Source organism: Glycine soja, chromosome 2, assembly GCF_004193775.1.
Source record: "Glycine soja cultivar W05 chromosome 2, ASM419377v2, whole genome shotgun sequence".
Lineage (NCBI taxonomy): Eukaryota > Viridiplantae > Streptophyta > Magnoliopsida > Fabales > Fabaceae > Glycine > Glycine soja.
The window spans coordinates 10,643,064-10,704,011 of NC_041003.1; the positions used below are offsets into that span (position 1 = coordinate 10,643,064).

Here is a 60,948-nt window from a genome sequence, read left to right on the forward strand (position 1 = left end):
TTAGTATTTAACAACACAAATCTACCCTAAACGCTATATGTTCCACTGAAATAACCCTATCCTTCTCTTCCCCGACACTCTTCATTTAAAAAAAAAAAATACCTTACACTAGGAGTCCCTCTAGCACTAGCTAGTTGAAGTATTCTTCAAGTTGATTAAGTTCAAGAGCAAGTTAAGCTTAGTATATGTGATACGCTTTATCCCATATGCAATTATTCTTATTAAAAGGGACAAGAAAATATATTTGAAATATATTTTTTTATCAAAAAACTTTATTAACATAACACACTGGTTGGAGAAAAGGCATCGCATTCTTTTGTTTTCCAAATATAGCATAAAAAATAGAAATTAAATAAACATCTTGACACTCCAAATGTCATTCAAATCTATAACTAAAATATTACGAGTTTGAAATTAAATATAAGTCCGAAGAACAACTATAAAGTCCAACCCCTATGTTGCAATCTATTAGAGAACTACTTCATACAATATTACATAACACAAACAACTATAAATGAGGCCTAAGCCTCTCCTCTTGAATCATCAACAACATCCAAAGGGAACCTCCGCTGCAAGTGACAATTAATCCAAACAGAAGCAACACAATGAGAAAGGGAGTGAGATATATCCAAACTCATGTATACGATACAAAAATGAAGCACAATTAATTAGAGACATGCATTCACAAATAAAGCATTTGTTCATGGCATAAATGACACAATCACATCCATCCACGTAAACACACATGCATTATCATGCTTAACCAAATTACGACTCTATATGCATATGGTACTATTTAAAACACTTGTGAAAGAAGCTTGAAAGGACATGCACTCAACGAAATTTTATATCGTAAATAATTCAACACCACACTCTCAACCTAGATGAGACTGCCGACAAGGATTACCCAACATTAATTGTTAGAATATATATTGTAACTCATGGAATCAACATAAGTCACACGAAAATTTTAAACTGAATAATACCCCCAAAATCATAGTCATGTTTCAAATCAATCATGTTCTTCTCGATTAAGCTCAACAACATCCTTTGAAATAGCTTTATCATGAAATAATTCATGAGACATATAAGGTATATATACATGGCTTTTCATACATTTCCTCACATGGTGGACCTTGCCCACATAGACTAGGGTCACATACTTTTATTTTCATAGCATTGCTACGATATCACTTCATTTGCAAATCATATTCATAAATATCATGTATCCTACCAACATTCATTAAGATTTCCATAGCATATAGTCACATTTTCTTTTATGCTACAACAACCTTATAGAGTGTAAACACTACAAGAATTTTGATTTTTAGTGACTAAAAAATTGTGACGAAAATTCAAATTGTCACTAATAATATATCATTTGTGACTAAATTTTATTTTGTCACTAATATTATTAACAATAGTGACAAAAAAGAAGTTGTCACTATAGTTTTATTATTAGTGAAAAAAAAATATTTATCATTAATATCTACATATTTTATTTTCATGTTTAAAATTGTTATTAATGCACATTCTAGTAGTCAACATTATTAAGGTATTTATGACAAAAAGAAAAAGAAATGAGTTTTTCATAAATATTATATTTTATTAGTCTACTTGTTTTCAATTACAATTGAAAAATTATTCATCATTAAAAATTTAAAGTAATTATGAGATAATAAGTAATTGACAAATTATTCATCATTCAAAATTTAAAGCAGAAAGAAGAGTTGGACCTATAACCTCTTACTATGAGAAGTAAACCAAACCACTAAACTACCTCTCTTTCTTGTAAATTAAGTGACAATTAATTAATTTATTTACATTCTATTTATGTTATAAATTTGCATATTGTATTATTAATATTGCATTATTAGTATTTTATTATTTATATTTTTTAGTTATAAAATCTTATTTATTTTTTATTATTTATAAATAACAAAACATAAATAAGATAATAAAAATATAAATGAAATATATAAATAATAACATATAAATAAAAAAATATAATGCAAATATAAATAAGAAAACATAAATAACATCATATAAATAATAAAAAATATAATGATCCAAATATAAATAATAAAATGTAATCAATGAAATATTAGTTATCTTGTAAATGTAAATTTTAAAATTATTTACTAGTCATAAATACAAATATCAATCAACATGGTAGAATGGTCAGTGTGTTAAGATTTGAGATAAGTAATTAAAAATGTTTATTATATGCAAAAAAATATAAAATATTAAAATCTTTCAATTATATATTGGTTATCACATAATTTATTCAAACTTCATCAATTTCAATTTATTTTCTATTAATTAATTATCACTAACCTTTGAATTTTTAAGTTTTTGCTGTAAAATAGCTTTAAATTATTTATTATCTTCTAAATTATTTATTGGAGTTTTAAAACACATATATTAATTTTTTGTGATCTTAAAATATTATTAGAATAAAATATTATATTTTGATTGTACGGGTATTTTTTTTAATAGAATGTCACGAGACCACTAACAACAAATTTTGGGCCGTTAACTTCCATGTGCGAAAAAATAAACCACTAAAATATTGTTAGAGTAAAATCTTAATCACATGGTTTTCTACTATTTTTTCTTTACCAACCACCTTGTAGTGGTGGATTTTAGGGTAGTTAAAATACTAACTATCTTTTAATATTAGCCTATTAAATCATTTTTTTCATCTATTATTTCTATCAAACTAAAAATATAAATTAAAATTTTAAATTCAATTGTATTCATATAATTTGTTATTTAAAGTAAATGTCAAGAAACGACTTCTAAAGGTACCACCAGTTTTCCATCAACTATGGGTCGGGCTAAATCATTCCTATCCAAAGACAATCCTTGATCACTATCTAGGGCATTAGATGTAAAAGGGATTGAGCCAATATCATCATTTTCTTGACAAGCCTTAGGTGTAGCTTTCTCGGGCACATCATACAAATCTCGAGGCTTTGTTTTCACAACAACTAACCAATTAGGATCTTTGGTATCTTTAACATAATATACTTACTGAGCTTGACTAGTCAAGACATATGGCTCATTAGTCCTCATTTTACAATTACTATTAATAAGAAAGAATTCATATTTGTCAATCCAGTGTCCTCTCTTGGAGGACACATCCTACCAATCACATTTAAACAAAACAATATTGTTTCCACCAAAGTAATTCAATTCAATAATATCTATTAAGACACCAAAATAATCTAAATTACCTGTATTTTCATCACCTTTAAAAATGGGTAATAATAAAAGGTGTAATAGATATAAAAATGTATACATCAAAAGGTGGTTACATAAAATGGTACCCCTTTATATATTGTTATAGATTATAGATAATGAACATATATAAAATCATACTTACATGATTTTTAAACCCCTGCAAAAATTCCTTCTCATGCCTTTGTTCCACATTTTGAGAATTTGCTTTCTCTAATTTTTCTTTGTGTAGTCTAGTCATTTGAACACATATATAATAAATATGATGAATTACATGTAATTATAATAAATGTAAATATACAATTTAATAAAATTACTTAATAAATGGTGATACTTTATCACAATTTGAAGAACATAAATCCTTGCTTACACGCATTCTACTAAACTTAACTCAACATACTTTTTTCTGAGCAATGGTTTGCCAACTTGTGAAAAAATTTTCAACTTTGAATTTTTCAAATGATTTAAATCACCTTCATAATTTCTTCCAGGTCTATTCAATCTTGTCTCAACTCCATGTAAGTACCTAGAATAGAAATGCAAATATTCTTGTGCCAATATATGCTTTAGCAATAGATCCTTTTGGACAAGCCTTGTTTTTGACATATGATTTAAGCTCTACATAGGTATCTTTCAATAGGATACATCCAATGGTATTGCATTGACCTAGCAATTCTTGCCTCATCTACTAAGTGAATGGGCAAATGGACCATTATGTCAAAAAAAAGAAGGAGGAAATATTTTCTCTAACTTGCATAAAGTTAGAACTATTGTTCTCTGTAGCAAATCCAAGTTCTCCAAACTCAATGTCTTAGAGCATAACTCTCTAAAAAAGAAACTAAATTCAATTAATGCCTCACAAACTTCCTTCCGTAGAACACCACGTATTGCAAGTGGGAGATAATGATGTAAAAACACGTGGGAATCATGACATTTCATCCCGAATATTTTTTCATCTTGGACATCTATGCATCGAGAAATATTGGATAAATAACCATCAGGAACCTTTAAATCCACTAAAAATTGGCAAAAGGTGCATTTTTCCTAATATGACATAGTGTAACATGCATGTTGGAATGTAGATTTACCTTCTTCAACCATGGTTGCATGAAGCTCAGGCCGAATACCCGTACACTCTATATCAAAACGAGACTTTCTTTTGGCTTCCCTTCAAGATTCATCAGTGTTCCTATTATGTTGTCATAAACATTTTTTTCAATATGCATGATATCTAAATTATGTCGTAACTTCAAACATTTCCAAGAAGGCAATTCAAAGAAAATACTTTTCTTCTTCCCCTAGGCAATTGAATCTTTCCTTCCCTTTTTTTTCATATTTACCAAACTTCACCTAACATTTAAAAAAATATTAGAATTTTATACAAAATTATATATATATTTTACCAAACTTCACGTAACCTATATATTCAATGATACTCGATCTTTAAATATTTTAAATTATAATTTAACTAAACTTATGTATAACTATGATCCTTTTTCACCTAATAAAATACTAACTAAATTAATTATTAAAATTTTTATTTTTTTAAATGATTAATATTACATAATTTTGCATTATCTTTTATCGATAACAATGTAAAAAGGGATAACATTATGTGCAATCACTCTTTGGTGTCCACATTTCTATACTTATTCTACCATTTATAACTATCCACTGTTAATTCTTTTTTTTTTTATATCTTTTTAATTTTTTAACTTCTTATTTTTTTTATTATTATTTAAAAAATTAGAGAGGCACGAATTCTCGACTAGTATCTTTTAATTTGATTTATGTATTATTCATCTGTCAATATTTTAAAAATTGAATTTTGAATGAATTTGAATTAATATAACTTAATTTGACTAGGTAGTTTCAATTTTATTAGGCTATCAATATATCATGGTTAAAGAGTTAGTATGATAAGTAAATTTAAAATTTTATTGCTCTAACAAGATTTAAATTTATTTATTATATAATTAATTATAATTCTAATTATTATAAATTTTTTGAAAAGTTAAAATTTTGGTTAGAGTTATCTTTTATCATATAATTAATTATAATTCCAACTATTATAAAATTTTAAAAAAAATTCAAATTCTGGTTAGAGAGTCTTATCTTCTATCACGCGCTAGCAACATATGGAAGAGAATTAGTACAATAGCAATAGATTATGGTTAAAGAGTTAGTATAATAAGTAAGTTTAAAATTTTATTATGCTAACAAGATTTAAATTTATTTATTATATAATTAATTATGATTCTAATTAATATAAATTTTTTGAAAAGTTAAATTTTTGTTTAGAGTTATCTTTTATCATATAATTAATTATAATTTCAACTATTATAAAAAAATTTAAAAATTCAAATTTTGGTTAGAGAGTCTTACTTTTTATTATATAATTAATTATAACTATAAAAATTATAAAAAAATTTAAAAAAATTGGTTTTCAACTGAGCCAAATAATATTGTGTGATCTATATAGGTAATCTCGTTCAATGGAATAAAATTTTGTTTTTAGTGTTATTATATGTTGTATTATAAAATTTAAGAATTGAATTTGATATGCAATTCACAAGTTAAAATATAGTTATGTTAATTTTATAATTTTATTAGATAAATATAATAGATAACTTAACCTATAAATTAATATAACTAATTTGTTGCCGTTAATTTAAAAGTGAATATAAATTTTATTTAAAATAACGCTAAAATAATTTTATTTGAATGAGTGTCAACTAATAAGCTAATATACACTGTAAATGGCGGTCAATTGAAATTTAGGGTAAACAATTAAAAATACTAACCTGGTCAAAATGTTGATATTGTTCAATTATATCATCCTTGGACAATGGTTTAGGGGCGGATTGTTTTTCTTTATTGTCATCAAATGTTTTTGCATTATTTCTTCAAGAATGATCATGTGGCAAAAATCGATGACTTCCTATATAAGAAAATTTTTCTCCATTTAGTAACCATGAAGATCATGTATCTATGTTACAACAAGGACAAGCATATCGCCCTTTAGTGCTCCATCAATCATGATAGATTTCCATATGCCGGAAAATCATTAACAGTCCATAAAATTGATGCATATAACCTAAACGTTTCTTTGGTTGATGCATCATATATCACTACACCTTTCTCCCATAATTCCTTCAGCTCTTCAATTAAAGGTTGTAAATACACATTGATATAATTTCAAGGGGTCGTAGGACCTGGAATAAGTACTGACATCATGAAAAAAGGATCTTTCATGCACATCCAAGGTGGCAAGTTATAAGGAACTAAAACTATTGGCCAAATACTGTTTGAAGAGCTCATAATTACAAATGGATTAAAACCATCACTAGCTAATCCGAGCCTTACATTACGTGGATCTGCCGCAAAAGATGGATATTTTGAGTCAAGAGTTATCCAAGTAATTGAATCAGCTGGATGTCTTAATTTCGCATCTTCAATTTTTCTATCTTTGTGCCACGTCATCTCTTTAGCAATTTGTGAAGTCATATATAACCTTTGTAACCTTGGTGCTAGAGGAAAATATCGCAAAATCTTGTGGGAAATTTTTTTATTTGGATCTTTATAACGAGAAGTAGTACAAGTTGGACAAGCTTTGTACTTGGTTGTTTGCATATTCCAATTTTAAAGCAATCAGTTTTATCTTTTAACTTCTTATCTTTATAACGAGAACCAGTTTTATATATATATATTCTTGTGAGTCTATGCTTGGAGGGGGAACCTCAAAAGAATTTGATCCATGGAAGATATTTTAAAGAGGTGGACTAAGCATCTTGAAAGCACACGATCACGGGTTAGACATCTCTACTCCATGTAAAATTCTTGGTGGGGACAAGAGTTGCACCTTTACAATCAACATAAGAAAAAAGACTTTTTAATCTGGAGAATGTGTTTATGCAATTCATGGAAACATCCCAAGCTAGCTTCAAAGCCAATCAAAACTCAATGCATAATCAGGAAATTTAGGTTGGCAAGAGTTATTCCATGGAAAATTGTCGGTGGATGCAAGAGTTACAATCCTACAGTCAATATGAAGAAGAAAGAATTTTTAATCTTGATAATTTGTTGATGGAATTCAAGGAAACATATGAATCTACTCAACACACAATTAAAAATCTGGAAATTGAATTTGGTAAGCTAGCAAAAGAAGTGACTAAATTTGTGGTCACAAGGGAAGAAAACTTTGTAGAAGTTGAAGCTCATGAAGAAAGTATTGTAGAAGAGCATCCTAAATTTATTTTTTTTATCACCATCTTTATCTTTTATTTTTCTTATCTTTTACATTAAAATTTCTTGATCTATTTTATCTTTAACTCTTTTTATCTTTATCATTTTTTAATTTAAATCTTTATCTTGTCTTTTATCTTTTATTTTAAATTTCTTATCTATTACTTATAAATTGAGTTTACATCAATTTAAGTACAAACTAATTTCCTTTGTCATTAAAAAATGGGAAGGATGCCATGCTGTGAGAAGGTAGGGTTGAAGAAAGGACCATGGACACCCGAAGAAGACAAAAAGCTCATGGCTTATGTTGAAAAGCATGGCCATGGAAACTGGCGTTCAGGGCCTGCGAAAGCATGTAATAATACAGACTTTTGTACCCTTTTTCTCAATGAGTCTAAATGTTCTTGATCCATGGAGTAATCAAATTTTAATTACTAATTTGCATACTTTACTAGTTCTACTAAAACACTAAAATGTGTGTTTTTGTAACATTTGTCATAAAAGAAAAAAGTTTAAATTTCATGATGTGTCTCTTTATGTGTCTCACGTTATGTGTTGTTTATTGATGTTTTGGCTTCAGGCTGTGTTGGACTATATGATAGGTGCTGCAGGTTGGTTCCAGAATCAGGATACACTATACTGAACTTATATTGTAGTTTTGTCATGTTTATAGGTGCTAGTCTTGAGCATTTGTTGCGTTAAAGATCTGGTTTAATTTATTTTGAATAAATTATTTGGCTAATTATCATCTGTTGTTCCTATATGTAGTCCTTAGCTACTTTCATGGAAAGCCATGTGATATGAAAGAGATGTATCCATTGTTAATATTCAATCTATCACCTTTGTAGTCCATATATGCAGGTACTGATCTCGTTGTTTCCTGTACCCCTCTCATAACTATTTAAAAGGTATATACACTTTGTATACAAGAGACTTGTGTATATTTTTATAGACAATTTTGGCTTGCATGGAACTAGTTGTTACCATATGTTAAAACTCTGCAAAAAAAATCCCTCACAATTGATTTGGTTGTACTAATAACACAAATAACACACCCTGAAAGCACAAGTCCACTATCTATACTTCTAATTTGGTGTCTAGATACGGTTAATTTCTCATGAAGGTAATTATACATGACCCAATTGAAAAAGAAAAAAAAAAGCTTTAGGGGTCTAATTGAAAATTTGATAAAAGTACGAGAACTTACAAAATAATTAAACCTAAAATAATATAACCACAAAAGAATTACAGTAGAAGAAAATTGTGTTCAGGTAATTGTATACCAAATAGTTATTCATTTACTTCCTCGGCTGGTTTGATCTTCAGTGCCACATATATATTAGGATTTCACAATTTCTTTCTCCATATTTTCCAACCTTTCCACAACTTTTTTTGCCTACTTTTTTTTCCACCTGAATCATCTCTACTGTATAAACCAAGAAATTAAGTTGCCTTTGTGTTTTAACTTTTGGATTGTCTCAATATTTTAACCGTTGAATTTTCATGAGCCAATTACTTGCAATCTGAGTTAGCTCGCTAGTCAATTTGTTAAAGAAAACTTAACAAATGAATGGAGGTGCCAGTCTATAATCTGCTCAAAGTTAGGTCATTTTTTTTCCTGATTTTCTAACCATTGCATTGGGTACAAATATTTATACTTATGACGGTATCAATGACCTACCACCGTACCATTCCTATGCATGACCTTTCATAAACTTATGTAAATAATACAAATTGAAAAATATTTAGGTGAATAGCGTAACTGTGAAAGTACACAATTTTATTTTACCTTAGAAGAAAAGTCAACTTTATCCTTGTTTCCTTAGATAATACAATTGTCAACTTCTTTATATATATATATATATTAGCTACACGTGACTTGTTATTTTAATATACTTTTGTATATTAATTAGAAGAGAAGTATTATAGCAATATACTCTAAATCACACTTTTAATTATTGATTAAAAATTTTAAGAAACTAAAAAATTATGAGCGAAACTCATTATATAAAAAGTGAGTTGTATCACGAGGAGTTTTTATGGTACCAAAAGTCCAAAGAGAAGTGTGTGAAATTTGGGAACAAAAGTACCAAGAGTTTTTACGCCCAAACTATCATCAGAAGGCATATGAATAAGATCACTAGTCTGAAGATCAATGATGTGTTTGGTATTCTGATGAAGTTGTTCTTAAAAATGAAGTCCAAAATTTCTTTAGAAGTCTCTTTCAGTCTCACACTGATTGCCAGCCTGATAGCTTGATCATCAGTGACCTTCCTCAAATTGACCAGGTTGGTTATATGTCCCTCCTTGCTCCTGTTTCCATTGAAGAAGTTAGAAAGGTTGTTTTCTCTACAGGCCCCTATGAAGCTCCCGAACCGGATGGGTTCAAAGCATCTTCTATCATACTTTTTGGGATATTGTTGGTCAGGATGTTTGGGAATTAGTAGCTCAACCATTGACTACTGGCCACATTAATGAAGGTTTAGCTGCTACTGTCATAGTTCCCATTCCCAAGAATGATCAGCCTCAAACCTTGAAAGAGTTTCGCCCCATCAGTTTGTATAATGTTATTCTAAAGATTGTTTCAAAGGTTTTGGTCAATAGGGTTAGGACCTTGTTTGAATCTCTGGTTTGTCCTCTTCAGAGTAGTTTTATTCCCGACAGGGGGACTCGATCGGGATAATGTGATTATTGCCCAACATATTGTGCATCCTCTTCACAAGAAAAAAGGTAAGTCAGGTCATCTAGATTGATTTTGAAAAGACTTATGATTGAGTCAATTGGAGATTTTTAGAGATCACTTTGCAAGACTTTGGGTTTCCCCCTCAAATCATCAAAGCCATTATGTCTCTAACCACTTCTACCTCTTTGGCTCTAAGATGGAATAATGAGGTGCTTGATTCTTTCCAGCCTAATAGAGGTCTCCCTCAAGGAGATTCCTTATCTCCCTACCTCTTTTGTCCTGTGTATAGAGAAATTGGCAATGATGATTCAGGACAAGGTCCACCATAATTCCTGGCAGCCTATAAAAATTTGTAAAGATGGTCCGACAATTTCTTAATTATATTTTGCCAATGATTGCCTCCTTTTTACATCTTGCCAAACCTTCCCAAATGTGTCTAGTGCAAAGTGTGCTAAATGATTTTTGCATAGCATCAGGCCATAAATTTAATATACATAAATCAAAATTCCTTGCTTCTAAGAACATATCTCAAGCCAAGAAGGACAAGTTCCAAGGGATTATTGGTTTTGGCCACACCATGAATTTGGGGCACTATCTGGGGGTTTCTCGCTTCTATGTGGAATAATTAAAAAGACTGACTTCGCTTATGTGTTGGATCATATGAATCTGTTAGGTTGTGCGGGGAGGATAACCTTAGCAAAATCTGTTTTAAACTCCATCCCAATCTATCCTATGCAAAACTTGTGGTGCCATAGGGAGTTTGCGATGAGATCGACATAATCACGAGGAATTTTATTTGGGGTGATCATAACCATTGGGTAAAGTTGAGCACAATAACCCGCCCCAGGTGTAGAGGGTGGCCCGGGTATTAGAACTGCCAGGGAGATTAATGTGGCCCTGATTTTACATAACTATTGTGATATAATATACATTTATCTTGTGTAATTAATGTGCAAGCTAAAATATTAGTTTAATTTTAAATTATAAGAATTTAAACTTTTTATTGGAAATTTTCTAATTTATTTAAAAAATATGTATCATAAATTTTATAATTTTGAAATCAGACTAGTATTTATATGTATTATATAGAATAAATATTTATTTTACATAACCAGTGTGATCAAAACTAACATGTTAGTATGACAAGAATTAATTAAAACTATTATTCTTGAATAAAATTTCAAGATCAAGTCTTGTACATGAAAAAATCGTATTCTTAAAAAGAGATTTAAGATAATAATTAAATTTTTTGACAAAAATTAATCATTGATAAAGCTGTTCGATCCTCCAAAAGAAACAAAAATATTGTAGTGACCCAAAAAAACATAATGTGATGAATTAATTAAGAGAAAAAAAATAAAGTTTGAAAATGAGAAAAAAAAGTGAGTATACAAATAAATATATATATATACTCTCTTTATAGGTTAACTTTTGAACTGGCACTGCTAAACAACAAGCTCAAGGTTTTTTTTCGGGTTTCCTTATATCAGTTTGTCACTAAAAATGGGAAGGATTCCATGCTGTGAAAAGGTAGGGTTGAAGAAAGGACCATGGACATCGGAAGAAGACAAGAAGCTTGTGGCTTATGTTGAAAAGCATGGCCATAGAAACTGGCGTTCAGTGCCTGCCAAAGCAGGTAATATTACAACATCTGTATAGCTTCTTTTTTTTATCAATCTGAGTCTTAATATTCTTGATCCATCAATGACTTCAAGTTTAATTTGATGGATCAAATTTTAATTCCTAATTTTGTATGTTCCGTACATGCACGCGTTCAGTGCCAGCCAAAGCGGGTAATACAACTTTTTTATACTTTTTTCTCAATCTATGAATCAATGTTTTAAATTGCAGTAGCAGACACGATAAGGTTGCAATTGCAGTTGCGATATTCAGATACTCCAAAAACTTTTAAAACCTAGCTAGCAATGAGTGTAAATGTTCTTAATCCGTTGAAAAATCAAAGTTCAAATCCTAATTTTATTTGTTACATCCATTTATATCTAGGTCTTGAAAGATGTGGAAAGAGTTGCAGACTTAGGTGGATTAACTACCTCAAGCCTGATATAAAACGAGGAAACTTTACCATGGAGGAAGACCACACCATTATTCAACTTCATGCCCTTCTAGGAAACAAGTGACCTTTAATTTCGTTTGGTTTTCATATTTTTCTGTTGTTATATCCAATGGTTAATCAAGTTGCCATTTTATTTATATGTTTCCCCATTTTTCATTGTTAGATGGTCAATCATAGCAGCTCACTTGCCAAAGAGAACAGATAATGAGATAAAGAACTATTGGAACACCAACGTTAAGAAAAGACTCATCAGAATGGGGTTAGATCCCATTACCCACAAACCAATAAAAACCAATACTTTTGAAGCATACGGTGGTGGCCATGGCCAGTCCGAGGATAATATAAATATGAACCACATGGCCCAATGGGAGAGTGCTCGAATTGAAGCTGAAGCAAGAGGATCTGTGTTTCAAGCTGGATCTCACTCCTCACATCAACCCCAACTAATCTTAAGCAAAATCCCAACTCAACCTTGTTTTTCATCATCAGATTCACTATCAACCAAACGCAACACTGTGTATAACATGTATGCCCTCGTGCTTGCAACAAATCATGACCCTGTATTGCCGGTATCTACATTGAGCATCCCCTATTGGCAGACTCCTTCGCCAGTCTCTACCAATATTGGAAGATTTACCGACACGGGAAGCTCACTCTCTTATGAGGAAAATGTTAACATCACAGAAACTAGTTGTCAAACTCAAAAGATAATAGAAGATTACATGTTAAACTCGCAAGATGATGATATTATGGTGGCCGTGGAAGCATTTAGAACAACAAGATGTGAGAGTATTCAAGAATTGTTTAGGGGGTCCAATGACGTGGAAGGTCCAAACAATGATTCTTTTGAAAGAAATGTGTAGAAGAGTGTGGAAATATTGGAAAGTTCAATTTTCATGCTTTGCTTGTTGTTTCAGTGTGTGATTTTGTTACTTCTGTTTCGTGGGGTTTTCTTTTTCATGTTGGGTTGGGTGTCTCATAATGTGTTGTTTATGAGGTTGATTTTTTTGGCTTCATGGTGTGTTGGACTATGATAGGTGCTGAAGTTTAATTTGGTTCTGTAATCAGGATAAAGAACTTTTATGGTAGTATTCTCATGTTTCGGTTCTAGTCTAATTGAACATTCTTTGTTCTTAATTAATATCTAGCTAGTTTCATTTGTTTGTAATATTGAAAAGAAATTTCTGCGATGGCCTAGGTTTTGAGGTGTTACCTATCAGCTCTTTCCCTACGTATAGTCCTTATTCGTGCGTTGTCCCTAGTGATTAATTGTAATGGAAATTCATGTGATGAAAGAGATGTATTCATTGTTTTCAATCTATCACCTATGTAGTCCTACATAAATGTTCCAAGTATTCAGGGTACAGATTTAGATGCATTTTGAAAGAAAAATTACGTACCCCACCAATTCTGTTAACTTACCTGTTTTCTTCAATTCGGATGAATTAATAGGGGCTTCAGAAACATGCATATATAATTTTATAGGTGTAAATGTGTTTACATTTTTTCAGGTAAATCATGATATTTAATATTACGATGATTAGATATTCAAAATTTGTTTTCATTCTTTTTAATTGAACTGTTTAAATTAATTTCCTTTTTACTTGTGTATGTAGTTTAAAAATTTGTAATTATGTATACCTGTATACATTCCTTGAAAAAAATGTGTAATATGTTTTGCCTAGCTTATGAAAAAAATATATATTGACCATAATTTGCTAGTTGTGAGAATTTGACGATCGAGGCTAGATTGATGAAGTCCATTTTTTTTCTATTTATGTTCCTTTTTTTTTTCAATCAATATAAAGTTTGATAGTTTTGCATTGTGTTTTTCTTCTTTTTCAATCTTCATTCTCTCTCTTTTTTTTTTCCTTTCTTTTATATAACATATCGAGGGTTTCTCGATCTTCATAAATATTATTCTATATTAAAATTGATAGCTTAAGTTTTTGAATACAATCTAAATGTAACATTATGTTACTGACACTATGGCTTTTTAACCTGTTTGCTATAACTTATTTGTTATTGTGTAAATGTTTTGAAGTTTAACCCACTCTATTTGAGTTTGATTTGGACAAGACTAATGAAGATAATAAAGTTCTCATTACCAAATTTAATTACAACACAATTGCAATTTAATGATTCAAATTCAAATGAAGATTAATTTCATAATCAATATATTTAAAGGATATAAATTTGTAAGGATACATCGAAGTCTTACTAAGAAGTAAAAAATCCTAATTACAGTTGTCACTAAAAAATACTAGTTAACCTAAAATAAGGATGGACAAAATGTAGAAGACAAGTCATGGCCAAATGAAATGTTCAATTTCATAACCCTGATTTTTTTTATTGAGGCAAAAATTTCATACCCCTGATTGGTTGCAGTAAAACACGACTTATATATTAATCATTAAATTTTTAATGTTACTAATTATGTGAAGTCATATATAGTATACTCATAAAATGTTATTAAAAATTTTCTTCATATTACGTAAATGTAATTCACCTTAGAAATATTTTTTCGTACATAATATGGGAAACAATAAATTTGAATAAAGTAAATTATTTTTTATTTTGTATTTTTCATTATAATTCTGTTTATTGTTTATTTTATTTGCTTACCTTGTTTTGTTTTATTGTCTTAACAAACACAAGGAAAATCTTCATTTGATTATAGACATCAACTTGGATGCCTCATCATCACTGGGATTCCTAGATGCACTCTATTTATCATTTTATTATATACATCGACATGGGATGCCTCATCATCACTGGTAGTGAGAAATTGTGGCATAAAAGGATTTTTAATTTCTGTCTCCTATCAGCTTGGTAAGCGAACCAATTCGTGATGCAACATTCAATTTTTATGGGTGATTTGGATTATGTTTTTTTAGATCCAGTGTGATGCAATTAATTGTAATTCAGCTATAGCATTTGTATCTTATTTTATGCAGCTATATATCTGCTCGTATAGGATAAGATTCGTTTTCTGTTTGGTAGGTTCAGTTTTACACTATATCCATTCATGAGATCGGTTCTTCATTTTTGGTGATCTGCATTCTGCACTCTCGGGTGGTGCAGTGCAGGGATATTTTGTTGGTGTGAATTTGTTTTTACAGCACTTCTTGTGCTTAGTAATGAAATTATGATTGCCGACAAAAAAAAAAATGGGAGAAGTAGCTAGACATGTAATGAATTATACTATCTCCGTTCATATATATATATATATATATAACAATAAATTTTTTTCTTAAATATAAAAAATATTTGATCATTTTTAAGTGCATTAATTATTAATTTTCTTCTATACTCTTATTTATTGTAAAAACTATATTAATGAGATAAATCATACTCAATGGTAAAAAAAATAATCTCTTAAAAAATTAGTAGTGTCATTGAGTGTAATTACTACTTAAATTAATTAATTTAATGGATATTTTTGAAATAAAATTTAAAGTTATCAATAATTAAGAATAACTAACTTAGCTATTTTTATTATTCTTGAAAAATTAGTTATTTATTTTTTATAAATAGAATTGTACATAGTTCTTAGTTTAGGGATTGTAATGAGGGAAATCGCACTTTTCTTTTTATATTATATACGAGATGTTATATTTTAGGGTTAATTGTGTTTTTTGGTTTCTATATTTTACTTTTTGTAATCTCAATTTCTCAAATCAAATCCTCATATTTGTAAAATTAAATCAAATCCAACAATTAATATAACATCAAATTTTTAATGGGGTTAGGTGACGTGGATTTCATTTAAACATGGATTCTACGTGCTGACGTAGCATGTTAGAGGTGATGCGGTACAAAAACACACATGGTGCTCCAATGGATTTGAAAATTGAAAAAAGTGATCAAGGTGGAGTTTAAACCCACTGTCCTTTTTTGGTGAATTTAAACCCATTATCCTTTAACATCATACATTATACATACGAATAACAACAACACTTAGTTTGGTATATGTATGTAAGTGTTAAAAAAACTTTTTTTTTTCCTAACATTCACTTTATAAAAAATTATAAAATTAAGAGAAAATTATTAAAATGAGAAATAAGATTCACAAAAATGTGTGGTTTTCAATAAATATTAATAATAACAAAGAGTGTATTTAAAAGAATATATCAAAGAATATATCACTAGCATTTTTTAAAAGTATATTCTTCAATGTGAAATCTTGTCCAAGAAATGATTAGACACTAAATATGATCGAATATCTCTTTCATTAAAGATTTAAATCTTAAATAGTCGAATTGTGAAAGACTAACTTGTTCCACTAAACTCAAACCTTGTTAACCAATTTGAAATGTAAAATAAAAAAAAAAATATTTATACTAGTGAGTTGATTTATGTGTAATTCATATGTATTGAGTTGAGCTATTGATAAAGAAAAAATCAACCTTAATATTTTCATATGTCTAACTTTTACCCTTGATTTATATTATCATTTATCTTTTCTTCTATATAATACTATCACATATCACATTTTTTTTCTCATTCTCTTTGTAGTTCTACCTCTAATTGGTATATACACCTTTTGATGGTATTAAACAATCTAATTTATCAAAAAAATAATTAGCCCAACTATAATAAATATAAGATAGTAATATTATAGTGAATTTTCATTTCATACCATAACAAAATCAGTTGAGTGAAATACCATAAAATACTGTCTTTATGTTAACTAATATAATGCAAAATACAATATATTTTAATGGAAAAATATCATTTTATTAAAACACAACAACTTTTGTGACAAATAATATTAACAACTTTAGTGGCAAGCACTAACTCCCTATTATAGCGATTAGACATTTGATATAATTAAGTTTCCTCCTCGCCTTTTGTAATCCTCTGCTTGCATGCGATAATTATTATCCTTTTATAATGTTTTTCATGTTATTGTTTGACCGTGCACCGTTTATACGTACATTTACTTCTCAAAGAACAAACAACGTGCATGAAACTTTATTCCATCAGTTATTTGCAAGTTCTTGCTTTTCTTGCATTTGTAATGTTGCTTCATAAGATCACATCTATGCAATTAATGTACCGCATTATTTGATCTGTAATTGTAACAGATCTACTTAAAATTGACATTTTAATTAACCGTGTTTTGTAAAAAAAAAAAAAATAATAATAATGATCCATATTTGAAATATTTCTACTCAACTGTGTTTTGTCAAACTAATTGGCATCATTATTAAACATTGTATATACACTCATTTTGTGGATCACCATGTTTAATAATGATGCCAACAACCAACTTCAAGCAAAGTTTGTTTTTCTTCCGAAGAAAAGGACAGTTTGTTGACATGGTGTAAATTATCATGGGATATTGGGATTGAATAGTTAATAAATACGTCTATTCCCAAATAGTTTCGAATGCAACCTTTACAACACCATGATACAATTTCTTATGCGAGAATATCAACTATATCTCTTAAATGAAAATTAGTTGATCCAGTCCATTTTTTATGGAGATTATATATACGTATATATATAGGTGAACTGGAAACGCGATGTAGATAATAATCTAAATAATTTCATGCGAAATTTTAAATTTTGTAGCTAATTATATTATTGTCAACAAAATCAGAATGGTTATGTCTTATATATATAGATTTAATTTTATTGTAGGCAATCTAAAATGCTTGCAAGATTATCAGTCATCTCTTCATGTCTACATAGTCGATATTATTCTATCCATTTTATGAAAAAAAAAAAAAGATCCCAAACACCCAATTTGACAATTTAAATATTGGGTTTGTGACATGTGGAAACTAGATCAAAATCGTATTCTATATTTGTTGAACTTATTTGCTTGAGGGATTATGTTAATAAAGTCAGAGTCTTTGAGTAAAGCTAGGGTGTATAGGAAGGAGGAATCAAACCCATTAATTCACTTAGTTTTTTCAAAGTGATTTCTTCTTAGGTTTGGATACAATGCTTCTGAGATAACGGAGAATGTTATAATTAAATCTTGACATTGGATTTTTTTTTATCGACAAATGTTAGATTGGATTAAAAATATCGGTTGGGCAGATTCGAACTCACGACTTCTCCTTCCTTCCTTCACCCTTCCTAATTATTAAACCAATCCTATATCTCCTAATCTTGCCATTGGAATACTGCTACTTGTTGCTAGAAACTTCAAATTAAATATCCTTTGGCCTATTGGTTTTCCAATCCTTTATAGGTCATTACAGCTAAAATCTTTGAATATCATTTGGCCAGTTGATTTTTCAATCCTGCACGTTATCTGGATATCCATAATAGTAGTACTTACAAGAATTTATATCAGCATCTGAAGGCTTTCTATATCAGTACTTACAAGTTAGTCTCCACTCTTCATGTAGCACTAGGTTTGATTATATATATATATATCAGCATGTGAAGGGTTTCTATTGCACATTAATTTGATGCATAGTAATCTCCAAATATTTGGATATTTTATCTCTTTCAACAGCACAGTTTCTAATAGGGGAACTTTTTACCAATTACACCACATCAAGCAATGGCATAATATCTAATCAATTTCCCTTGTTTAAGTTCAATTGTAATTGTGTAGCAGTGTTTGTGCTAGGTGCTCTCATGCAATTTTTAGCTTACCAATGGTATTATTCACATGTAATTTTTGGTGTTAATTATCTGTGTGGGGTTTTCTATTTTCTTTCCATTTGAATGTGGCTTATGTTAATTAAGTGAGCAATTTCTTATGCATGATCTCACCTTAGTTTAAATCAAATCTTTGGCTTGTTAAAAAAAAGGTTTGCAACATTTTGTGTATATATGCTTGGTGTGGAGTTGGGAATTCCTATAATTAAAATGTAAATATAAAACAGATGTCTAATGATTCCAGTGTAAATGTTATTTTGATATATTCTGAATTTAATGAGAAGTTTCCCATTTCTCTTCTTGTGTGGACGTACCTTTTGCAGGTTTAACAAGGTTACATAGGTTTTCACGTACAAATTAAATAAAAGGATTATACATAGTCTAATACATTGATCTATTCAAAAGATTATTGTACACAAAAATGTGAGCATTATATATATATATAGTGGTTGGATACATGTATTCCGGACCACAACCATAAAAATATACAACCTAAACTATGAAGAGCATAAATGAAAATTGTTTTTCCAAAACCATAAAAACTGTTGTGCACTGTCGGTAAAATGAAATGGAGCCACAATATATGACCACATCAATAAAATAATGTACCACCATCGTAGTGCTATACTAATAAGCCCTGTGAAGCAACTTGCAATGAGAAGAGAATAACGTTGGATTATTTTTCACAGTAGTTGTTTCGGGACAGGAAAACAGGCCACTACTATCACTACCACACCTGATATAATTGGTACAAATGATGTAAATTAATTATAAGTTATGTTTAAGATCACTAATAAATAATTGAATTTTATTTTAAGTTCTTAATAAAAAAATTATTTTTTGAATCATTGATATATTAAAAAAATTTATTTTAAATCTTTGATATCAGTTATGTTATGTGATGACGTACATCATCATAATCTTGATCATGTTTGAAAAATTAGTTTGTAAGATATTATCACTTGATTAATATTAAAAATTTAAAATAAAAGTTTTAATATATCAAAAATTTAAAAAAATGAAAATTTTTATTAAAATCCTAAAATAAAATTGGATCATTTATCAAGAATCTTTAACATATTTAAGTCTTAATTATATATTTATATTATAAAAATCTCCATCATTGTCATATTGTAGTGATTATTTTATTTGTAGTCTTGTTAAAACGTGTGCTGAGTCCAATAAATTATTCATCAAGGATTAAAATGACTCATTATTGGTTTATTTTTCATCATCGTTTTGTTTCTATAAGCATTAAGTTTGCCACCCTAGTGTCAACTGTGGCAAGAATGCTCAGAGTAAACTCATTTTTTAAAATGCCTAATGTTTCATTGTTTTCTCTTATAGTTCTGTAGCATAATATATATAAATATGTTAACTCATTCCTTAAAATATTTTTTCTCCAGCTTTGGTCCACCATGAAACCGCCAAGAAATTTTTCCTGATACCAGAGTTTCTAGCCACTCTACACTTTTAAGAAGCCTAGCTAGGATCCTAATCTTTTACAGTTCAAGCACCAGGTGCACTTCTTAATATCACACCTTTCAATCATTTACTATATATTAGACTACACTATAAATATTTTTGGCTAAATAACAAAGCATTTTAATTTTTTAGAGGTTCTCTATAGTTTTTTCAAAATTGTAGACAATCCCAATCACATTGCCTCAGTGTGCATCCATAGACCAAATTAAATACCACACTCCAACATTGGCTCTACTCCCCATGATGAAAGCATGTCCACTAATACAGAAAACAATAATGAATTGCAAAGAAGAGTAGGTAGTTAATTACTGTTAAAATATTGCTAGCTAGAGGACAATTTCTTTTTTTTTTTTTACCTTTCCTCTTATAGAACGGTAGGACAACATTCTTGTCATCAATTAATAATAACAGACTTTGAGCAACTAATGAATTAATATAAATAACTAGAAGAAATAACTCTACCTGTTTCTCAGCCAGGAAATAATTCACACCACGTAGGGTAATAAAGTATTGAAACAAACAATTGTACTCTAGGTTGAGTAATTTTTCATTGACCATGCCACTACCTTGCTCATGAATAAATCTTCGTGTAGTTCCCACTAGCACAGTGGAGAAAACTTCAACAACAATTACCTATCTTGATAACTACGAGGCTACTCATACCAAACTGATTATTACTGTCTGAAACACTTAGTACAGACACTTGTCAAAAAGATCAGAACTAAAATTGATCATCTTTCTTTTTTTTTTTACTTTATACAGCACGTAGCATTTAACGTACTATGCACTAAAAGTACATTTGATTACAGCCTCTTAGAATTCAAGTTTGGGTATATAACGTCTTCTAGTAATATTATTGATAATCCTAAAAGATACCCTCTTAAAGAACAAGAGTGCGAAAATATAAAGTTATAAAATTTACTTTGTGGTTAAAAGAAAAATGGGAGAGAAAGATAGGTAATGGATTTCGAATCTTTTTCGTAAGCAAACTAACAATCAATGTTTACCTATTAAAAAATGTAAAAATGTCGGTGAATATATTATGATTTTATTAAATTATTGCTGTAACTTGAAAATATATTAGACCGTACTCTTCTAATTTGCTTTTTGGTGAGAACTAATCTAGTTAACTCTTTCTTTTGAGGGTTTGTGGAAAATTCACATAACTCTTACCTGAGGGCTAGCTAATTTGTAATATGGGTTGAGAATTGGTATAAAATGGATTTGTCTCTACTCTTATTTTTTTAAAAAGGTAGGGACAATTAATGTGCTTAATTAAAATTTAAGAACTCCTATAAATGATTCAAATCTTTACCACTAAATTTTAACTTTAATAGATTAAAAGGATTGGTCTCTATTGAGACACTTATGAGTCTCAGTTTGGTTTAGCTTGTATCCTAAAATTTATTTATTTTCAATTTGGGCCTTCAGGAATGTAACTACTTGTGCAACATGTACCTTATTCGACCTTTGTTATTCACCCCCATTATTTTCTAAGTTGACCCCAACTTTAAAAAAAAGGCTTAATTATCAATTTGGTCCCTAAATTATTCTAAATTGTTTAATTTGATCTCCATGTTAATTTGATTACTATTAAACATTGACTATCATTTAAGTTACATTTTTTCATAGTAATCAAATTAATTAAAATACTTCTGTCCAAAAAAAAAAATACAAATTACCTTAATGATGACACTAGTTACCCCTTTTAAAATAATCAACTTAATATTGTGATATGAATTTTATTTTTTAATTGAAATTGAATTAAAGAAGACACAAGTTACCCTTTTAAATAGTAGTCAAATTATTTATAATACAAAATTATTATCATAATTAGTTTGGTTACTATTGACAAAAGATAATTTTTATAATAATTAATTCAATTATTATTAATTATCATAAATGGTAACCTATATCATAATTCATTCAATTTTAATATATATAAAAAATAGTTTCAATCATACTTAATTCTACTACTAATATATAGAGTAAATTGTATTGTAATTAATTTAATTTCAGCAATAAAAAAGATAATTTATTTCATTAATATATAATTTGATTATTTAAAAAAACTTATGTCCATAACCATTTTTACAAGTTTTTGTTGTATATTTCAACTAAAGTATATGCCAGAAACCTATTTTCGTTGTGTTAATTTTTTGGTTTATTTACTATTTTGATTCTCTTATTTTAAAATGTTCAATTTGATCCCTTAATTTATTTATTAAGTTTAATTTGGTCTTTTTATTTTTAAAATGTTCAATTAGTTTCCTTTTTTTTAAAATAGATTCAATTTAGTTACATTTTTCTTCAATAAGCTTTGAACATTTTCAAAAAAGTAGAATCGAATTTGGTTTTCAATGGGACAAATTGAACTCATTATAAAAAAATCAAGGATCCAATTAAAACTTTTAAAAACAAAGGGACCAAATTGAACATAATAAATCAAGGAATCAAATAAACCTAAATAATAAATTAAGGGACTAAATTGAAAATTTTAAAAATAAAAAAATGAAATTAAACTTAAAAATTAATTAAAGGAAAAAATAATAATTTAAGCAGATTTTTTCAAAAAAATCTAACACAACGAATATATATTTCTATAGTGTTAATTTTTTATGAAAAAAATAACACAATAGAAACTTATTTTCATTTTCTATTGTAAACCAATTAATACAAAACATAATTTTGTTTTGTATTTCCTTGGCACACCAATAAAATGAAAACATATTTCCATTGTGTATTATGAATAATGAAAACATGTTTTGTTGAGGGTATTTTTAGGGGGAATTTCCTACACATAAGCATGGAGGTAAACTTAGCAAAAAAATGTGGTGAGAATAGCAAAGCCCACCTGGATTAAATGGGAACATTTTTTGAGTTTTTCTTTAGCTTATTTTTTATTATCTATATTTGGCTTGCAAAATAAAAATAGTATAACACAAATATAAAATACACTCATTTTGTTCCTATTTATAAGACCTAATAATTATCTAATTCACCAAAATTAAAAAAATGGTTAATTTAGTTTAAAACAAAAAATATCTTAAACTTTTTTTCAAAACTATATCATTGTCATTATACTTACCTTTCTCCCTTCTAATTGTTTGCCCTTACACCCTTTATTTTAATTAGAGATATTTTATTTTAAGAATAATTAATGCATAGTACATTATGAGTTAGGTCTTATAAAAAGGACCAAGCACCACTCTAATTTTGGTCTTAGAGTATCGAAGAAAGTAATAATTTTAAAAGTTATAAACATGATGTAATTACAATCTAATATATATATATATATATATATATATATATATATATATATATATATATATATTAATATAATTTTATTTTCTTTTTGTTACTTAAATAGACAACATGATTGAATGATTATGTGCTATAAATGCCACATGTATCGCCATTTAGGCATGCGCATCGAGCTTCCCGGGTAGAAAGCTTGTTGTCCTTGCCAGCAATGTAGGGCAACTCACAGACACCAAAAGCTCGGTATCATATAGAGGTGATGTCACACAATTTCATAGAAACAAGTGGTCAACAAAGATAATGAAAAGCTATGCATCAAACCTGCAAGATGATCGATCGCATTATGATGGTTGTAGAAGCATTTATAGAACAACAATATGTGAGAGTATTCAAAAATGGCTTAACGGATCCACTGCCATGGAAGGTGTATATAATTAGTGATTTTTTTGAAAGAGATGCACATAGGAGTATATGTGGAAATGAACAGTGCATGCTACATACTTTCCTTGCTTTGGGTGGACCCTTCTTAAATACTCTCACATCTTGTTGTTCCAAATGCTTCCACACAGTCATCATTATATGATCATCTTGCATGTTTGACACATAGTCTTTTATTATTATCTTGAGTTTGACTACTAGTTTATATGACATTTTCACCACCCTTATGAGATGAGTTTTTAGTATCAATGAATTGCCCTATATTGGTAAGAACAAGAGGAAGCTTTCAACTTGGGTAGCTCAATGTGAATGCCAGGGTGCAAATTTATTAAATGTATTGTGAGAAAAGCTTATGCAGCTGGCAATTTTTTGTTCACTTGCCTGTGTTTATTCAGATGAATAATAGAGGGGCAAAAGAAGCATGTGTATATACGTATGTAAATTCATGTGGCAGAACATAACATGTTTTCATATTTTTCAGGTAAACTGATATTTAACATGATATTTTTCTCTTTTTATGTATGATGATTAGAGATTCAATCCTTGTTTTTTTATTGCAAAAAAAAGACTTGTTTCATTTTATTATGAATAATAGTTGCAATATAATTAGGACTAAAATCAAAACATTGATAACTAGCATAAAGACATGACATCCTAGTTAGATTATGAGCAACATAATTTTCTTGTGTCCCAATGAAACTAACAAAGTAGTTATTTATATGAGATAGAGTATGTCTACATTTAACCATAGTTTGGATGCGAAAAAATGAAAGGAAATTGAAGGAAATTTTTTAAAAAATTAATCTAGGACGTTCCACACGTTCACATGCTACTTTAATTCAATTATTTCTTTTCAATTCTCATTTATTCTTTTTCATTATATACACAACCAGCTCACCCTTAAAGATAATGGAACCAAACTCAGTTTGTGGTAAAATAGAAGAATTGATTCCATCTACTACGTGTTTACAGTCCGGCTCTAGGTTGAAATTTTGCATGCCCATCTGTTTAATTTATCCAACTAGCTAGCAGCCTCCAATTATAAGCCTATGGTTTCAACTTCGATCATGGGATAAAGGGGTGCACGTGTAAGTGGCTGTTTTTGCCATGACAAACTCTTCCAAGTGGTCTCTTATACAAATGCCAACACCATATGTACATTGTTCCTTGGAAAAAGCGACATCTGCATTGCATTTTAGGAATCCAACTTGCAGCTTTTCCCACCTAGAATTTGTTGTTGCAGGATGCCTAAAAAATGGTTGTGCTGTTTCATCTACCGGTATCTATGTTGACCTTCTCGGGTAGAAAGTTTGTTGTCCTTGCCATTGTAGGGCAATTCACAGACACCAAAAGCTCGCTATCAATCATATTGAGGCCGATGATTGTAATGCCACAAAAATTAGTAGTCAAATTCAAAAGATAATGAAAAATTATGTGTCAAACTTGCAACATGATCACATTATCATGGTCGTCGAAGCATTCACTACCAAAAATAACATAGCTTAGTGACCGCAAATTCGGTCACTAAATCTTTCGATTCGGTCGCTAAAAATATTAGCAACCGAAATAGAGACTGACATCTGTACGTCGCAAAAGCCAAGTCCCTACTCATCGAATTCCAATTCGGTCGCTGTTTAATGACCGAAGTAATCAGTCGTAAGACCAAAAATTCGGTCACTGCATATTTGGTTGCTTTTTTTGCTTGGGATTAATTCGGCAACTGAAAATCTCAGTTGCTAATCCTGTCTCTAATAATTAACAAAATTTTGAACATGAAATAAATTAAAATAAGATTCAGTCGCCACTTCGGTCGCTATTGAATAATTAATTATAAGAAAATAAATTGAAATCATATTCGGTCGCTATTTCGATCGCTATTGAATAATAAATTTTAAATGCAAAACAAATTGAAATAATATTTCGCTGCTATTGATAATTAGTTTTAAAAAGTTATTTTAAAAAATTACTGTTATTCACTAATTCGGTAGCTGTTTATAGTAAAATACATTCGAAAGATATAATTCGGTTGCTACTTGTTTCAGATTAAAAATGCAGTTTAGTTGCTAATTCGGTCGCTATTAATTTCGGTCCAAATTTGCTTCCTAAACGAAAAAATGCTTTACATTTTGTTTTTCCATTTTTTACCTGCTTAATCATTATCGACTCTAAATATAATTTTGGTAGCTAATTTTGGTCGCTAAACTACATTTTTCTAATAGTGATTTATAGAACAATAATATGTGAGAGTATCCAAGAATTGCTTAACGTGTCCACTCCCATGGAAGGTCTATGTCTAGTTAATGATCCTTTTGAAAGAGATGCGCATAAGATTATGCAAATGAATAGTACCTGCTGCATAAATTCCTAATTGCTTTGGGTGGACCCTTCTTAAATACTTTCACATCTTGTTGTCCCAAATGCTTCCACTATCACACCATTATATATATCATGATCTTGTAAGTTTGACACATAGTTTGTTACAAAAGAGAAGAAGAGATTACAAAGATTAGAGAAGATTATCTTCATTTGGAACATCTGACTACATGATTTGGTGCTCAATTTATAGTAGAGCAATCCATAAACATTACATAACTCTTCATTAAGGCACTAAATGAGCATAATATCATAACCCTTCAAATACATAGTGGTTCCAAAAATAATGCTCATTAATTCTTATTAACTCACACCCTTTCATTATCTAAGTCAGAACCCTTAATTTTCTAATTATTATTATTATTATTATTATTATTATTATTTCTAACATTGTCATCCTTATATGAGAGAGTGAGCTTTTAGTATCGGTGTATCGCAGTATATTGGTAAGGACAGGAGGAAGCTTTCGATCTTAGAAGCTCAGCGTGGAAGCCATATGGTGTAAATTTAGATGCGCGATTTGTGAGAAAAAGTTGCGTAGCTGACAATTGTTGTTAACTTGCCTGTTTTCTTCGGATGAATAATAATAGAGGGGCAGAAGAAGCATGTGCATATGTAATTTCATGTGGCATAACGTAATGTGTTTTCATATAATTTCAGGTAAATCGATGTTTTTGATATTTCCTCTTTATATACAATGATTAGAGATTCAATATTTTTATTTTATTCTTGAATTGATTAAATTAATTTCTATATTATTTGTGTATGTATTTTAAAATTCCTCTTTATATTTAATATTCTGTTACATAGCTTCTTAACCTGTTTATTATAACAATATAACGGGCTGTTTTATCGTTTCGGGGTAAATTTTTCACTAATTATTAAGATGGGTACCTTTTGAAAATTTATCCTTAATAGGATAAGCAGTGGATTGGAAAGTTGTAAATTAATGTAAACACAAATTGTATGTTTATATACATGAAAAAAAAATTACAAAGTTGTAACTATATATACGGTATCTTTTCATTTTTATACTCTCTTTTTTTTTTTTTTTACTAAAGTCATAAACAACATATGACTATGTTTTTTAGTTGAAGTCGTAATATCACTTACATTTTAATTTGAAAACTAGATTTTAGATAGATAATTGGTTAGGACAGAAATGTTTGACTATTTTTTTTATAGAAAAATATTAATTACTTCTTTAAAATTTTTATTTGTGAAAAAATTTGATATCACAACTTATTCTCATTAATTAGCTAACTTACATCCTAGACTGATTTTTATTTCAGAAGAAAATGAGGAAGTGGTAGAGAAAATGGGAATTTGGGATGAAGATATATGAATGTGGGATATAATGTGGAAAAGAATGTGCTTTGAGTGGGAAAGGAGATCGGTAACAATCTTGTTGTCAAGTATATATTTTAACTACAAATTCAGCACATACAGATTTGAACAAAGTTTGCAGGGGCAAAGGGAAGAACACTTGACATATTTTTACAAACAAGAGAGAAGTCATCGATCATTAGTGTGCTTGTTCTTGTGCTTGTGTTTGTGTCTTTTTTTTTTTTTTAAAGCGATGCAAAAGCAACTCCACCGCTGCTTTGTAATTTTGATATTGGAAAGTGTATTTTTTATATTCAACGTGATTCTAACGCATTTCCAAACACATTACATATATAGTAAAGATTTGTCATGTCATGTCCTTTCTGTCAGCACGGCGGTGATGTCGGTCTTCTTGATGTCAGAGTTGCGGTTTTGGCAAAGGGAGTGTATGAGGTTTTCTTCTCCACGCATCATAGACGATTGCAAGCATGCATGCATGATGGCAAGTTGTGGATCTGATTTTGTGGTTTCTTTTTTATCTGTTAAGCATTTTTCGATTTGAGATTTTGTGGATCTGTGATTTTGTTGTTGGTTTTAGTTGTAGATCTGATTTGTAAAGTCATTTCTAAATCTCGTGTTGTTCTTCGTTGTTCCTCATTCCGGCGCGATGATGACCTCCCCAACGCTAGCCTGCGTCCTGTGTGGAAATATAAAAATTCATACATTTTAAATGGTGGAACCTTTGATACATAGGAAAGTTGTGATGAAAAATATTTGTCTGTGACTTGGGCTTGGGTAAAGAGTAAGACACCATCCTTAATGTGCAGCTTTTTGGAGTTTGGACGCATGACTGGTTTTGGTTAATTATGTGCAACAAAGTCACATTTTGGCTAGACAGAATACTATCTGTTTTTTTTTTTTTGTTTCTTTTTTATATACCCTACATCTTCTTTCTTAGTCAGTTTTTCTTTGCCAATAAAAAAAAGTTTAATCATGATACACGATTTAAGATAATTTTAGATTATGATTCAATCACATATAATTTTTTTTTCATAAAATATTTACATTTTAATATTTTTTCATAGAGGTCTTGATTTGAGATACAACTTTGGAGTTTTTATCATTAGGGGGTAATTTTTTTAATTTATCAAATTAAATGGGAATAGTTTTTCAATCATTTACCAATTGGGAGTAAATCATATGAATGGGTTAAGATACAGAGGTAGTATGACTTTTTATACTTCTATTTTTGTTTTTTTTAATCAAGTGGTAAATTATTTTACGACTTTTATTTTTTTTATTAATTTTGTTTCTTTTTAAAATTAAATGAACTATAGTAGTATAGGATTACACGACTTTAAACTGGTTAATTATCTTGTGACTTTAAATCCGTGAATTGTTCTCTGACTTTAAAGTATTATTAATTAATTTTGACAATTAATCCTACAAAAACAATAAAAAATACTTGTTAAAATAATTTAAATAAGGAAATAATATACTAATAAAAATTTCTTAAAATAAAAAAACATAATACATTAAAATAAACGAACAATACAAATTATCCATAAATATAAAATTAGAAAGTACACATAATATTATGGATCAATTTGCTTATATGAATAATTATTATGATTATGTTATTTAATTCTACACAATAAATATTTTTTGGACTTATTTGAAATTGGTTTATTCATCTCATTATGTATATTAAAAGAACTTATGTGCATTATATTTTTTTAAAAAATATAAGTATTTTGTTTACATCTTTTTTAATTCCCTTGCAAATAATAATTAATAATGTTATAAACATAAATATAGAAAATAAATAACTTACAAATAATAATTTATAATATTAGAAAGAAAAAAATAAGTTATGAAAGATAAACAAATGTACAACTTTGAAGTCATAAGACATATCACAACTTCCAAGTAGTAACCTTTTTTCTTTAAAAAGGAAGAAGTTAAAGTTGTCACAATAGATACAATTTCAATTCGTCAAAAAAAATAGAAGTTTAAAAAATCATATGATTTTTGCATTTAAAGTCGTAACCATCCATACGACTTCCATTTGATAAATAATTCAAAATATGCGTCATTTGGTAAATTAGAAGAAAAAAAATTCCGCTAATCGTCAAGACCCCTACAACTTTGTTGTTTTATAATTTCTTTATAGAAGTCATGAATAGAGATACGATTTTTATATTTTTATATTTTTACTAAATTCGTAACAAGATTGACAAAACCTTAATCTTTTATTATCTTATTCAATTAATTAATAAATATTCAGGTTTTAAAATATGTTATTAAACATTATTTTACAATTTTAAATTTTATATATTTTAGTAGTGATGAATTTTTATTTTTCTACTATTACAATTTTTTTATTATTTTATTTTATTTTAAAGAAATATGATGTAAAATAGTCAAAATTTAGCATACAATTAAAATCATAATAAACCTAAAATAACTTACAATTCATCGATCAGGTGAAATTTATAAAATTAATGGTAGGATACCATTGGAAAGGTCTTCGATCTCATGTGCAGTAGTCGTTGAATCCTTGGAGGATGTTGCACTTCATGCGGTTGCCCTCCTCTTATTCTAGGACCAATTTGAGCTTGTTGCTCTTCATCATGAGGTTAGCCTCCTCTTATCTTAGGACTAATACGTACATCTAACAACATCTCTTGTTGTGGTGAGGGCATGCATGTTCTTGATAAATTTCGTGACTCTTACAATCATTATCATCATCATTATTATCATGATTACTATTAACATCATCGTCATCAATATTATCCTTATTACTCGTGTCATGAATTTGAATGAGCTTTACGAGACGATTATATTCCAATGACGGTAGGTTGTATGTGGATGGTGGTGTAGAGAATTGATTAGTGGTAGCATGAACATTGTGGAGCTACTTCGTAAACATTTGTACTCGAAAGAACTTGATGGAATTAATAAAAATATTGTGGAATACATTGAGAATCATGGTGGTTCAAAACTTGATTGTGCATGTGAATTATCATGTTGGGGCATATATCATGAAAAGCCCATTGGTTTGGTAATTGGGGTTGTGCATGCACATGTGACTGATCATGTTAGTGCATATATCCTCAAAATCCCATTGGTTGAAAGTTGGGTTTCGCATGTGACTAGTCATGTTGAGCCATATATGGCTTGAAAAGCTTGCTAATAAAAACTTGGATATATATATATATATATATATATATATATATATATATATATATATATATATATATATATATATATATATATATATATATATATATATATATATATGATTAATAATGTGATCAAGCACTCAATTAATTAATAGATCCAATTAACTTGGTTCAACATTAATTAGTAATGTGGTTGATCTATGATTAATGATGTTTTATCATCAACTTACACATATGACTAATGTGATTAAAGGAAAAGATAAAATAATTATTTAAGTAAATTTACTTTAAAAAAAACGAAAAATGGGAGTATAAATTTAAATGGTGTTAATAGAAAAATCCTTTCTAATAATTACACGTTTGTATTTGATTTCCTTTTTATGTAAAATTTTATTGGGTCAATGACAGTCACACTACAAATAAGAATAGTCTTTAATCTAGTATGTTAGAAGTAGAAGACACCCTTAATCTCTGACCATAACTAAAAAAATTAACCAATTAACATGCACATAATTACTCACAAGAGAGAGAAAATAAATATTGTTGTTCAATAAAATAACATCAATTAACCTTTTGTAACTTTAAGATAACAAAAGTTTCATACTATTTAGCAATTTCCTAATATGAGATTGGGGTAGCCGGTTGGATGAAATTTAAAAGGACACAAACCCCACATTCAAACAGTTGGGGCTACTATTTCCACTATCACACTTTTATTATTTTAACTACCAAAATTGTTGAAAAGACATCCTTGTCCTCTCCCTTGTCAATTTATCCCCACACCCCCTCTACTTCCCCTCTCTTCATTTAGAGACTCTCCCCACCCCAACTTTCCATTTTATTTTTTCACCTAAACAATTCCATCGTCGTGCCACTTTCCCTATTGTCCAAGAAATTTGATGTTGCACCACCTTGCATTGTTGAGATCAACTCACCACCATGCTACCTATGTTGTTGAGGTCTACGCACCCCACCATGTGTTGTCGAAATCAAGAAGTTTCCTTTCTCTATTGATTCTCTCCTCTAGCTGCTTCACCCCACTTAAAGATGTGGGATGAGGTCATTTAACTTACGCTTGAGAACGACAACCTCGTACTCCCTCTCTTCAACCAATGTGTCAAAGTGAAGGTTCATCTCGTTAAGTGCAACCACGGGATGGGTTTATGGGTGTGATGTTTTGAATTTGTGTTGTTGGATTTGTGATTGTTAATGGATTTGGGATGGTGGATTTAGAATGGTGATCAGGATATGTGGTGTCGAGGTAGTTGTTGTTCTGTTGATTAGGAAGTTGAAGCAACAAGGAAATACAATTTTATTTTTATAAAGTGTACAATGATATTATATTTTTGTTACATATATGGGGGTTTAAAAAAATAAAACAATAAAAATACGATTTCATTGTACATTGTACAATGAAATCGTATTTTTGTAGTTTTATTTTTCTCATCCCGCAGTCAACAATGAAAACATAATTTCATTGTACACTATACAATGAAATCATATATTTTTATTTTTTTTTATTTTTCACCCAAATATGTTTAACAAAAACACAATTTTGTTGTACATATCTAAAACGAAATCGTGTTTACATGAAAAGGGTAATTTTGAAATAACATGAAAATCTGTCCATATAGGTAGTTTAAATTGCACTTCTAGTAGTGCCAATAGAAGCTCCACAAATGGATTTGTGGAGTTCAAAGGCCAATATCAACATGAATTCGAAGATGTGCAATGGGTTGGAGTGTGGGAATTGCTATTCCCGCTTTATTTTTTTCTCTTCCCATGCGTTACTTTTTCAAAAAGTAGACAAAAGGTGTTTGTGTCCTGGTTCTATTTCTCCACACCTAACGAAATATACTCTTTTTTTTTTTTGCTTATTTTTATGTTCAATGGAGATGAGGTTTTGTTCATACACAATGTGTGTTTAGATACACAATAAAAATATGGTTTCTTTATGCATCTAAACCTAGATACACAACCTAATCACATTTTCATTATATATAAATATACATACTATTGCTTTTGATTTTTTTACATCATTATTGCTTTTGATTATTTAACTACAATATAAATTTCCTTTTTAATAATAATCAAATTAATCATTTTAGAATAATAATAATTAACATAAATGATAACGATTTATATTTTTTAATCGAATAATCCAGAGTTTAAATGAGGATTAACCTTGTGTGCCCTCAAATTATTTATATCGACCTCAGTTTGCTATTTGCCTTGCAGTGAAATTAATCTCTTTTATTATATACATATTAGTATATGTGTGAAAACTTTAGTCTATAGAAATAGAATAATAATTTTCATATTCTTAATTTTAATACTCTTAATTTTCATATTATTAGTATATGTATTAATTACATAATAAAACATGCTATAATACGTATCTACTGATTAAATTAATTTAGACTTCTGGTAAATTCCTTGAATATCCAGTTTCAAGTTTCAGTCATGATTCAAGTATAAATCTAAGCAACTGACCCAATAAAATCATGACATCATTGCGGACTCGACACTACTTTAGTTTTTATACGTTAAAAAGGGGAACAAAATGAAAACTGTTTTAATTATCCAATTATAATGAAAGGTAAATGAGGTGTGAGAATGACATTGGTGGAAATAAAAGCTGAGGACCCATAACTTTAATCAACATGAATTATTTTAGGCGAGTTGTCAGCAGGTCTTTAATTCGATATAAATTTTCGTATTTACTAATACTTTAATTTTTATCTGTGTGGATGAAATTTCCAGAAATGCTCCATTGAAGTACGACACTGCTATTTATTTATTTCTATTTATTTTCTTGTTTATTATCTTTTTTGTTACTCATGTTAAATTTTATAAACCCAATTTAAATTAAAAAATAAACTTAGACGACAGTACAATATCACATTGTAAAAAAATTCTAAAAAAATATTACTATTTTATCTATGAGTTTTCCAACTAGATAGGACTTGATTAAGTTAATCATAACGAATATATAATTATAAATATTATAAAACAAGTTTGTCCAAAAAAATATTATAAAATAAGGAAGTTAAACAGAAAGAAGCTTAAAAGTACCATTAGATAAATAATTAGTCGCAAGAACCTGCTTGGATGCATTCACTGGTGTATTTATGTTACGATATGTAAAGTTGAAAAAGAAATTAAATTTGAAGCACGACAGTAGATATGTAGCTGGAACAATATCTTCGCTTCCAGTGAAAATTTATTTCGTCAATTATGAAGGTAATTAATAATGAGCTATACTACTCAAACCAAAGTAAACACGTAAGAAAAGATGGTTGGAAAGTCTTTCACGTATTTTTTTTTGTGTGACACTACTCTTTACTACATTTGTGTACGTATGTGTGTATAAATACATTTAGAAATTTCACTTTTGCTTTTCATAAGCATTTAAGGTCAAAAGTTATGTTGTTAGACGGAATAGAAATGGAATCAGAATAATTAGAATAGGTATAATGGAGTAACTTTCAAATCAACTTATTGTTAGTTACAACTTTCAAGAAATTAATATGGAACTTACCGGTATTCATATATTGTATTAATAATTTTAATTAAAAGTAAAATATTAAACTACATACATGGAAAATATTCAAGAAAGTAATTAATTCATATTTTTTTAATAAAAATATAAAATACATTCTTTTATAAATTTAAATTTGAAAGAAAAATAATTTATTTGATAAAAAATACTTTAATGGTGATTTATACAAATATCTCGTTATATTTAATATAATGTTAATTGAATGCATTTAAACATTATGATTCAAATTAATCTATAATATAAATTATAGATAAAATTAATGTTTATCACTAAATTAAGTTACTGAAATACTTCTACTTAAAAGCAAAACATATTAACTTATCTTCGGTATAATATTTTCACTCAAGAAAAAAATTTAAAACAGCAAATGCCATTTTATTTGAAGAAAAATGTTAAGTGTAAATTGTTCTGGATGAAATAGTCAGTGATTATAAAGGTATTATGAATAATAATTATGTTTCAGATTACGTTATATTATACACGTACTATTTAATGTTTTTAAATCGATGTGGAAGATGCTTGGTTGAAAAAGGTGTTTCGTCCACTGTTATACGTAGCAATAAACTAATTAAAGATATACAAAATTATTATTTTTTCTAATACTTCTAATAATAATTTTTTTCTTTGTGATACTATAACAACTGATCGTGGATCTTAAGTTTCTATAGTATATAGTTTCAACATACACATGATTTCTTTATATGGTTTTTTGAAGGCTAAGCAACTCTATTTTGCATGCTTAGTTTTTTGGTATAAAAAAAATGATGATCAATGCAGTGGACAAGTTTTAAGTGACTTGAGGGAAACCTATTATTATTTTTGTTTAAGACTAGCTACATGTGTGTGTGATACCGCATAGGAGTATATGCTTGGGTAAACTTTTTTAATGCGGCATTAATTACCTTCCTATAGTGTTGTTCATTGTTATCAGTATGGAGGTCTGTTAAAAGGAAGAATAAAAAGGCTTAGTATATTGTTTGACATGCAGAGGTTAATTAATTTGGTCCTTATGATTGTTTAATTGTTTCGGAACTCAATTATTTTTCGTCAAGGAACTTTTCGTCTTAATGGTATGCTGGATATTTCATTAAGGTTCAATCTTGGTCCTCATTGTAGTATGTAGAATTTTATCTTTTTCTAATTGGTTCATATATAAATCTAGTCGCCTATATTTTCAAATGATTTCAGTTTAAAAACGTCTATCATATATGGATTAAAATACGTTTTGTACTCTATCAATAATATTTGTTTGCCTATAAAAAATGTTTATGCAACTATAATCTTAAGAATAATAATAAAAACTATTGATATTTGTAAATTATGACATATATCGAAACAATTTAAGCTAATATGCTTCAATTTACTTTATTTATTAAATAAATTTTCAAACTTTTATTGTATTATTTTTCATAAAAAGAGAGAAAGAAGAATTAAATACTAGTAGATACAAGTAATATTATACAAGAACCATATAAAAAGCTTATTTGGTGTACAATATTAATATAAATAAATTTTATGATGACATATATTTTGAAACGTTATTATCTGTTATTATATCTTGTTCTTATTAACCAAAATAAAGGCGATAAATAATTATCTGATATGTGCCAAAAAAAATAATTATCTGATATAATCTTTTAGTTTAATGGACGTCAATATAAAAAATAGAAATGCTTGTAAGTTGTAACCCACATTTATCTTATAAATCAGCTTGTTTTGTTCGTGTAATTGTATGCATGTGAATGTAGGAGACATCTCAACACATTTTTGTAATAAATTCCCCACTCCAACATAGGTGTGTCAAATTAAGTATATGACCTGACTTACAATGTATGGGTACTGAGTCATAATTATATCAATTTATTAACACTTAGTTTCTCCTAGTATATATAGCATCACCCTCCAACGTGCCTCCTTTGAACTCTCACAAGTTTGTTTTCTTGCCTTCTTTTTCTCTTATTCTCTACTACAACATTTTTTTTGTGTGAAATTTCTCTACAACTAAATTTCCATATAGGCTGCAAGACCCTCATCAACCTACAATTAGTTTGTTACATATATAGCTAGGTTGAACAATATGGGAAGGTCACCATGCTGTGAGAAGACAGGGCTAAAGAAAGGGCCATGGACACCGGAGGAAGACCAAAAGCTCATTGCTTTCATCGAAAAGCATGGCCATGGAAGCTGGCGTGCATTGCCTGCAAAAGCTGGTAATCAATTCAAAATCATTTTTGCATTTATTTATTACACGTTATATAAGCATCAAGGCTTTAAATTACAATTAAAATCATAATTATAATTTCATATTTTTTTTATATTATGAGAAATCATAAACAAATATGGCCGTATGCCTACGATCACAATTACGGTCACAGACACTTTACAAACCTAGATGTTAGCATGGATTGTTTTTTAAAACCCTTGATAAGCACCCTTTATAATCAAAGACGATTAATGTTAAGAAAGTATTGTTGATTAAAACATCAACTATTGAGATAATAATAAAATATAAGTTTATCTTTTAAAGTGCATTTGCTTACCTTATTGTAGTTACAAAAAATCCTTAAACATTATATTTTAAACATGAAAATAATAATGAGTTACTATCACGTACTCTTTGTTTTCCAGGGCTTAGAAGATGTGGAAAGAGTTGCAGACTTAGATGGTCGAATTATCTCCGACCTGATATAAAACGAGGGAAGTTCAGCTTGCAGGAAGAGCAAACCATTATTCAACTTCATGCCCTTCTAGGAAACAGGTCGGTCCTGATTTCTGTCATGGATCACATATAATATATAGAATAGTAATTAACTAACAAGAGTAACGATACAACATATATACATAGGGAAATAAAAACTCCCCCAACAAATATTTTACACGATTTTGGGAGATTAATTTCAAAAATAATAAAAGTTATTTTAAAGTTGATGATACGCAATTTTATATATATACATATATTATATGCATATATTATATATTTTTTTTTAAATCTTCGCACTGACGTTTTCTCTTTCATCCAATAATAAATGGTTTGTCATAAACCCTGTCACCCTGCGTAATTTATGTTCGTGATTGTACTTTTACGTGCAAGTTGCAACTAACATTTCCTAATGCATTCAATTTGCATTGGGTGTATTCGGTTAATCACGTAATTTGCCATAGTATGTATTTAACTGTCGATAATTCTTTTTATATGCATTATGTAAAAATAAGATAAATTAAAAAAATTGAGGGAGATATTAATTTGTTATTGATTTTTTTTTTAAAAAATGCTATCAGTTTATTGACAAATTAATGTATATATTATTAATCAATTAACTAACTGATAATTATCATTGTTTTGAAAAGACGTGGGACTTCGAATATAAGAATAATTGTTTTGATAGACACATGACATAGCTAGAAAGATTAAATAATTGATCATGTGACAACCTCAAAATCTTTAGTTAAATTTTTTCTTAAGAAGGTTTTAATGTTAAACATATTGGCCGGAGGCCACTATAATTAGGATAATTAGGTTCTAAACAGGATTGTATATATTAAAACAATAATCTATTATAGAATTTTAATTTAAATAGTATAAACCACACATGATGTACTTTAAATCAAGTAAATATAAATACGCTATCTGAAAAAAGGTAAATATAAATATACCTTATTTTGTGCATTTGAGTACATAACTATATTTTTTTACAACATGATCTTGTTAATAATTCTCTTAAATAATATTAATAACAATTTTTTTAAATACACGCTTTTTTATTGGAAAATTGTATTTAGTCTCGCTAAATAAACAAGTCTGATATTATAGTTAATGAAATTACAGGCAGTTCAGCATTTGTGCAATCGATATTAGCAGTACCCAATTATTTTTTTCTATATGTTGTTTTCAATTAAAAAAATAACACTCTTTTCCTCTTAATCTTTAGTTTTTCTTAATTTATTACTATTCTTTTCAATTCAAGAAAAGTAGGAAAAGACATAAGAAAAAGTGAAAAAACAACCGAATGATTTGAATCTTTATCATTAAATACTTAATAATATAATAAAAAATACTTATATTTATTATCTTAAAATATAAAATCAATAAATATTTTTTATTTATTCTCTTGTTTTAAAATAAATATCATTCTAGATTGTTATTTAACTTTTTCTATGTAATGTTATTTAAATTTTTCTGTAATATTAATATTATAAGGTTTGTTTTCTAAATTTAGAAAACAAACCTTAGTATTAATATTATATTAAAAAAGTTTAAGTAACACTTATTAAAAATATTAATAGAAAAATAATTAATATTACATTAAAAAGTTAAATATGACACTTATTTTAATTTAAGATTATTTTTTTTAATGTGACACTTATTTCAGAACAGAGAAAATAATAATTAAGAAAATATTTATAACAAATTATCATACAATTTAAATGATTGGAATATTTCAGAAACAAGTTTATTTAATATTTTATATATATATATATATAATAATTATATTCATAAGTTCACTTTCTTATCTCTCAGTTTTAATTTATTACATTTCTTTCTTTTCTATTACATCATTTTATATATGTTTCATATATTTCTCTCTTTTTTCTTTTTCTATTCTTTTTTCCTTCTACTTATGACACCCCAAAATAAGAAGAGAAATATACAATATGAACCAAGATCAATTTGCACATAAAACTTAATTAAATTTGAATAATTTTTCTCATAAATTAAAAATTAATCTTAATAGTATATATTTTACTTAAAACATTGTTGGAAATCATATATGATAATTTCTCTCAAAATTGTATGCAACTTCATAACAACTATATACATCCATATTGATTTATATCTTGAAGTTGAATTTTGCATGGACATACAGGTGGTCAGCCATAGCATCTCACTTGCCCAAGAGAACAGACAATGAGATCAAGAACTACTGGAACACCCACCTCAAGAAGAGGCTGGACAAAATGGGCATAGACCCAACAACCCACAAGCCAAAAAATGAGTCCCTAGCCTACTCCAAAGACGGCTCGAACCTTGGCCACATGGCTCAGTGGGAGAGTGCTCGGCTCGAAGCCGAAGCCAGACTCGTAAGAGAATCCAAACTACAAGAACAACAAAACAACCTCGGACCTATGTCCTCTCCTTCCTCAACACAAATTACGAGGCTCGTTCTCAACAAAATCACACCCCTACAACAAAAACAACACTCACTACCACCGTGCCTCGACGTGCTCAAAGCGTGGCAAAGTTCATGGTCAAACAACAACAACAACATTAACAAATACTCATCACTAAACGACAAGAAGAAAACCATGCATGTGCCTAGCATGTATGCCATGATGCTTTCAAATGATGACCTAGAGTCTCCAACATCCACTTTGTGCTTCCCCGAGAGCGTGCAAATGAATAATAATAACAATAACTCTAACGCTATGGTCTCAACCAACCACGTTGGGTTAATCAATGAGAACTATTTACTCCCTCCAACCACCCTGGATGAGTTCATTATTACCAAAAGTTTAGGAACAACAAGTAGTGAGGGTGCAATTGAAACCGTGAATGGTGGTGGTAGTGACTCGTGGAGGTACTTCACCAAACACAACAATGAAGAAGAACAAGTTGAAACTGATGAGAAGACAATAATGTACGACACGATTTCATGTTTGCAAGACGATGACGGTGATATTATGGTGGCTGTTGAGGCATTAAGAGGTGCTGGTTATTATGGTGATGATAATAGCAACAATAATAATGTCACATTTACGCATCTCTCTAGCAATGTCAATAATATGGTGGGTTTCGAAAACGATTTTGATTCCAATGAAGATTTAGCGGCGGTGAACTTGCATGTGAAATTCGAGGAGAATAAGGATTATTGGAATGGCATGCTTAATTAGTTAGTTATAAGTGAACAATTTTCCTAGCTAGCTACCATGTTATCATATGTAGTACGTTTGTTTGTTTCAGAGAAATAATACATTCCTTTTGTCATTCTTCACAAGGTTTTCAGTTATCTTTCTATTTATTATTTATTTGATCTTTATACTTAAAAAAATAATTAAGTATCTTATACCAAAAAATTACTAATTTTAGTCTCTCTATACATGTTTTTTAATCTGTTTTAGTAACTGTCAACTAAAATTGTTAGGATTCAGACGAAGTAAAAGAAAATGTATATGTAAGGATTTAAACTGGTTAAAGAGTATATATATGAGTATTAAACTGAGTAGTTTAAGTATATAGGAATCAATGGAGTGATTAATTAATATTGGTATTAACCTTTAAAATAAATTAAATAAAACAGAATAAATCATTAATTTGAATGTGAATTTAATTCTCTTAAATAAGATTTAAGATTTAAATCTTATGAATATAAAAATAAGTAATTGGAGAGAAATATCCTACTAAAGGGTGGTATTAATTTTCTAACAAGAAATATTTATCAACAAAATTAATGGATATTCTACATATATGCACTACTATCATATTAAAAAAATAACTGAATCAGATTTGGTGTGAAAAATTATAAGGAATATTTGATGATAATAAAAGTTAATCATAATCATAAATAATTATCAACAAAAAAAATATATTCATCATTAAATTTTCCCTAAAAATACATATCTAATAGATATTAGACTTAGCTCCTCATGTAATGGTCCTTAATACGTAGACGTACACTGCTCAATATATATTGAGCACGTTCTTTAAGATCATGTGAACTCTAATAGCAATATTTACACTTTTACGTGGTGTACTTCAAAAAATAAAATAAGAAAGGCATATGTTGACAGAAAATAAAAAGTTCTAAATAATTTTATTGTGAATGATTTTTTGTTTTGTATTTTTTAACAAATGTGCTTATATATTATAACGGTCAAAAAATTATTGATATTAATTAATAATGTAATTTAATATTTTTAAGGTGCTCAACAAGCTTCCAAGAGTTCTATTATAATAAATAATGCATCTTAATACTCTGGTTAATTAGCATTCTCGGATTAGAACCATTTTCTAGCAATATATTCTGCATAATTCAGAACCTAGTATAGAAAACATAATATAGGTAAGAAATAAATATATGCTTCAGATTGCACTAAATGAGTCTGATCCCCTGACTACAAGCTCTCCAAGATCCGTGTTTCTGGCGTCCTACTTTATTCCATCCTAGAGTATAGGTTATTAGTAAGAAATAAGAAAAACTTTACTATATTTGTATTTACATTCATTTTTTTTTCCCTTCAATTTTTCTTTTTATTGTTACCTTCATTTCTTATTACATTATCCATTATTATATCTGAGTTTTTTTCTCTTTTATTTATTTTTTCTTTATCTCTTTCTTACTTTCATCCATACACTCGAAATCTGAAGTGTACATTTAGTTTTTAGTCTTAGAAAACACACTTTGGATTGCACTTTTGTATTCATGTTGAATCATCTAAATTTATTTTGAAATACTATTTAATATGATTTTAGATAAATGTTGCATCTAAATTGATCTCTCAATTTCTTGGGGATGAACTTCAAATTATGATGAATTATTTTTGGTGGAGATTTGGAAAAAGAGATACAAGGGGAATTAAGTGGATCTCATGGGAGAAAATGTGTATATCAAAGAGTGATGGTGGTTTTGGGATTTTGAAATCTACATGCCTTTAACTTGGCCATGCTTTGCTTTCACGTATCTTCAAAGCTAAATACTACTCGAGGAATTTTATGGGTGCAACCTTAGGGCATAACCCATCCTTTGTCTGGCAAAGCTTATTTTCATCTAAGGTGGTCTTAAAAGAGAGATTTAGATGGAAACTTGGAAATGAAAAGGATATTCACATATGGAAACATGTATAACCTGTTGGATTTTTTGGACTCCCTTCCTATGTGGAGTTAAGACCCAAATGAGAAGACTCATTTTGTTTCACTTATTTAAGTGGAGAGGGGTCAAATTAGATGTATACACAGGGAGTGACTCATTTGAGAGGGAAAAACTGTTACAAATCATTGAGAGAGAAAGGAGAGGGGAAATCATTGTGATTTTCACATACCCACTAGAGAGCATTTTTCATATTGCAATTGCATATTCGTTCACCGTTGGATCGGGCTGATTTTTGGATAGCATGTTTTACGCGCGTGATACTTTAAATTGTTTGGTTGGATTAGGAAAAAGATATCTAGAGAGAGAGATAAGTGTTTCACATTATATGCTCTATATTTTGGAGTCTTATCTTCTTGTCTCTATTGTACCAATTGGGGGTTTGTTTTGATTTGACTGTTTGTAGCACGTTTTAATGCACTTGTTGGAGGTTCTCTTGTATCTTCATTGATTATAGTGGAGTTATTTCTTTGATCTGGACGAGCCGTGATTTTTACTCTTACATTGAGGGATTTTCCATGTTAAACAAATTGTGTCTCTGTTTTTTTTTTTAATTTCTATCTTACACTCTATACTTTATTGGTACTCCTCACAGGTTCTTGCAAGTTTGGAGAATTTATTTTCGCTGCCTATTACATTATTATAGAGTTTGTTATTGTGTTGACTTATTTCTCTCATCAGAGTGGTATTAAAGCTTTTTGGTTAATGAATTTTTCTATTAGAGGAGCATATGAAGGGTGATAGAGACAAGAGCAGGAGCAACTCCAGGTCTCGGTACAAGAATGTTGAGTGTCATTATTGTCATAGAATTGGGCATGTCCAGAGGAATTGTTTTCTATGGAAGAAGGAGAGTAAAGACAAAAAGGATAAGCAAATAGAGAAGGATCATGATGATGACCATGTGACTACTGCTACCAGTGATGATCTTGTTATTCTCCATGACCCTGATTCACTTAATCTTGTATCTGATGAAAGCATATGAATAATTGATAATGGTGTTACACTGCATGTTACAGCCAGGAAGGAGTTCTTCATATCTTACACTCCAGGTGATTTTGGAGTCTTAAAGATGGGTAATGATGGCGTGTCGATCCAAGGTGAATGGTGTTGGTGATGTTTGTTTGCAAACCAACATGGGAATGCAATTGCTACTTAGAGGAGTGAAACATGCTCCAGATGTCTGCTTCATTTTGATCTCTGTGCAAGTACTTGATGATGTTGGTTATGATAACCACTTTGGTTCTGGAAAGTGGAAACTCACCAAGGGTAACCTGGTTGTGGTCAAGGGGGAGAAAATTTCAAAGTTGTATTGGACAAAAGCTTTGGTTGCTAGAGACAGTGTGAATGCTATGGATATGGAGGCATCTTTGTGGCATCGAAGGCTTAGTCATATCAGTGAGAATGGGCTGAATTGTTTAGCCAAGAAGGATATACTTCCAGGATTGAAGAATGCAGATTTAGAGAAATGTTCTCATTGCATGGTTGGTAAGCAAACCAGAGTATCCTTCAAGAAGCATCTTCCCTCCAAAAAATCTAAGTTGCTTGAATTGGTGCATCTAGATGTTTATGGCCCTTTGAAGGTGAAATTCTTTAGTGGTGCACTCTATTTTTTTTTTACCTTCGTTGATGACTATTCCAGGAAACTTTGGGTCTATGTTTTGAAGACAAAAGACCAAGTTCTTGAGAAATTTAAGGAGTTTCATGTCTTAGTTGAGAGGCAGTCATGTAAGATGCTGAAACGCATTCGTATTGACAATGGTGGTGAGTATTATGGACCATTTGATGTCTACTGCAAGCAGCATGGTATTGCTTAGGAGAAAACTCCTCCTAAAACTCCTCAACTGAATGGTTTGGAGAAGAGGATGAATAGGACATTGATCGAGAGAGTGAGATGTATGCTCTCTGAAGCAAAGTTACCCAAGCACTTCTGGGGTGAGGCATTGTACACGACGATGCATGTTATCAATCTTAGTCCTATTGTTGTTTTGAATAGTGAGGTGCCGAACAAAATTTGGTTTGACAAGAATGTGAAGTATGATCACTTAAGAGTTTTTGGCTGCAACGCTTTTGTGGATGTTCCAAAGGATGAGAGATCCAAGTTGGATGCAAAGTCAAGGCAATGTATCTTCATTAGTATATCTTCATTGGTTATGGTGAGAATGAATTTGGTTACATGTTTTATGATCTTGTTGAGAAGAAGCTTGTTAGAAGTCGTGATGTGAAATTCATGGAAGACCAAACCATTTAAGACATTGATAAGGTGGAGAAGTCTACACCCAAGGAAGACAACGGTGTGGCTGATTTTCAACCAGTTCAGCCGCCTATTCAGAATCTAAATACTGATGTTCAGAATTATGTTGCCAGTAACCTGGAGATGAGGTTCTTGTTGATGATGATGATGAAGAGGAGCATGGCATGTCACAAGATGAAAATCTTGGTGATGCTACCGAACCACCTCAAGTTCAACTCAGGAGGTCCAACAGGGAGAGACAACCTTCTAAGAGGTATTTTCCTAATGAGTATGTGATCCTAACAGATGATGGAGAACCTTAGTGCTTTAGAAAGGCCATGGAAAGTGAAGAAAAGAGAAAGTGATTGGATGCAATAAAGGATGAGATGAAATCCATACATGATAATCACACTTTTGATTTAGTGAAGTTACCTAAGGATAAGAAGGCCTTGAATAAATGGTGGATCTATAGGGTAAAGCATAAGAGTTACTCTACATCTCCGAGGTACAAAGCCAGATTAGTGGTGAAGGGCTATAGTCAAAGGAAGGGTGTTGATTTTAATGAGATCTTTTCTTCTGTGGTGAAAATATCATCCATTAGAACCGTGTTAAGTTTCGCTTCTACTCTTGATTTGGAGGTAGAGGAAATGGATGTAAAAATTGCTTTCCTTCATGGTGATTTGGAGGAAGAGATCTACATGAAACAACCTGATGTTTTTCATGTTGAAGGGAAAGAAAACTGTGTGTCAGTTGAGAAAGAGCCTATATGGTTTGAAGCAGGCTTCGAGGTAGTGGTATAAGAAGTTTGAGTCTGTTATGTGTGAGCAAGGCTACAAGAAGACTACTTCTGACCATTGTGTCTTTGTTAGAAAGTTTTCTGATGATGACTTCATTATCTTGTTATTGTATGTTGATGACATGCTTATTATTGGGAAAAATGTTTCCAGGATTGACAAGTTGAAGAAGCAATTTGGTGAGTCATTTGCCATGAAGGACATGGGAGCTGCTAAACAGATTTTTGGCATAAGAATAATGCATGACAAAAAAAGAGAAGAAATTGTGGTTGTCCCAAGAACACTACATCAAAAGAGTGTTGTACAGATTCCATATGGAAAAGGCTAAGGTGGTGAGCACTCCTCTTGCTACTCATTTTAAGCTGAGTTCTAAACAGAGTCCATCAAATGAAGCTGAGAAATTAGATATGCAACAGGTTCCTTATGCATCTGTGGTGGGAAGTTTGATGTATGCAATGGTATGCACAAGACCAGATATAGCACATGTTGTTGGTACAGTCAGTAGATTCTTGTCAAACCCAGGTAGAGAGCATTGGAATGCTACGAAATGGATTTTGAGGTATCATCATGATATTGTTGATATGAGGCTTTGTTTTGGTGGTGATAAACCTACTTTGGTGGGATACTCAGACTCAAATATGGCTGGAGACATTGATTTCAGGAGGTCCACTTCGGGCTATTTGATTAAATTTGCAGGGGGAGGTGTGACTTGGCAATCCAAGCTACAAAAGTGTGTAGCTTTGTCTACTACAGAGGCAGAGTTCATTACCATTACCGAAGCAAGCAAAGAGTTTCTATGGGTGAATAAATTCTTGCAGGAGCTTGGTTTTGTTTAGGATAAATATCTACTATTTGTGGATAGTTAGAGTGCTATTCATCCTTGTAAGAACTCAACCTTTCATTCAAGGTCTAAGCATATTGATATGAGGTATCATTGGATACGAGATGCTTTGGATGCTAAGTTGTTAGAGTTGACCAAAATTCATACCGATGATAATGGTGTTGATATGATGACTAAGGCATTACTAAGAGGGAAGTTGAAGTTTGTTGTGAGATCGCCGGTTTGGCGGTCACCTCCACAAAGTTGTGAGGGGGAGATTTAATTTGTTTGGTTTTTTTGGCTTCCTTCCTATGTGAAGTAAAGACCCAAATGAGAAGACCTTTTTTTCTCACTTATTTAAGTGGAGATGGGTCAGATTAGATGTATACACAGGGAGTGACTCATTTGAGAGGGAAAAAAAATTAGAAATCATTGAGAGAGAAAGGAGAGGAAAAATCATTGTAATCTTCGCATACCCACTAAAGAGCGTTTTTCAGATTATATCTGCGGATTTGTTCACCGTTGGATCGGGTTAATTTTTGGACAACAGTTTCTACACGCATGATACTTTAAATTGTCCGGTTGGATAGGGAAAAAGATTTCTGGAGAGAGAGATAAGTGTTTTACATTATCTGCTCTATTTTTTGGGATTTTATCTTCTTGTCTCTATTGTACCAATTGGGGGTTTGTTTCAATTTGATTATTTGTAACACGTTTTAGTGCACTTGTTGGAGGTTATCTTGTATCTTCATTTATTATAGTGAAGTTATTTCTTTGGTCTGGATGACCCGTGATTTTTATCCTTGCATTGAGGGATTTTTCACGTTAAACAAATTGTGTCTATGTTTTCTTTAATTTCTATCTTGCGCACTATATTTTATTAGTGCTTCTCACAGGTTATTACAAGTTTGAAAAAATTTATTTCCGCTGCCTATTACTCTGTTATAGAGTTTAGTATTGTGTTGACTTATTTCTCCCATCACAACCATGCATCTAAAGGACGAGAATGCTTGTGTTACAACACCTATGGTGGAAGGTGGGCAGGAACTAAAAGTTTCTAATAATATTATTTCTCCCATTAATGATTACTAGGACATCAATACTATTAATCAGATCTTTTCACTACAAGATGTCCAAGCTATTGCTACACCTATCTTGCCTATGATAGATGGAGATTCACGCATCTGGACTCTCACCGATCAAAAATGGTACATGCACTGTTCGTAGTGCTTATTACATGATGATGAAGAAGTTTGTGGATTATGATGAGTTGATAGTTGAAGGAGATTGGAAATTGCTTTGGAATATTGATGTTTCCCCTAGAGTCAAATTGTTCTTATGGAGATTGTGCAGGAACATGCTTCCTTCATGGGTCAAGCTTCGTACTCGTGGAGTCTCGTGCCCAATTACATGTTCTTTGTGCAACATTGATGTTGAGACCACTAGTCACATCTTTGCTTCGTGCCATGTTAATGCAGGTTGCTAGGATTCATTGCATCTTCGTCAGAAAGTGGAGAGCTTGCTCCATCGAGTGTTGATGATTTAATTTCCCTCAACTATTCTTTAAACTTTTGCAGTCAGAAGAAGCTATTCAGTTTATGCAAGCAAGAGGTTATTCCCTTGTTACCTTCGAGATGGATTGTAAAGGAGTAGTGGATAAAATAAGGCGATCCGATCCAGATGAGTCCGAGATAGAGGTTCTGTTATTCAACATAGCAGGAACCTCCTAACTTTAAATGAATCTTATGATTTATCTTTTATAAGAACACAAGTAAATGGAGCTGCTCATAAATTATCTAGAGTCACACCATCTTATCCTATGTTACTAATTGTATTGAATCTTTGATTCAATTAAATGTTATAAGTCTGTTTTTTGTCAAAAATAAAAATAAAAATTATATGTTTGATCTCACTTTGAGAAATTAATTTTAATTTAAATTAATTTTAGATAATTTTTTCATTATATTAATTTTTTATATAAAATTCTACAACAAACTTGTTTTTAAAATAGAAACAACATAAAATATACAATTTCTTGTTGAAGTATAATTCATAGTTGTATAGATTCACATTAGATCATCTATAATTACGTTGAAATATAAATTAATGTAATTTTAAATCATATTCATATTTGGTCTCAAAATGTAATTTTGAGTTAGAACTTAAAAGTAACTTTTATGTTAAATAAAAAAATTTATACTAAATTTTATTATGAGATTGCCTTTTAGAATAAAAATATTTAAACATAAACATTTTAATTTAAAATTAATTTAGTAAGTATTCACCTAAATGTGTTTGATCTCATTCCATCCCTTCTTGTTCAATTATAATTCTCATAAATCTCGCAAGTACAGTTCTTACTATTATTTTTCTTTAATCCATTCTTTAGTACTATTAGATAAAATTTTATGTTTTATTAAAATTTGTAAAAGAAAATAGAATAAAATAAGACTATTTTTTTATTTGAGTTATTTAAAATAGAATGAAATAAAAAAAATATTATAAATTGCACTTTATTTCATCTCATTTAATATTTCTCTTCTTCTCTCCAATTTGAGGGTAAAAGAAAGGAATGATCAATTTTTTGTTTCATTATTAAAAAAATCCAAAACAAAATTATTTTATTTCTTCTAATTACATTGTGTTTCATATTAAGCATAATCTCACTACCTTTTATTAGTGATTTGGCTAGAAAAAGGAAGAGTTTAATATCTAGTATGTAATCACACACACATGCACACACATCCATAAGAGATACGTATCTAGGGGTGGGTAAACGAACCCAGGTTCATGAACTGGCCCGCAGAACCTATAGTCCGCGCGGGTAACAGATCAATTTTTTTAAATAGTTCATAGTTATGCAATATTTTTGAGTCCACCCTACTTAACCCGTGGACTATGCGGGTTTGGTCCACGGGTTGTCCATAAGTCCGTTTAATCCATGGTTTGAGAATGCCACCAACTACAGTACCTTAAGAATCTCGCTTATCCAAATCTTTCGTTGTTGGCTTGTGATATTTTGAGCATCTAAATTACAACTATGGCTTCCAAATCGACATTTAGTATTGGCTCATGTGTGCTTAACAAATATCGAACTAGGCTTCTTGGTGATAATGTGCAAGCCTTAATATGTACTAAAAATTGGTTAATATGATTTGATGAGCAAGGTAAATAATGTGTAATAATTGTTGTCTTTTAATCACTTAAATTGAGTTGATTCTAATATTTATTATCGTTTTGAGTTTTAAGAAAAGAATATGAAGATGCGGAGATGGAGAAGGCTCAAGGTACTTCAAATATGGAATCATTTGTTGTTGGAGATGTTTAAGTTTCATATTTTAGATTTATTGCTTGAATTTTCTTTTGTTAAGACATTATTTATTTTATTTATGCAATTGACTAATTGTTGATATTTTATTTACATTTATGTTAAACTTAATTTGATTGTGTTGCATTTTTATTAAAATTAAAATTCTTTTAAAACTAGACCCACGGACCGGTCCGTTTGACCCGCGGGGCGAGAACAGACCAATTTATTAGGTCCGTATAAGAATGCGGGACGGACTAGCCCGGTCCGCTGTCAATGCAGGCTTATGCGGACGGACCGGCCCGCTTACCCACACTAGACGTATCAAGTGAGAAGATCAAGTATTATATATAATCATTCATAAATGATTATAATTAAAATATATTTAATAGTCACACAACTTTGGCTCTAATAATAAAGTATGAGCTTGTGTTGCATTGTACTCTTAGTCTTATGTTGTATTTTATACCATCGTCATTGTCAAGCTAATTTCAAGAAAGAAAGAAAAAATAGAAACTGTTTTGCCATGCTAGCCTTGTTGAAGGAAGCATTTCATGATGAATCAGTTATATGTTGTTGGTGTTCTGTGTCTTGTCTCTACGGTTGCATATAATAAATAAGCAAACAAAAAATAACATATCAGAGTTCAGAGCCCACAAATAAGCTTGAAGAGACGATCTGAATGAAAAATAAAAATAAAATTAGAGAAAAAAAACTCACCTCGTTGTTTACATACGACAAAATAACTTGGTGGTGTGTAGAGATGAAGCATTTCATATATTTAAGACAGTGTTCTTTGAAGATTTATCTTTACAAAATTTAATAATTCTTTGGTTAAAAGCATAAACAACCCTTTCCTCGAGGAAGATAAAGAAATGGTATTCTTGTTCTTCAAGGAAAGAAGCATAGAACATTATGAACCAATCTTTAGTTTCATTCATTCCCTTTTTGGGACCACCTTATTGATCAGTAGAGCCCACTAGCTGAGTTGTTTTCACACCCACATACATATTCATTTCTTTTGAGAAACTTGTTCATTTTCTTGTGGCAGAGATTGTTGTACCGGACCAAAAAGTTTCAAGTTCTAGTTGTTCCACTTCAATTTTTAAATGTAATATATATTATCATTGATCATTGATTCCGAAATTTTATAAACTAATCAAAGTGATTCGTTTTATTTAGTTTTATTCTAACACCAGCGATTTGGTTTTGGCTTAATATTTCGCTACAGTTTACTGGATTAAATAGCTAAAAGTTTATTTTCTTTTACAAGAAAAAAATATCTTCGTAATAGAGGAATTTTTTAATGAAAATTACTTCTTGAGAAATAAGATACTTTTTCTACAATAATAGAGCAAAATATTGTTACTGTATCCGTGACTCATACTTAACTAGTTAACTACACAATTTTCAAGATCTTCTTTTCTTTGACAGATTGAAGATCTTATTCTTAGTAGATATGCATGTCCAAATTTGAACTTAAATCCTATTTAAGTTCCTGTTAGAAACACAACTGATTTAGATAAATGGTAGGGCATAGGAGCAGGACACGGTAAAAAAATTCAATTTGAATGTGCCAAAAAAAGAAGTTCTTTCTTGCTACTATACTAGGAATCAGAAGCTGGTACTTAAAATTTTCCTTCATGATCATAAGAGAGAATCTATAAAATCAAACTCATAACAAATTGCAAATGACACAAACTGAATTGTGTAGACTAAGACTGTAAAAATGAATATGATAAACATCACAATCCTTACTCCGAGTCAGAGAAGAAAGGATCACTACTCAAAAGTGAAATGCAGAATGCTTTTTGTGATTGGACTCAAACTGATTGTGTTTGTGTTTCCATCCTTGGAACTTGATGAACAGATATGAAACAAAAACTAAAAAATTTTGCTTCTTGTTAGACCTGATTTTGGAAAGAATGCTACCAGATAGGCAAACTCGCTACAAGACTGAAAAGAATTAACAAGCATCCAAAAAGATACTGTTTTGGATGAAAATTGGCCTCACATCATCGCATGATATACACCCATAAGGGAATTCCAAAATGTATCAAGAAAAATAAGAAATCAACATGAAATGACACTGATAGGAGATAATGAAGCTAAAACTCTTTGTTAAACCCAAAAATGAAGGATAGTGAAAGAGAGTCGGAGATGAACTCTTCTGTTCCATGGCTTTGAACCAGGTAGGTTTCCTTTGTTGAACTATATTGTTCAAGAAACAATCATGTTTACATGGTAGGTGCAGAGGAATCAGCAGAAACAATTACATGGAATTTGATGTATTATTGTCCAAACATGACTTTAGCCATTCAAAGGGAACAACCAACCATTAAACATGCATGACATGAATCTTTATGGAACATTGGAACTCACTAAGCTTCATACATATTGAATTATATTTCGTAGACAAAGCAACATTTAATGAAGGAATAATATGCACGTACCACTCAATATACATATCAAAGCAGATAAAATGGCAAACAGAGATGCAAGTCTTGCAAGGATGTTTAACAAATGACAAAATTGGGATTATATGATGCAAGAGCTCCTTAAAGGATGGAGGATTATAAAATAAAGAGACCATTCATCGAGGTAATTTGCGCAGCACAACATCCATAATCCATTATAGTTCTCTAAGTTAAGCAAGGCTAATTCTCCACCTATCAAGCATAACCCCTTTAGTACCCACAGAGTACATTGCAATTTTAGAAATGCTCGAGGAAAAGAGAATTATTGTTACAACATAAACCAAAGAATCAAATATAATTTGATCAGTAATCAGAGATAATCAAATAAAAAAAATACAATGTTAGATTATCTGTCTTGCATATTTGCTACCCAATACAGTATTGCAGTAGCAAATGTTAAATTTTATAGCTTGGGGATTCCTGCTGTTGTTCAGGGCTAGAAGATGTTTACCATATTCATAAAAATCAGGACAAGTTCAAATCTTATGGTACAAGAAAGTGTATTAATCAACAATAACCAATAAGGCTAAACACAAAACTACTTAATCCAAATTCAACAAAAAAAAAAAATCAATTCATAAAGAATGAAGACATTGTATTTAGACTATGTTTAAATAATTGATGGCATACACCTAGCTTATACATGGAAACCTGTCCATCTTCTAAAACTTCCAATATCCCTCCCTTCGGAAATGGCCATTCCTATTCCAACTCTTCCTCCATTACCAACACCTCTATAATACAACCTCCACTCATCTCCTTCTGTATCCATTTCAACCAGACACGGGGATCCAACATCCTTATCATCCCAGCAGCCTTGGTCCGACGGCTTTAAAATCGCCTCATCCTGAAGCCTCGCCCATTCCTTCAACCCATCAGGAGACACAGCCAAACCAATGCTCCTCCTCCCATCAGCAGCAACACCTTCATACGTCATCACATAGTTCCCGCCACTCCTGTTCCTGGTCACGCACGGGTTCATCACTCCGAACTCATCAAAGGAGCCAACTTTCCCTCCCCCCATTATTTTCCCCAACTTCACCCACCTAATTCCGTCCCTCGACCTAGCAATCCCAACACCAAAATGCCCTCTTTCGACATCAAACGAGTGATAGTACATCCTTAGATCGCCATTCCCATGGAAAACAACTTGCGGGGAAGAAATAAACAAAGAATCCCACTCCTTCTCAGACCCAACATCAATCAAAGCTCCACTATGATGCTCCCCTTCAATCCTAGCCCAATGCCTCCCATCCTGACTAATAGCCAAACCAGGCAAGGACTTCAAAACCTTCCCTTTCCCATTTCCATTCCCACAACTCACACCATCATTGATCATTCCATCAGGGTTTTCCACACTGAACTCCAGAGAATGATCAGAAAACTCCATCCTCTCAGAAACAAAGCCAGTGTAGTAAAGCCAGTAAACAGCACTAGAGGCTCTAACCCTAGAACTAGACATGATCACCATCTCAGAAGGCCTAATGCCACCAGTGTCAAAACCCCACCAATCCTTTCCACAGCTAATCACAAACCCCACATCAGAACTTGACCTAGCAGGGCCTCCACCACGCTCCCAATGAACCCCATTCTTTGAAACAGCCAACCCTATCAAATCAGAAGAAGGGTACCCTTTTGCCCTCCCATGGTACCACATGTACCACCTCTCTTCTTCATCACTCAGAAACCTCTTCACCACTGGGGAACCTATGTCAGCACTGTCCCAAGAGTTTGAAGGACCCAAATCAAGCACCAACCCTCTTGAGGAAGAGGAATGTGATGACCCCAAAGGTGGTGGTGATGAAGAAAAGGCTTCACTTGATGATGAATCTGATGATTGTGGTGCATTCTGGGAGTTTGAAATTGAATTGGGTTGTTCATTGTTGGGATTATTGGTGTGCTGTGTCTCGCTGTTGGCGCTGGTGTCTGGTTTTGTGGAGCAGCGTAGGAAAGATGGAAACTTTGAGGAGATTGGAGAGAGGGTGGTGGAGTTATTGGGTTTGGAGGAACATGCCCATGAGGGAATTAAGGTTGTTGGGGGTGTTAAGCGTTGGAAAATTGAAACTTTTGAAAGGTTGGTGTTGCGGGGTTGCAATGAAGGAAGTGCCATTGATGATGCTATTATGTCCATGGCTGTTGAACGGCTTTGCACGAGGAACACGAGTTTGAGGGCCAAATGAGTGGACGATGACAGGGGGAAGAAGTTGAAGTTTGAAGAGGGAATTTGAATGAGACAAAAAAAAAAAAAAAAAGATGTGTTTTTGTGTGGTGCAAGTTTAACTAACACAAAGGGTGGAAAAGAATTGCAATGAATGAGAGGAGGGTTCTTTGTTTTTGTGTTAACGACTCAAACTCAATGGTTCTGTGTTTGTAATAATATGTGAAAATTTTGGGGGTGATGGACTCAAAGCATGGTGGTGGTGGTGTATATTTAGCCCAAGTTTTTTATTATTATTTTTTTATTTTTGGTTGGTTCAGATGGATTTTGTTCCACTTTCCACGCAAGAGGTCAACCAACTTGTGAGGAAAGGGAAGTGGCATTGTCTGAAACATGATCCAATTTTACGCATCACAACTTCAAAGCATTATTTGGAAATGACCATTGGGGTCTCACTTGCTTCTCTTCTTTTGGAATTGGATCCCTTTTATTTTAGGATGCAAATTTGTGTGGTGTAATTTAGTTTGCGGTCGTGCAAGAAGAATTGGATACGAAATTTAGTTTCATTTTTTAACCACTTTATCTTTAGTTTTTAATTGTGTCGAACCATATAATTCATGTAATCGAATTTTATTTTGATACCAAAAAATCAAAGATAATGTCAGAATTTACAATAACTTGTATATATTACTTAACCAATTAAATTAAATTCCACTTTTACATATAACCCATATCATCATCAAGTAAAATAAGATTTTATTGTTGATATTTGTTGTTTTAATTATTAATTACATTTTCCTCCCATTCAAAGTTTTAATACACACAGACACACAAATATTTGATATTTCAGAAGAAAACATCAAAACAAACAAGGATCTAAGTTTTGTCCTAATATTATTGGATCAGTTCCATAGATATGTTTAAAGAAACTGACACATGTGGACATACAGGCTGCTGTTTTTTTTTTTTTGGATAGAAAAGGATATAAATCCAATAATTTATGTGATCTTCTTTTCGTTTGATTTTGCTGCAGTCTAGACATTTTGTAAAACCAGAACTGTGAAAGTGTCCACTAAAGAATATCTTTACATACTATAATATTTCTTTTATATTCTTTCCATAATACTATAATAGTTCTTTTCAACAGCAAAATTGACAAAGCTTGGAAGGAGATAAAGAAATGGTATCGCTTTTCCTTGAAGAAAAGTATGTAGAAACGAACAGTAACCAATCCTTTAGTCAGTGTAATCCACCCCTTTCTGCTGTTCTATATTTAATTTACGGACTTTGTACTTTAAAATAGAACTGGCACATTAATATAGAGATTATGATTTTTCTTTAGATCCTCACGACACACTTCATTTTCTATGCAGGACAAATTCTCATTGAGAATGGGATTTATTTTTTTTCCATTAGTGCTTCTCTGCATAGATGAACTTTTCTCAAGTTTGATTCTCTTCAACCACATTTTCACACCTACATATTGATTATTTTAAAGATCTTTGTAATTTAAAACTGAGTGAGTATTTTTCTTTTCTTTATCTTCACTACTCTCCTTCCTTTTCTTCATGTACAATTTGTTGCATAGACTGTTGCACTAAGCCGATAGGTTCTATGAATCAACCCAATTTATATCATCTTTGATTTCAAAATTTAATAAATTAACCAAATGACTCATTTATTTAGTTCTATTCTAACATAAATTTGACTTTAATTTAGAACCTGCTGATAATATCTCCAAAAATTATTGTTAGGAGGAGAATATGTTATAATCCAAATGGAATCAATCTTGAATTGAGTATAGTCCGGAAGTTAATTTGAAAACGTTTTTATGATACAAATTATACACTTTAACATTTTCTTATTTTCTACTATTTGATATTTTCTTAGCATTTTTTTCCTGTGAATTAGATATTTAGATTGATTATTTTTCTTTTATACAATTAGACCAAAAAAGCAAACTCTTTAAAAAAAGTTTGAATGATCCAACCATTGCATATTCCCTCAGGAAGCCATGCTTCTAAATATTTTGAAGACTAAATTATACTCACTTTACTGCACGTGAGATAACATTCGAAATCTTCAACAAACAATGTAATTGTTTACACTGGAAACTCGATCTGGATGAAATCGGTATAAAGACAGAAAACAAATTATACCAGAATTTACAACGAGAAATTCATAGTTGATGGTTTAAGGTTTGTCAAACTCCAATAATAGTGGTAAATTTTGCGTAGCAATAATTGGCACTGCAAATACTTTCAAACCCTGTGTAGCAAGTAATCTATGTATGTTTATCAAGGAAACACATTTTAGTGATGGCATGTGCAAAGAAACTCCATGAAAAACTGGTTAATGATCAAATTGACAACAAAAGAGAGAGCTTAACACAAGATCTCCTCAAGGCATGTGTTAGCTACTAACAAAACTTGGGTAGCCTGGAAGAAATGATCCGCGCATGAAATTTTGGTAAATTTTTTTATTGCAGCCATCTAATACAACAAATAAATATTTCACCTAATATCAGGGAAGAAGAACGCACTTTTCAGTGGCTGAATGGTAAATATTATTGTCAGAGCCAATTTTTCAAGAGCTAAACACTCAATGTATTGTAACTTAGCCCCCGTAAAAGTCACCAATCACCACCTCGACTCAATCTCTCCGCTGCTGCCTCGGCTTTCTGTTTCTCCACAATTTCAAGCATCTTGGGATTGAAGAAACGATCACGAACATATTTCCTCTCCTCAGCTTGTATCTCCTTGATGGCACTAGGATATGGATTTTGAGGAAGTCTCTTCCCTTGAAGACGTGCAATTTCCTTCAAACGGGTATATGCTTTCTTCTTTGTCTTCTTCTCTGTCAGATATTCCATCTAGAAAGCGGGAATCAAAGAAAAAAAATCCAACTGATTGTTAGAGGACAAAAGGGTAAAACAAATTGTAGAGATAACATATTCAGGAACCAATTTAGGTTACATACATCAGCTATAGCCATAGCTTGCTCCTCACTAATGCCCTGCTCCTTCAATTCAAGAACCCTCAAGGCAAATACACGAGACGGAGGGGGATCAAAAGCATGAAACCTGTTGAAACATTAATCATGTATATGAATAAGTGATTAATGCATTTGATGCTTCAACTTCATTACTTCCATGAAAAGGCAGACATGGGTTAGAGCCTACTTAAAAGTTCTCTTAATGAAAATGGAGGCAAAATGCAAAATATTAATCTACTCTATGCATCCAATATATGTCAGCCATCAATTAGTAACAACCATTCCTTTGAGGAATTCTTAGCAAATTGATAAAACCAGCATATAGTGCAGCATGTATAATGCATTGAATTAAGAAACCAAGTACATCAAAAACTATTTGTTGAAAAATAAAACTTGAGTATCTCTCATAACCATTAAAAAAATATAAGCAAACAATTATAACTTATCAGATAGCAGAAACAAAGACACAGACATATACTATTTTGCAAAGTCCAAGAGAGAAGTTTTGAAACAGGTTATTAATAGTTACATATTTAAGAACTCAGCCCGCCCCCTAAAAGGGCAAGTCCAAAAAATTAAAGAAAGAGAATTAGAGTACTTCTTTCCAGTTTCCATTGTTTTGACAGCAAGGAAATAAGGAACTCAATTATATACTTGAACCCCCACAAAAAGTAGTTCTAAATGAGAAATATTCATTATAACTAGAGTAAAACCAGATTCTAAACAGTGTTATTAATGGTGGAAAACATGCCATTGCAGCCTATGGTGCTGCCATAGCTGGATTCCCTTCACAAATTGCATGTGGTGGTTGGCAAAAAATCTGCCACGCATTCCGTCATGGCGGCCACAGTGCCACTATTTAGCAACAATGATTCTAAATGCCTATTAAAAAAAATATGACAGATCTATTACCTAGAAATAAAAGGCTAACTCAAACGTGAATCAACAAAATAAACATCAGTCAAGAATATAATTGATATTGCAAACAAAGACACTGTTTAGAGAGGAAATACAAGGGACATGTAATGAATTTAGTGTGTTTGAATTACATGGCAGAGCATATACTTATATTAAGTGTATACTTATATTAAGTGTTAAATACAAGGATAATTACACATAATTACAAGAATATAGCATTACTCTAGCTAACATATAATTCTGCCTTATTAACATTATTACTATAATTACATTATTTCCAACACTTCCCCTCAAGCTAGAGCATATAAGAGATATTTGTCTTACACGCTCCAGCTTAGTGGGAGAATCCCAAGACCTAAGTAAGATCTTTGTCTTCATACGTGAGAGCTTTTCTTGACAAAACCAGCATATATTGATATTTTTTTTCTTTTAATGTGCAACATGTGTAATACAAAAAAAAAAAAAAAAAAAACTCAATAAGTTTTAAGAAATCAAGTAAATCAAAACCCATTCATTGGAAAAAGAACACTTGAGTATCTCAACTCAACCATTAAAAGAATATATAAGAAAACATTATCAGTAGAAACAAATCAAAGACACAGCACATACTATTGTGCACAGCCCAAGTGAGAAGGTGTAAGAACCTAAGGAGAACCACACCACAAAAGTTAACTATTGTAGTTGCCTGTTAGCACAGTGTATTATACATTTATACTGAACTAAGCAGTTTACATGCTTATTTAGACATTCAGATAAATAATCATGCTAAGAAAGGGACACAATCTAAAAATTCCATCCAAACACACTATAGTTAGTAAACAGGGTGTTACATTACAGCAAAGGTAGCTGGCTACAGGCTGTACACATGACAGCTGATCAGGTAACTGGGGGAATGTTGAGTTACTTATTCTGTTAGTGTTAGGCATAGTAACCAAATCAGGAAAAAACCAATATGGTTGAGAAAATGAGGAAGAGAATTTGTTAATTGTTATATGAAAAAAGTGGCAGAGGGTGTGGGATTTGTGAAGTATTCTCTTATTCCTGGTGTTCCCTCTTTCTTATTTTTTCTTCTCTTGTATTGCCTATTCTGTTTGGATAGACTAGGATTTCAGTTCTTCCATATTGTAACACTGATTTAGATGGACATTTATACTGTTTAGGAATTTCTGTTGCAATCTATTGTGCTGGTACTGTTAAATTGCAGGGTAATCACAACACAAGGAAACAAGTTCATCCTTACTACTATACTAGGAATCAAATAGGAACTCGAAAGATAAGAGCCTGTTTATTTTAAGGCAATACTTTCTGACTTTTCATTGTTTTCACCATTTCACATAAAGATTTTTAAAACAGGAAACAAAGTAAAAATAAATTGACATTTGGGTAACTAAAACATTTCCCTAAACCAAATAGGCATGACATTCTGATTTCCCTCATTTTCACGAACCTAAATTTAAAACCTTGCCTACAATTTTCTCTTGTGGCCACGTCATATTACAACATAGAGACCAGACACATAGCAAGATAGCACCACATCATACAGCAATACAGAAACAAGAACTAGATGCTCAAACATTGCAAATGGAACAAAAACTAGATACAAGGTAAAAGGGAAATACTTTATGGCGTCATGGGATTTGGATTCCGGATATTTCTTATAAAACTTCTTCACATAAACATCCTCGGGAAGAGTAATGGTCGGAATTTTCCCGGCAGACCGAGGAAACGTTGCAGGTGGTGCCCTGATAAACACAGTAAACAATAAAACATTACACAATTTCCAAAAAAAAAAAACAAACAAACCATAACCATGATCAAATAAACATTCAGAATAAAAATTCAGTGAATCCCAAAAATTCCCAAAATCATTAAACTCAGAAAAGAAAGTCTAGACCAAGACTTAAAAATAGAACATCACAAGCACAATAACCCTTTAGTAAAAAAAAAAAAAAAAAACATTACACAATTTTTCAAAACAAAAATAAATAAGGATCCTCACAATGCTCAAATAAACATTCAAAATAAAAATTCAGTGAATCCCAAGCATTCCTTTTACCGTTAAACTCTGAAAGTGAAATCTAGACCAATACCTGAAAAATGAATATCACAACCATAACCCTTAATTGGAGTCAGCAAACATAAATAAAAAAAATGAATTTTTAAAAAGTGAAATCATGAAACCGAAAAAGGTGCCATTTTTTCAAAAGTGATAAAAACCCAGAAGGGGGATTCTCAAATGGCAAAGGAAAAATGCAAAATCAGAATGCAAAAGACAAAGATTGAAGAGAATGAATCAGAAATTAGAGAGATTAACTGTTCCATGGCTTTGAGCCACGCGGGTTGCGCCTTGGCCAAACCCTTCACGAGCTTCCTCGTTCGAGAAAGAAAATCCCCTCGCATAAACGACATCGTTTTGTTTCTTCTTTGAAATGCTTTCTCTCTGTTACTAGTTTGCGTCTTGCTGTTGGATGTGTTGCACTGAGGAATATGAACGAATAGAACGAAAACGCACAAAGTTTTGTTTTGGTCGATTTTAGTAATCTGAAAATTTCCCTTTTTTCCTATTTCCCTTTTCACATTGCTACTTCAACATGACACTATGACAGTGATAAAATAAGGTTTATTTATTATTTTGATGATCTTTAGGTTTAATTAATTACTCCGAGTCCTTGTATTTTTACAAAATTTCCAATTAGTTGTTTGAATTTTTTCTTTTCTTTTAACTGAGTCCTGGAACTTTTATTTTTTTTCAAATGAGTCCCTAACTTTTATTTATTTTTCAATGGAATATTTCCATCTAATAATCATTACCAAAAAATAATCTCAAATAACTAAAAAAATATGTAGATAGTGATCCTTCTAGAGTATTGTAACTTTATAAGGAAA

General features: G+C 30.6%; 5 protein-coding genes across 5 annotated transcripts; 3 read left to right on the plus strand and 2 right to left on the minus strand.

Annotated features, from left to right (window-relative positions):
* Positions 1-11,621: 11,621 nt before the first annotated feature.
* LOC114370879 (transcription factor MYB106-like) lies at positions 11,622-13,361 on the plus strand. The gene is made up of 3 exons (XM_028328285.1): positions 11,622-11,807; positions 12,176-12,305; positions 12,409-13,361. Exons 1-3 carry the CDS (start codon positions 11,675-11,677, stop codon positions 13,106-13,108), a joined length of 963 nt encoding a protein of 320 aa, XP_028184086.1. The 5' UTR covers positions 11,622-11,674; the 3' UTR covers positions 13,109-13,361.
* A 23,074-nt stretch (positions 13,362-36,435) lies between these two features.
* On the plus strand, positions 36,436-40,488 carry LOC114386768 (transcription factor MYB106-like). The gene is made up of 3 exons (XM_028346815.1): positions 36,436-36,712; positions 37,131-37,260; positions 39,368-40,488. Exons 1-3 carry the CDS (start codon positions 36,580-36,582, stop codon positions 40,389-40,391), a joined length of 1,287 nt encoding a protein of 428 aa, XP_028202616.1. The 5' UTR covers positions 36,436-36,579; the 3' UTR covers positions 40,392-40,488.
* A 6,888-nt stretch (positions 40,489-47,376) lies between these two features.
* On the plus strand, positions 47,377-47,938 carry LOC114372590. The gene is made up of 2 exons (XM_028330240.1): positions 47,377-47,676; positions 47,786-47,938. The coding sequence occupies exons 1-2, from the start codon at positions 47,377-47,379 to the stop codon at positions 47,936-47,938; spliced, it is 453 nt and encodes a 150-aa protein (XP_028186041.1).
* Positions 47,939-52,418: 4,480 nt separating this feature from the next.
* On the minus strand, positions 52,419-54,396 carry LOC114386776. Its single transcript, XM_028346823.1, has one exon. The coding sequence runs from the start codon at positions 54,121-54,123 to the stop codon at positions 52,630-52,632; it is 1,494 nt and encodes a 497-aa protein (XP_028202624.1). The 5' UTR covers positions 54,124-54,396; the 3' UTR covers positions 52,419-52,629.
* A 2,080-nt stretch (positions 54,397-56,476) lies between these two features.
* LOC114386793 lies at positions 56,477-60,648 on the minus strand. The gene is made up of 4 exons (XM_028346844.1): positions 60,377-60,648; positions 59,682-59,804; positions 57,130-57,232; positions 56,477-57,022 (listed from the first exon to the last, which is right to left on the minus strand). Exons 1-4 carry the CDS (start codon positions 60,469-60,471, stop codon positions 56,783-56,785), a joined length of 561 nt encoding a protein of 186 aa, XP_028202645.1. The 5' UTR covers positions 60,472-60,648; the 3' UTR covers positions 56,477-56,782.
* Between the last annotated feature and the right edge of the window lie 300 nt (positions 60,649-60,948).

What these genes read in the sequence shown, in the direction of transcription:
- LOC114370879 (XM_028328285.1), top strand. Translation starts at nt 11,675, where the DNA reads ATGGGAAGGATTCCATGCTGTGAAAAGGTAGGGTTGAAGAAAGGACCA. An exon ending in TTCAGTGCCTGCCAAAGCAG is followed by an intron (nt 11,808 to 12,175) that starts GTAATATTACAA and finishes ATTTATATCTAG; the next exon opens with GTCTTGAAAGATGTGGAAAG. An exon ending in CATGCCCTTCTAGGAAACAA is followed by an intron (nt 12,306 to 12,408) that starts GTGACCTTTAAT and finishes TTTCATTGTTAG; the next exon opens with ATGGTCAATCATAGCAGCTC.
- LOC114386768 (XM_028346815.1), top strand. Translation starts at nt 36,580, where the DNA reads ATGGGAAGGTCACCATGCTGTGAGAAGACAGGGCTAAAGAAAGGGCCA. An exon ending in TGCATTGCCTGCAAAAGCTG is followed by an intron (nt 36,713 to 37,130) that starts GTAATCAATTCA and finishes TTTGTTTTCCAG; the next exon opens with GGCTTAGAAGATGTGGAAAG. An exon ending in CATGCCCTTCTAGGAAACAG is followed by an intron (nt 37,261 to 39,367) that starts GTCGGTCCTGAT and finishes ATGGACATACAG; the next exon opens with GTGGTCAGCCATAGCATCTC.
- LOC114372590 (XM_028330240.1), top strand. Translation starts at nt 47,377, where the DNA reads ATGGAGATTCACGCATCTGGACTCTCACCGATCAAAAATGGTACATGC. An exon ending in ACATCTTTGCTTCGTGCCAT is followed by an intron (nt 47,677 to 47,785) that starts GTTAATGCAGGT and finishes AAACTTTTGCAG; the next exon opens with TCAGAAGAAGCTATTCAGTT.
- LOC114386776 (XM_028346823.1), bottom strand. Translation starts at nt 54,123, where the DNA reads ATGGACATAATAGCATCATCAATGGCACTTCCTTCATTGCAACCCCGC.
- LOC114386793 (XM_028346844.1), bottom strand. Translation starts at nt 60,471, where the DNA reads ATGTCGTTTATGCGAGGGGATTTTCTTTCTCGAACGAGGAAGCTCGTG. An exon ending in AAATCCCATGACGCCATAAA is followed by an intron (nt 57,233 to 59,681) that starts GTATTTCCCTTT and finishes ATGTTTCAACAG; the next exon opens with GTTTCATGCTTTTGATCCCC. An exon ending in AAGCTATGGCTATAGCTGAT is followed by an intron (nt 57,023 to 57,129) that starts GTATGTAACCTA and finishes CCCGCTTTCTAG; the next exon opens with ATGGAATATCTGACAGAGAA.